The sequence below is a fragment of the Tursiops truncatus genome, chromosome 5 (assembly GCF_011762595.2).
Source record: "Tursiops truncatus isolate mTurTru1 chromosome 5, mTurTru1.mat.Y, whole genome shotgun sequence".
Classification (NCBI taxonomy): domain Eukaryota; kingdom Metazoa; phylum Chordata; class Mammalia; order Artiodactyla; family Delphinidae; genus Tursiops; species Tursiops truncatus.
Genome location: NC_047038.1, coordinates 39,017,057 through 39,089,145, shown reverse-complemented (window position 1 = coordinate 39,089,145; position 72,089 = coordinate 39,017,057). Strand labels below are relative to the sequence as shown.

The 72,089-nt window shown below is 39.0% G+C and overlaps 1 long non-coding RNA gene and 1 other non-coding gene across 2 annotated transcripts; both read right to left on the bottom strand.

Moving 5' to 3' along the window:
- Window positions 1-27,716: 27,716 nt before the first annotated feature.
- Window positions 27,717-27,810, bottom strand: LOC117312491 (small nucleolar RNA U83B). Its single transcript, XR_004526819.1, has one exon. It is a non-coding gene; the product is annotated as a small nucleolar RNA U83B (small nucleolar RNA).
- Window positions 27,811-35,543: 7,733 nt separating this feature from the next.
- On the bottom strand, window positions 35,544-42,920 carry LOC109548859 (uncharacterized). Its single transcript, XR_002175059.3, has 4 exons — window positions 42,592-42,920; window positions 40,771-40,857; window positions 38,295-38,454; window positions 35,544-36,906 (listed from the first exon to the last, which is right to left on the bottom strand). It is a non-coding gene; the product is annotated as an uncharacterized lncRNA (long non-coding RNA).
- Window positions 42,921-72,089: the final 29,169 nt, after the last annotated feature.

Here is a 72,089-nt window from a genome sequence, read left to right as displayed (position 1 = left end):
CTCTGGCAGTGAAGTGTTGAGAATAACCTGTAGGGGGACAGGCTAAGGCTATGAAATGAAATGAAATTAATGAAGGCAGGGAGACCAGTTAGGAGGTGATTGTAGTATTTCTGGCAATAGGACATTGTGGCTCAAAATGGGTGGAGAGGAGAACTGGAGTCTAGATGTATATTTTGAAGGCAGCATCAAAAGGATTCCCCAATGGTTTAAATGTGGGATATGAGAGAAAGAATCTAAACAATTCCAGGAAAACTGGCCTGAGCGCCAGAAGGGTAGAATTGCCATCCACTGAGAAAGGGAAGCTGTAAGTCATAGAGAAGAGATCAGGGCCAGGTGTGGCAATGATAAATATGTACTGACAATTAGACATCCAAGCAGAAATTTCAGGTAGACAGTTGGATGTACAAGTCTAGAGCTGAGGCTGGGCTTAAATCATTCATCACCGTAAGTATCCAGGTGACATTTAAAGCCATCAGACTGGATGAGAGCAAGAGAGTAAGTGTGGAAGAGAAGAACCAAGTTCAAGACTGGAGCCCTGAGCAGGGTCACGAGGGTGGGGAAGAGAGCACACTGGAGACAGAAGTCAAACCAGGAAAGGGCTGTAGGAGACCAAGTGAGGCAAGGTTTTCAAGGAAGAGAGACTGACTATATCAAATGGTGCTGAGAGGTCGAATAGATGTATACTGAGAACTGATCACTGCGTGAATGATAAATATTTCCTGCCATATCAGTAAACAAAGGATGCTGCAGCCATCAAATCATCACATTACAGCTGCCTGATGGTGAGCCCCGAGGTAACTCAGGATGGAGGCAGGATACCCTCATCTAGCAGTGAGCGCCTGCAGCCACCCACCTCCAAAAGTGCACCCTGAGGAGACTCCAGATGAGAAACAAAGGATACTGGCCCCAGATAGCTGAGTTGCAGAGCAACGGAATGATTTCAGTGAGCCCAGCCTCTTGAATCTTCTTGTACATAGAAAAACACTAAATTCCTTAACCTGAGATGTCTGGCTTTCTTTAATGTACAGCAATATTGTGATGTTCCGACTACCTGGTCTCTGTTGCAAAAACCCCTACATATCCTGGCTCTCCCGCTGCCTCTTCGGAGCACTCTCTCAGAGCTATCTGAGATGCTGTGTCCTGGGCTTAAGTCCTCAGTTTTGTTTGCCAAATAAAACATAACTCCCAACTTTTAAGTCGTGCATTCTTTTTTAGTCAACAACTCAGTCAGTTTTAGCACTGAGCACATCAGGAGGATGGAGAGATGAGGCAAAGGCTGCAAAAGAGAGAAAGAGGTGAGGAATCAGGCTCAGGAAGTAAAAACAATTTTTTCAAGTAATTTTACTGCAAAGGGAAAAGGTCTGGTATCTATTAGAGAGAATACGATCAAGAGAATGTTTTGTTTGGGTTTGGTTTTTTGCTGTACGCGGGCCTCTCACTGTTGTGGCCTCTCCCGTTGCGGAGCACAGGCTCCGGACGCGCAGGCTCAGCGGCCATGGCTCACGGGCCTAGCCGCTCCGCGGCATGTGGGATCTTCCCAGACCGGGGTACGAACCCGTGTACCCTGCATCGGCAGGCGGATTCTCAACCACTGCGCCACCAGGGAAGCCCCCTGCTTTGTTTTTAAGATGAGATACATAGCAGAAGGTTTCTATGCTGATGGGAATGATGCGGATAGAGACCATTTATGTATGCCGAAGGGAGAAGGGAGACTGGCTGCAGCAATGCTCTTGACTTGATGATGGGACATTGTGCACATGTGGAAGGACTGGTCATTGATAACATCGATGGTAATACCCAGGAAGTCAGGATATCTGGATATCCTGAGGATTGACCTTGAATTCCTCTCTCTTCTCTTATGCCTGCTTTGCTTGTGCCTTAACCATGTGTTTTAATTGATAGAAATATCCAGCCAGACTTTAAGGCTTTTTTAATTAATTCAAAAGGTAATTGGACACTCCAGGCTCCAAGAAAGTAGCTTGTGGCTTGTACCTTGCAGAATCAGTGGAAGAGCAGTAGCAGAGAGTGTGAAGCAGAGAGAAGTATGACTAGGTAATATGATAAAGAATATCAGCCAGTGTTCCCACATCCACATACCTGGCAACATCAAGGTCAATAAACTTTTCTAGATTCATGAACACTGGATATCTTTCCATTTGTTTGTGTTTTTTTTTTTCCTTGATTGGCCTTGGGGCATTATGCTAAGTCACATAAGTCAGAGAAAGACAAATACTGGAAGGTATCACTTACATGTACAATCTAAAAAAGCCCAATTCATAGAAGCAGATAATACATAGATGGTAGTCACCAGGGCCTGGGAGATGGGGAAGTGGGGGAGATGTCCTTAAAGGTTACAGATTTGCAACCTAGAAGATGAATAAGGTCTGAAGGTCTAACTATATAATTACAACATAGTGATTACAGTTAATGATACTGTATTATAAACTTCAGAGTATCTAAGAGAATAGACCTTAATTGATCTGACCACAGAAAAGAAATGATAATAATGTGACTTGATAGAGGTGTTAGCTGACACCATGGTGGTAATTCTATTAATATACATATATTAATATGTGTCAAATTGATATACATATTATATATCAAATTAATATATATAATATATCAAATGATACAAAAATATATATCAATTGATATATAAATATACCTACAGTATTATGTCAATTATATCTTAGTAAAAGTAAACAAACAAATAAATACATAAGTATAACTAAATAAATTTCTCTAGAATCGTGCACCTAGGACATTTATTTTAAAAGAGTATTTTTTATTTCAGAAATTCAAAATAATAGAATTTTATTTAGACTTGCATATAAGAAGTACTATATATTTTTTAGTGCAGAGAAACTCTGAAAGCCTTCATTTTCCCCTGCCCCAAGGCTGCATGTTCCATTGCCAGGGCAGCAGCCTAAAAACAGCACAGAAAAAGCCACATTTTTGTAGCTAGGGGCAGAAGTAACCAGTGGTGCAAATTTGAGTCTTATTAGAGGAGACAAGCTGTAAATGATATCAGAGGAAGCAGAGCTCATGTCAATCACCAGTGCACGACTGTGGTGGTGGAGCCTGGGGCATCAGGAGCAGGTGAGAAACAGTCAGAAAAATTATGACCTTCTCAGTCTCCTTCAGTAACCATCTGCTAATTTAGGGTAAAATTCTAAACCCTCCTCTGACATACAAGATTCATCCCCCTCTTTCTTCTCAGGCTCCTCCCATCACAGTATCCTTGAAATCTACAATCAACCTGTGGATTGTATTTTTTAACCTCAAGCTCTAGCACTCTCTCTACCTGGCCTGTCCATCACAATCTGCTTTACTGGGCTAACTTCCTTACCTACAGGTCTCAGCCTGATAATGACTTCTGGCCAGAAGTCTTCCTTGACACCACAGCAATCTTGAAACAGTAAACATTTATATAGGGCTTATTCTATGCGAGTTATTCTCCTAAGAACTCTACAGAAATTAACACATTGAATCCTCAAAAACAGCCACATTGTTATTATTGTTATCAACATCATTATTATCCCCATTTCATAGGCGAGAAAAATTAGACACAGAGAAGCCAAGTAATTTTCCCAAAGTCGCATAGCCTATGGATGTCAGAGCCAGCATTATCAGAGTCATACCCAGCCAGCCTAGCTCCAGAGACTCGCTCTTAAACACTACTCCAGACTGTCTCTCATGAAAGGATGTTTAAGTTACAGTTTTCAAATTTTTTTACATTTTAGTGTTTTCACCTTAATACAGCATTGCCATTGGTCTTGAGTTTAGTTATAAACAATTAAATGTTACCCCCTAAAAGTGGGCATGTGTGGTCCATTTGCTAGAGTCAATCTCAAATGGCCTGCCGTGCTACCTTAGGTCAGGTAAAAACGTAAAATGTGTTTGGTTGAAAAATTAATAGTAATGATAGAAATGTGTGGTGATTGCTTTATCTTCCTATTATCCAAAACTACTAACAAATCCACAAATACTGGTTGTTACCATTTGCAATGGCTAAATGGAAGTATATATGTCTTCATATATACGTTGGTTACATTTATTCTCCTTTAAGATATATAATTCTACTCATTAATTAATTCGTTCATGAGGAGTCCAGATCCCAGGTAAGAACTTGTGATTTTAAGGACCCTGTGGACTGGGCTAGCTGGGAGGAAACCCTGTCATTTTCAACAACGTGGATGAACCTAGAGGATATTATGCTAAGTGAAATAAGCCATACACCAAAAAATAAATAATGCACAATCTCACTTATATGTGGAATCTAAAAATGTTGAACTCATAGAAGCAGAGAGTAGAATGGTGGTTACAAGAGGAAATGTTAGTCAAAGGGTACAAAGTTCCAGATATTCAGGGTGAACTGGTTTGGAGATCTAATACACAGTACAGTGATTATAGCTAATAATGCTGTATTATATACTTGAAATTTACCAAGAAAGTGAATTTTAATTGACCTCACCCCAAAAAAATAAAAACTCTATGAGGGATTAATTAGCTTGATTGTGGTATCATTTCACAATATATATGTATATCAAAACATCACATTGTACACCTTAAATATATTCAATTTTTTTTCTCAATTATACCTCAATAAAGCTGGAAAAAAATTAAGGCACTACAATTATAAGAAATTAATGCAATTATAAAGGCTTTACCTGGCAGGCCAAGCTGGCCTCCCCACACCAGACGTGGGGCACAACCAGTGCAAGGTGAAAGTTGCAGCCAAAGATTCAAGTCCCTCTGGCTAGTCTTACTCTTTGCATATTCGCATTCCTAGCCCAGATGGCTTCATTCATAAGTCTCTTTAGCTGAAGCCTTAAGCCAAGTTTCCTTTCAAGCACTTCTGTCAAGGCCTCCTTCAGGGAGAAGGAGGGGGGAAGCTTGAAGACACTTTTCCCCACTCTGCCTCAGTACTCAGTGCTTTTCCACTCTTAGCCCTCCCCTTTTTACCTCCCTCCGACCCCCTGGTCCATAAGCTGTAGGAGCCTTTTGTTTGGGGCTTCGTCTGCAGTGAGACACCCCCCCCATCTATGCTGATCCACCTGACCTGTACTGGTGTGCTGTCTTATGGGGGGCGGAAAGAGAATAGGGGGAGTCAACATCGACTCTGATTTGGATGCTTGCTCTCATCGCAGCCAGTAATTCAAAGCTTGCTTGTTACTTCCATTGTGGCTTGTTGCTTTAATCAGCCACTCTGACAACGGATAGCTAAGTTCCTAAAAATTTATTTAATAAACATCACTGAAGTCATACTAAGAAGTATTATGAATGCAGAGAAATCTACACAATCAGCACACTCTCGGTTCACACAAAGTCCACAGTCTAGGACAGTATCTCTCAAACTCAACATCAGTAACATGTGGACCAAATGATTCTTTGTTGAAGGAGTAGGGAGGAGGCTTTTGCAGGAGTTTTACGTTAACAGCATCTCTGTTCACTGGGGAACAACGGGTCTAGAAGATCATGCCAAGCTTGAGTCTAAGTTATATATATATATATATATATATATATATATACACACACACACATATGTTAGCGCAAGTTTGTGAGCCCAATGCACAGTGAGGCCAAACACACCAAAACGTCAGAGTTTGGAGCAGAGAAAGGTTTATTTCAGGGCCATTCAAGGAGGCGGTGGCTTATACCCTAAAAAGACCCAAGCTCCCCGAAGGGTTCTGGCAAAGCATTTTTAAAAGCCAGGTGAGGGAGGAGGGCCGCAGGGTATGTGACCAGCTCGTGCACAATTGGCTGATGGTGAGATAACAGGATGGTGTCACAGGGCTTAACATTATCAGTCCTTAGGCTCCAGGAGGGCTGGGGCTATGTGCTCATGGTCATCAAGTGGTTAACATCTTCCATTTTTTGGGGGGTGGGGAGGGGGCGGTCCACAGCTGTAAAACTACTCAGGAAATGTGCATCCAATACTGTTATCTAGATCCTTCAGAGAGGAGCTACAGCAGAGCATGTGGGAGAAGCCCTGTCCCAGAAAGGCCCCATAGGGTCCTGCTCGGTTACGTATAGATAGATAGATAGATAGATAGATAGATAGATAGATAGATAGATAGATACTAACTTTATATCATCCCTATGCAGCAAGTACCATTTATTATCCACTTTTCATATGAGAAAAATGGAGCATGGATTTGTTAAATAAATCACCCAAAGTCACAGCTAGGATTTTAATCCACGCAATTTGTCTCAGTTTCAAAGCCCTCACTCTAAACTATTGTGCTGCAAGTTAGAAGAGAAGGTTCTGGGAACACAGATAAAACAAGACTACCTCTGTCAGGAGATCAGGGAAGGTTTCACAGAAGAAGCACCATGTGATCTGAGATTACACCTTTACAAGCCAAGAAGGTTCTGCACACACTCAACATCTGGAACCAACAAAAACACCCACCACGGCTCAACTGCACACCCATTCTTGACCTGAATGCATCTTGCTCACTTATCTTTGCCTTCACTGATTAAGTTCCACTTTTCCTACTGAGATCTTTCTGAGATTTCTTTTTTTTTTTAATTTTTATTGGAGTATAGTTGCTTTACAATGTTGTGTTAGTTTCTACTGTACAGCAAAGTAAATCAGCTATACGTATACACATATCCCCTCTTTTTTGGATTTCCTTCCCATTTAGGTCACCACAGAGCACTGAGTTGAGTTTCCTGAGCTATACAGTAGGTTCTCATTAGTTATCTATTTTATACATAGTATCAATAGTGTATATATGTCACTCCCCATCTCCCAATTCATCCCACCCCCTTCCCCCTTGGTATCCATACATTTGTTCTCTACATCTCTGTCTCCATTTCTGCTTTGCAAATAAGATCACCTATACTGTTTTTTTTTTAAGATTCCACATATATGCGTTAATATGTGATATTTGTTTTTCTCTTTCTGACTTACTTCACTCTGTATGACAGTCTCTATGTCCATCCACATCTCTACAAATGACTCAATTTCATTCCTTTATGTGGCTGAGTAATATTCCATTGTATATATGTACCACATCTTCTGTATCCATTCCTCTGTTGATGGACATTTAGGTTGCTTCCATGTCCTGGCTATTGTAAATAGTGCTGCAATGAGCACTGGGGTGCATGTGTCTTTTTGAATTATGAGATTTCTTAATAGAAAACTCATGACACATCTTGCTTGAATCATTCCTTTGATGAAGACCCAGTTCAACCTTCTGGCATCTTCACCATTGTTTTGTACCTCTTGTATAACTTTGTCATCTGTCATCAAAATCCTTTGGGTCAGGCACCATGTGTGGTTTGACAGAAAAAACATTTGCAGTGAAAATGAATGTCATGTGTCTGAATCTCAGTTCAGCCACTTGTTATCTGTGGGCCTTAATACCCAGGCTTCTTGATCTCCAGTTCCCTACCTATAAACAATTCAACTTACTAAATAAGACTAAATACTTAAGGTGAATTATCCATTGTACGGCACACAGTAAGTCTTTAATAAATGTCATTTCCTTTCTCCTCAACACTTTCCTTCCATATAGCACCTTGCACATTACTCAGAAAAGTGCTGCAAATGTCTCAGGAAGTGATGAAGGATTTGCTCAGACATTATCAGAATGATGCAGATGAGCTCACTGTTACAGAAAATAAACTTCTTGGCAAAATAAACTTCTTGATAAGTGAAAACAGAGGGAGAAACAAAATATGTGCAATCAGCTTTTCAGGTCCTCACTGGAAACCATCACCCAGACACCCGCACTTCCAACTGCAGAGTTCTCCCACCTCTGCTAAGATGCTCAAGGCATGCCCTGAGGTGTGTAACAAGAGGGAAGAGAAAAACTGGAGGCTCAAAAATATAAGAAACTTAGTTAATTTGAAGGGGGAAACAGACATTTCCTGCACTCCTAAAAATCAGTGTGACCCATCAGCAAAAGGAGCCTTAATGGGACTTCCCTGGTGGCACAGTGGTTGAGAGTTCGTCTGCCGATGCAGGGTTCGTGCCCCGGTCCGGGAAGATCCCACATGCTGCGGAGCGGCTAGGCCCATGAGCCATGGCCGCTAAGCCTGCACGTCCGGAGCCTGTGCTCCGCAACGGGAGAGGCCACAACAGTGAGAGGCCCGCGTACCACAACAACAACAACAAAAAAAAAAAAAAAAAAAAAAAAGGAGCCTTAATGGCCAATCTAACTCTCTGTGGGCATGGATGTTACTGTTGGCACTGACTTCTTTTCTTATTATTAGTTACATGTTCTAAACGTTTAAGAGTGTTTTGAAGACAGATCTATGTTGAGTCTTACTAGCTCTTTTACCTTATGCAGATTAATTAACTCCCAGACTCATCTGTTTCCTCATCTGTAAAACTTAAGAAAGTGTAGCAATGCCATCAATTCTCCCCTCAACACTTCTGTTCAGCCTTTGCCTTTAAAGAAAACCTATAGAGACCATCATTGCAACTGCTTTCTGGATCTTTTTTCTGAGCTAGCAGCTCGTGAGCTCAAGGGCAGAGCAAGCCCTGAGAGCAGCAGAGAGAATGCCCCCAGGAGCCTCCTTACCCAACAACGACTGGAGAGTTGGTGGGTAACCATCATTCATACTCACCCTTTGGTTGAGATAACTGTATCAATGTACCCTGCATTCCAGAATTCACAAACTGCATTCTCTAGCTGCCCACAGGATTAACTTGCTTGAAAGCATACCATTTATTTACTGCCTTCTTTTCCTTGTCTTACTCCCTCTCTCCCCTACTTGTATTTCCTGGGATCACCTTTTAAATAAACTGCTTGTCTTTTCAGGGTCAGCTTCTAGGGGAACTCCAAACACCACAGAGAATAATGGTGTGTAACACCTGAGTGATTGTATATTCAATTCTTGGCACACTCCCTAGCCCATTATATCAGTCAGAGTTCAAACAATCAGAAGCAATAGGAGAAATATATACTAGGAGATGATTTATGGCAAGGAATTGGCTTATGGGAGTGTGAGTGTTGGCTAAGCAAGTCCAAAATCTGTAGGACAGGTGACCAGGCAGGCTGGAACTCTCAGGCAGGAGCTGGAGACACCCTACACGTAGAATTTCTTCTTCAGGGAAGCCTCAGCTCTGCTCTTAAGACCTATCAACTGATTTAGTGAGACCCATCCAGATTACTTAGGGGAAATCTCTCTTATTTAAAGTCAACTGATTATGTACTTCAATAACGTCTACAAACTACATTCACAGCAACATCTAGATTAGCATTCAATTGAATAAGTGGTGGCTGATGGCTAGACAAGTTGACACATTTAAAAGACAATCTCACACCCATGGTAAGTGCTAATGAAAGAATATTAGTTATTAATTTACATCTGATAATAAAGATAACAATGGTTCATTGTAAAACATTTGAAAACAGAAAAAGATATGAAGAACAAAATAATACTCATTCATAAGTCCTCTCTGAAAAGATCACCACTAGCCATACATTTCACACGCACAAATAATGCCTCTGCTTTTACTCCATTAAATTACATGTATCCTTCACTTCACAGTAACAATGAGCATGTGTTAGCTCATGTAATATTTAAAGACTTTATTTTAATAGCTGCAAAGTATTTTATCATCTATAAGTATCATATTTTATTAACTGCATGCCTTTTTGTTGGACATGTGGGTTCCTTCCACTTTTTAATTTTTTCATGAATCTCCTTGTATGTAAATTTTTGCCTGTGTATTAGGCCTGCATAGTAATTATTTTAGGATAAGTTCCTAACTATTTAGTAATGAATCTGGCAGTTTCTTATAATTGGTTCTGAAAAGAAACAGGCCCTGACACTCTAAGTTATCCATCATATGTAGTGAACGAAACTCTCTCCAACACACCAAGAATGGTACTAGGAGTATCCTTGGGAGAAATTGGGAAAGTGAATGTCCAGTTGAGAAAAGTTGGCAGAAGATTTGCAAAATTAACCCAATTCTTTTAAAATCTTGTTGATGTAAGTTTCCAGCTTATACCCTTCCTTTCCAGAATTTTTTTAACATACTTTTTACACACAATTTGTATTATTTTAAAATCTAGATAATAAGAGAAAGGTACAGATTAGTGGTTGCTGCATATTAGGGACAGGTGACGGTGTGACTATAAAAGTGTAACAAAGGAGTTGTCCAGGTGATAGGACTGTTTTGAATTCTGATTTTCTGGTGATTAAAAAAATCTATGTATGTGTTAAAATCCAGGGAGGTGTACACCAAAATAAGTCCATTTTATTGTATGACAATTTTAAAAAGGAGGAAACATGGAAAAAGTGGAATGAGAGATAAGAAGAGAATGGGGTCATGGAGGGGATTTTGCAGAAAGATCAAGGCACATGTTCTTCAGTTGGTTTAATGTCATAATTTGGAGCACTGTGCATTTCAGATCTTCAATCTGAATCCTTAGCTTTAAGGGCAATGGTGGTTTCTATCATCATTTATACCCAAATAAAAATTATGATTGCACTTTATAAAAGATTTCTGGTAAATGAACAAAGTGTACCAATAAAGAGATTGATCTTTTCTACTTTGATTATTTTCAAGTGAAGATTTATTTATATTTCCCATGCTCATTTGCTGAACTTTTTCTGCATTTATACTTAGATGAAATCTTTTAGCTAAATGTTAAATCATACAAAGATACAGTCATCAATAATTGCATAAGGAATTTCAGCATTATGTTAAAAATCTGGAAACTCAGTAGGAATTTTAATGTTACTTAATGCAAAGTGTGATCTCTACATTTTACAGTATTTCCTTTTATAAGTATTGTCGGCAGAGGTGGAAAGTCAAAGGGGTCTTGGTTTGGAACCAGGAGATATAATTCCTACATTGGTCCCAACCATCCTTTTGGGGAGACCCCAGGTGAGGCTGCTACACAATGACTGAGCCAATACTGATGGTCTCCAGTAACCTTCAGAATGCTGCATTCACATGTTATAAAGTGGTCCTCATCTGTTATCAGATGGTAGCTGCTAGCCAGTGGGTCTGTGTTCCTGTTCACGTGGACACTTACCTCTCCATCCAAAGAATCCTTAACATTTTTTCCAACCTTTGAGGCTTTTGAAATCTGTAAGATTATAAAACTAATGCTTATAGCTTTTAAGATTTACAATAAGTAGATAATGGGGCTCTCTTCAAGCCACTCCATTTTAAATGCATGTCCCTGGTCTTTGTTCCCCTCTCCTCCTGCCACTAATTTCAAAAATTTTTACTTTACACCCTTCTCTGTCTATGTGGTGATTTGTTTTGGTGGGAAGAGAAGAAAGATGAGCACAAGAGCAAGATTCCAAGTTAGCTTCAAGGTAATCTTTTAAGAGGTAAAAAGGCCCTTATATCACTTATCTCTGTCCCTGTCTATCTCTGCCTAGGTCCAACCTCCCACCATTTTGCAGCAATCACTTTACAGGTTTCTCTCACCCCCTCCTGCCACATGGATATGATTTCTCCAGGAGGGGTGTTCATCCCTGGTGTGAGTCCTGTAGGCAAAGGCAAGTGCAAGACAGAAAATTGGCTCTTGAAGACCAGTCTCTATTAGGTCTGACCTAGATTTGGGGACCCCATGGAATATTAAGTGTGTTCCAGCTGGCAGTCTTAAGGACATCTCTGCCACAAAAGAGGCCAGCAAGACAGTAGCCTAAGACCCCAATCAGAAGCTAAGTAGGTGTTTGTTATAAACTCAATTTTCTGACTTAATGATACTTTGTTCACTCCTCTTTGATGCTCTCTGATGCCATAATCAAGGTCCACTAGAGACTTACAAGCCCACCAATAACAACCCCTCTCTCCCTCCTGAATTTGGAAACAAGTGAAGAAAGACACAAGAATCAGACAGATGAAGGTCCAAATAATCAGATGCATTGCTTTTCTAAAATAAAATTAATATATATATATAGTATACTTTTTAACTGAAGTATAGTTGATTTAAAATGTTGTGCTGATTCCTGCTGCACAGCTTCGTAAGCCAGGGTTGGAGGACATAGACTCACCTGCAGCCAGGTGAGCTTGCTAATGCTTCTCCCTGAATTAGATAGACACACACAGCCACCAGCACAGATGGGCCAATCCAGGCCTCACTTGTAGGGCATGACAGGGAGCAAACCAGAATGCATGTGGAAAGTGTGTTGGGCAAGGATGCTCAGCTCCTTCTACCAAACTCACCAGTCAGAGAGGCAGCCCCTCCTCCCATGGAGAGGAAGGAATGAAGGAAGGAAGAGTAGCCAGGCATGCTATTTGAGCTGAAGTTCCCCATGGCTACCACTATGTGAAGGAAATTAATGTGTATCTTCCTCTTGCTGAACCAACCAGCTGAGTCTAGGTTTTTTATGCAAGACACGAACACAAGATGACACTTGAACTAAAAGGAGATTACCTCCGTATGGGCAGCTTGGTGGTGCCAAGGGAGATGGCATGGAGAATGTAAGAATATTGAGAATTAAATTGTCATTCTTGGAGATTCAGGGTTTTACATCGTGGCATCATGGTGATTGTGTTAGTGTCTTCGCAGAAGAAAACTAGAAATCAACACTCTATCCACCACATCTCCAAGGAAGAGGCTTTTGGTCACTGCTGTTTATTTTAATTTAATTTTTTATTTTATATTGGAGTATAGTTGATTTACAATGTTGTGTTTCAGGTGTATAGCAAAATGATTCAGTTATGCGTATACATATATCCATTATTTTTCAGATTCTTTTAGCATATAGGTTATTACAGAATATTGAGAAGAGTTCCCTGTGCAATACAGTCAGTCCTTGTTGACTGGTCACTGATGTTTGATAAGCCCCTTGGAGTGTGGGGTAGCATGGCAAGAACCCAGGACCCCCATACGATGCCTGCCACCAGCGGGTTCTATGTTAATAAGGATGGTGGTGTCTCCCTTAGAGCAGTTCCGGGCACACTTTTCAACTGAAGCATAGATAGGAACCAGCTGGTGGGTGAGAAATGAAGGTGTCAGAAGCTTGAGAATTTAGCCTTAAAAAGTCTGCAACGAGGATGGCATTCCTTTGAAGCCCCTTATTTGTTCTGTCTTAAAAATTCATGAGATTTTAAGTCTCCCCTACAATACTTCCATTTTTACCTTGATATAAAAATGAGGTTTAAATTTCCCACAATTAAGTAAAATTTATGCTTTCTGGGAAGATGTGGTATGCTTTGCCCTTGAACCTGCATTTCCCAGGCAGGTTTCTGAGTAACCACCACCCCCTAATTCCATTGTACCCAAGCCCAGTTTTAACAAGCACTGTTCATATGCAATATTCTTTCATCTACCCATCCAAAAAATATTAACTAAGCATCATAATTATTTGAAAGACCTTCTAAGTCATTAAACATTGTCCAAGTCTCAAGGAGTTATGACTTCTAGTAGAGGAGTTTACTAAATTTTCATTTATAATTTCATTTATAACAGGACATTGAATGTCAAGTGCCTTTTCCAGTGAAAAGTAGTTAGTAGGCATTTAAAAAATATTTGATATCATTACAATTGTTTTTATTATTATCCTAAGAGTATATTGGAAAGAAAGGCAAAAAATATTGGCTTTTTGCTAGGAAAGGAAGAGGAAATTTAAAAGCTTTGCTCAAAAATCAAACGAAAACCAAACCAAAACAAAAAATACGTTTTCTAGTTCTCTGTTGTTCTGACCTTCATTAGGTTGAAGACATCGTTTTAGTTAAAAACAAAAAAAGACAAAAAAGTCATTGTCCTGTCTAAAAATATAAAATAAAATATACCAAGCTACAGGTAGCTTGGTATATGGTGATTCACGGACTTACTCAGTTACTTTTTCATATATTAAATATCTTTTGTAGATTTTTTGATGATGGTCATTCTGACCAGTGTGAGGTGATACCTCACTGTAGTTTTGATTTACATTTCTCTAATAATTAGTGATGTTGAGCATCTTTTCATTTGTTTGTTGGCCATCCGTATGTCTTCTTTGGAGAAATGTCTATTTAGATCTTCTCCCCTTTTTTTTTTCATTGGGTTGTTTGTTTTTTTGATATTGAGCTGCATGAGTTGTTTGTATATTTTGGAGATTAATCCCTTATCAGTTGCTTCTTTTGCAAATATTTTCTCCCATTCTGAGGGCTGTCTTTTCATCTTGTTTATGACTTCCTTTGCTATGCAAAAGCTTTTAAGTTTCATTAGGTCCCATTTGTTTATTTTTGTTTTTATTTTCATTACTCTAGGGTCCAAAAAGATCTTGCTGCAATCTACAAACAATCAATGCTGGAGAGGGTGTGGAGAAAAGGAACCCTCTTTCACTCTTGGTGGGAATGTAAATTGATACAGCCACTATGGAAAACAGTATGGAGGTTCCTTATAAAATTAAAAATAGAACTACCATATGGCCCAGCAATCCCACTCCAGGGCATATACCTGGAGAAAACCATAATTCAAAAAGATACATGCACCCCAATGTTCATTGCAGCACTAATTACTATAGCCAGGACATGGAAGCAACCTAAATTTCCATCAACAGAGGAATGGATAAAGCAGATGTGGTACATATATACAGTGGAATACTACTCAGCTATAAAAAGGAATGAAATTGTGCCATTTGCAGAGACGTGGATAGACCTAGAGACTGTCATACAGAGTGAAGTAAGTCAGAAAGAGAAAAACAAACATATAATATCACTTATACATGGAATATAGAAAAATGATACAGATGAACTTATTTGTAAAGCAGAAATAGGAACACAGATGTGGAGAACAAATGTAGGGATACCAAGCGGGGGAGGGGAGAGTTGGATGAATTGGGAAATTGGGATAGACATATATATACTACAATGTATAAAATAGATAACTAACGAGAACCTACTGTATAGCACAGGGAACTCTACTCAGTGCTCTGTGGTGACCTAAATGGGAAGGAAATCCAAAGAAGAGCGTATATATGTATATGTATAGCTGATTCACTTTGCTGTACAGTAGAAACTAACACAACATTGTAAAGCAACTATTCTCAATAAAAATTAATTAGGAACTTCCTTGGTGGTCCAGTGGGTAAGACTCTGTGCTCCCAATGCAGGGGGCCTGTGTTCAGTCCCTGGTCTGGGAACTAGATTCTGCTTGCATGCCGCAGCTAAGAGTCCGCATGCCACAACTAAAAGATCCCGCATGCCACAACGAAGATCCCACAAGCCACAACTAAGACCTGGCACAGCCTAAATAAATAAATAAACAAACAAATAAAAATAAATCTTAATAAATAAATAAATATTAAAAAATAAATACATATCCTTACCCCAGCAAGAGTATAAGTCCCTTAAAGCAGCAATTGTTCTAGACCAGCACCATCCAATAGAAATATAATGCAAATTATATTTAAATTTAATTAAATTTAACTAGTAGACACATGGAAAAAAAAGTGAAAGGGAACAAGTGAATTTTAAAAATCTAATAGACTCAAAATATCACCATTTCAATGTATAATCAATTTAAAGTTATAAATAAAATATTTTATATTTGTACCATTTTCAAAATCCAATGGTTTTGTATACAGCACATCTCAGTCTGAACTAGCTACACTTCAAGTGCTCAGTAGCCACTGTGGCTAGCGCCTACCACCTTAGGACAGCGCAGGTATAGACTCTAGAGCTTTAGTTGAAACTCCAAGAATACCTTCCATGAGGAACTCATCAACATACGTGTCTGAGTGAGTTTATTTTCATCATGGGCATTGATAATAACAAACTTACTCAATGGAATTCTTTCTAAATGTATTGATCACTTCTTAAAACAGCATAAATTAAGCATAATATAAATCTTGGAGGAAAGCAGTGGTTATGAACGTTAAAAGGAGTAGGTCTCTTCAGACCTACCTAAATAGGTCTAAAGACCTAAATAGGCCTATTGAGACCTAAGTAGATCGTTTGTATTTACCCTGAACGGCTCTGTATTCCTAGGATTTTTGGTTCATATCTTTGGTGCTTCGACTCCTTATTTTCAGTCTTCTCCATCAATATCAGGCTCTTGTGTGTCCTTAACCTACTGTCATAATGCCACACTGCTCACTCTTAACACAGATCTTCCCATCTCCCACACTCATAAACTTACACCCTAGAGTAAATGTTACTGTATATGTGAAATGTGCACATCAAAGTAATATATTCTTGGGGTGAGAGACTGGAATATTCTCCCATGAATAAAAATGCTTTTATTAACCTCTTGTCCTCTCAACTAACCTCAAGATACTGGCAGCTAGAAGACACATAAGGTTTTTTCAAGTGAAGAATTACTGTATTAATGTATTCTATTGTTTGATTATTTGGGTGCAACATATTTAAAAATACAAAGATTGTGGTCTGAAAATCCATGCAAAATACCTATGCTACAAAAAAGTCATTTGACTGATAGAGATTTAATGATTTCTCAAAGTATTACTCAAGTGATACTCAAGATACTCAAAGTATCTCAAAGTTACTTTTGAATAAAAAAGAAGACCTGGGGATATTTAGAAAGTATGTTTTACAAATAAAATACCCATGGAGATATTTAGTCCTCCTCTAATGATATGTTGATAGTTTCAACATATCATTTGTGCAATCACATTACTAACACTGTCATGGCCAAGAAAATTCCAAGGAATACAGTACTTATGAATTGTACATCACTCTTGTGACCTAACCTTGAGTGACTTTCTTTATTCTCATTTACCAATTAAAAATTCCATTTCTCAGACTGAGATGCTGTGGCCTGGATGTATGTTTGTGTCCCCTTGGTTACTTGATCTGTAAAATGGAATAACAATGTCTTCTTTACACAGAAGCTGGGAAGCTTACATAACCTAATGGCCTGAGAGCATTAGAAACTGCAAACATTATATCACAGGTCAGCAAACTACAGCCCACAAGGCAAATCTGAGCAGCTACCTGTTTCCATAAAGAAAAGGTATTGGAACACAGCCAAACCCATTCATTTACATTTTACCTATGGCTGCTTTAGTACCATCAGGACAGAATTAAGTAGCTGTAGCAGAGACGTGGTGTCTAAAATATTTTCCATCTGGCCCTATGTAGAAAAAGATTGCCAGTCCCTCCTTTATATAAAGGTGAGGTATTACTGTAATTATGAATATCGTTCTCTTGACCACTTGTGGAGAGACACCATGATATAGTGGCCCAAGTATAGGTTTTGAAGCCAATAGTCTTAGGTCACAGTGCCCTCTCTACCACTTTGGGAGATAGACGACTTCAGATATGCCCTTTGACCTTTCTGAACCTGTTTCTAAATGAGGATAAGAGCGCTCATCAACTGATTTAACATGTGGATGAAGTAAGGCTACATTTTTAAGGTGTCTGATACCTAATAGCAACTTCTAAGCAATTGTTAATATCTGTCCCCTTTGGGTTCAAGGGCCACTGTTAGCATTTCTTTTTTTATTTCCCATCTTGCTTCACTCCTACAAGTGCTTCATACTGATCACAATATAGATCGTTAGCTTGTGTCTGTTGATTTGGCAATTGATTCTCCTAATAGTAAGTGACCAAGCCACATATGTTCGGCTAGCACTGGATTAATGGTAAACTGGCATCTTTGCAGCGGAACTTGTCAGAGCCTTTAGCACCCTAAGGCACACTGTGAATATCTAATAATGGGACAGAGAATACTCTGTCTCTAACCTAGTTAACTTTGGAATAGTTTTCAATGAAGACCTGGCAGCATCTCAAGGATCTAGTATTCCTGTTCCACAGAACAAGTGCTGGAAATGCTAGTCTAGTGCAGATGCTTTCATTTACTGAATTCTTGAGAGGGCAAGTGTTATCCACATGCTCATGAGTAAAAGACATAAAGCTAGAACCTAGATCTCTCCACTTCCAGTTTGGCTTTATAATTAATCTACTGTTGATGCATTCAGGCAGTAATGTAGTTAAAACCCAGCTCTAGAGTTGGAATTACTGAGTTTAAATCCCAGGTCCACAATTTACTACTTGCATAAATTTGAGCAAAACAAGTGATGTCTCTGTGTTTCTACACCTGTAAAGTCAGAATGCTGCACCGCCTACCCTGGGCTTGGTGTTAGAAGCAAATATATCGGTGTGTGCATGTAATCCAGGGCCTAGCATATAGTATGTGTTTGATTGACATTACCTGCATTTATCGTCTGACTTAAATTATTAAAAAACATTTATTTATTATCTAGTATTTATAGGTATGAATCATACAAAACTAATACTTTATAGGTTTCACATTCCTCAAAGTGTGTTTAAAGGCATCTTGTCTACCTGAGTGGCTGTATATCCTCTATTCCATTCCTTACTTAGGTTTTGGTCTTAGTGAATTCTTTACACAGATTCAACTGCTGATGGTCTGAAACACTGTCTGCTGTCTCTCAGCCTTGAGGTTATTCATATGCTTTTCTTTCCATGATGTGTCCTTCCCCTGTCACCTGCCTGACAAGCACCTATTCACCCTTCGATGGTCACTTCAAGTACCACCTCCTCCATGAAGCCCTCCCTGGCTGCCCCTGATTCACAGGCTCTTTTGCCCATTGTCCTGAGCTTCCCTTGAAGCTCACAAAAGTAATAGCTTTTTCTTTCTTTTTCCTCCCACATCCCATGTACTGCAGGACACAAATGTAGAGGAGATATTATCTTTGCTTTTCATGCTGCTTTGAGATACCATTCCTCTTCCCTGTCAAAACTCCATCAGAGCTCCACTAAAATACATGTCATCAGATTACATCACCCCTACCTCTCCTTATGAAAATGATCAACCACAATCCTGTCATTTTTCTTCACTCATTAAAGAATTTGACACTTGGTCACCAACTTTCTCTCCATAATTCCTCCTGATTATCATTTTTGTTGATTTCAGTAGAGCTGAAGATGGATCCAATGACCTGAGCCTTGGAATTACGTGTCTAGCCTCACTTTTACCTCTTCCTCACCTTCTACTCTGTTTTATTTATTTTGCGGTATGCGGGCCTCTCACTGCTGTGAGAGGCTCCCATTGCGGAGCACAGGCTCCGGACGCACAGGCTCAGCGGCCATGGCTCACGGCCCTAGCCGCTCCGCGGCACGTGGGATCTTCCCGGACCGGGGCACGAACCCGCGTCCCCTGCATCGGCAGGCGGACTCTCAACCACTGCGCCACCAGGGAAGCCCTCTACTCTGTTTTGAATCCACTTCAGTGAGGATTTTGTTCCCACCACTACAATGATACTGTAGTTTTCAGAGGGACCAGCAACCCCCAAGCTAGCAGAGCCATTGGTTCATTCAAATTCAATCCTCCTCTTAGAATCTCAAGACACGGTTGACCACTCATCTTTCTTGAAACACATTCTTACTTGGCACTTGGGAAACCACAGTCTTGATTTTGTCCTGTCTTCTGAGAAAGCAGTCTGTTCTCTTCAGACCCCTTTGCTGTCTGCTCCTCCTCTACCACCTGTAAATACTGATGTTTTCTGATCTCAGCCCTTGCCCCTCGGCCCTTGTCTAACCACACACACTCTTCCTAAGTAAGCAGTCCCATAATTTTAAATACCATATACGTGCCCATAACTCCCATATTTATATCTTCAGTTTTGACTGCTCCCCAAATTCCAGACTGGTATAACCAACTACCTACCTAATAACTCATTGATCAGGTCAAAAACCTTGATTACCTTTTCTTAACTCCCATTTTCAATCAATTAGCAGGTCTCTCCAGTTACTTCCAACCTACGTCGTGAACTTGACCACTTCTCAACAACTCCACCACTACCTCATCAGCTAAAGCTCTCATTGGACACTGCAATGTCCTCCATTCTTGCTCCCCTCCTCTTTATATTTTCTTTTTCTTATTATTTTTATTTATTTATTACTTTTTAAAATTAAAGTATGGTGATTTACAATGTTGTATAAAAGAAGTTAAATGTCCATCAACAGATGAATGGTCAAACAAGGTGTGGCACGTATACACAATGGAATATTACTTGGCCATAAAAAAGAATGAAATAATGCCATTTGAAGCAAAATGGATGGACCTAGAGGTTATCATACTAAGTGAAGTAATAAGCCAGACGGAGAAAGACAAATTATCATATGACATCACTTATATGTGGAATCTAAAACTATGATACAAATGAACTTATTTACAAAACAGAAACAGACCCACAGACATAGAAAGCAAACTTATGGTTACCAAAGGGGAAAGGGTCAGGGAGGATAAATTAGGAGTTTGAGATTAGCAGATATACACTACTATATATAAAAAAGATTAACAACGACCACCTACTGACTCACACAGGGAACTATATTCAATATCTTGTAATAACCTATAATGGAAAAGAATCTGAAAAAGAATATATATCTGAATCACTTTGTGTACATCTGAAACTAACACAACATTGTAAATCAACTATATATTTTCATTTTAATACACAAATTAGATCATGCCACTCCCTTACTCAAAGCTCAGATAAACAACACTCAATCACACTATAAACAAAATTTAAGCTCTGTTAATATGCACAAGGTCTTATAGGGTTAGGACCCTGCCAGTATCTCCAACTTCATTTCACACCACATACCCCACTCGGCCTATTATGCTTACTGGACTTATTGCTGTTCCCGTAATTCACAAATATATTCCTGCCTCAGGACCTTATCACTGCCTGTTCTCTCTGTCTCCCCTTACTAGTTACAAGTCCCTGATTCTCAAAAATTTCCTCCTCGAAGAAGCCATCCTTCCATAAGACAAGTAAACTGGTTCCCACTTCCCATTAGCCTCTATCCCTTTTCTCTCCTTTATTTTCCTTCATGGCATTTATCTCCAAGTTCAATTACATTACTTATCCATTTGATTATTTATTTCCTATTCACTGTACTAACATAATTAAGTTCTATGAAATACGGAGACTGTATCATTTGAACTATGTTAACGTTAACAAGTAGATTAGCTCATAGTGGGCGCTCAATAAATACTTGTTGAATAAAAAATAATAATAACTAACTGTGTGCCAATAATATGTACAATGCAGATTGATAGCACTTATAGCATCTTATTGGACATGACCATTCGAATGTTTTTGGTTTCTCATTTTGCTGTGAGGATGGGGGTTATGAGTTATTTATCCACCGTGCCTTCAACAGTTTATGGCATGAATTAGATAATCAGTAAATATTTAATAGATCAAATTACATTTACTGATTGTTATGTTTTGTATCATTTGAGTCTCAGCAATGAGAGGTTCAGGGAAGTTTTTATTTCCACTTTGCAACAGAACACAAATACCAAGAAAAGAGAAATGTTTAACCCGTAACCATATATAAAAGAGAGGGAAAGGGAGAGAATAGGAAATGCCAGAAGAAGCTGGAGGTATAGGTTGCAGCCAGATGAGGAAGCACTTGGAAAAACATGCTTGGAAATTTGGACTTTATCCTGTAATATATTGCAGAACAGTTGCACAAATCAGCAGTATAACAATCACATTTGGTTTCTTATACTATGTAACAGTTCTGAGTCTAAACCCTCCATTTATGACATCTAAACAATCCACTCAACTGAAGAATTGGCAAATTTCTCATCAGTTCTGGGCTGTGTGGCTGGCCAAGTACTTCCCTAATTTAATTCACAGGCAACTCCTAAGTGTTTCCATCTGCACAAGGTCTAAGAAATTAAATCATCCCAGAATATCCTCTTTGTATAAACATCTAACTTGTTATTTACTTATTTTTCCATTTATCCAACCCCACATCCATTTATCTGATTATTCATATTTATTGAGCACCTATCATATACCAGGAATTGTGCTAGAAGTCGTGTGAAGTTTAAAAAATAAGTTTATATATAGAAATATATTTTAATAAATAGGTGAATATTTCAGAGAGTTAGAAATCTTTATTCATTAGTCATAGCTGTTGCTCACATGGCATTTTACAAGTTATAAAGATTTTTAAATATAATTGACTCATTCATTATATGAAATTTATGGAATGCTTACTACGAGCTAAGCACTAGGTATATAAAGATACATAAACACCTCGTGCCTTCTAGGAGCAGGCTCATCTGTGTCAGTGTGTATGTGGGATGGTGTGGGGGCATAGGACAAGGAAAGGGCAGATGTTAGGATGCAGCATTCACAACAGCCTCAGGTGGGAGTAATCTTCACCATCACCCACGCTTTACAGAGGAGGAAACTGCGAGTCTGGTTTAGCAGGAAGCCAAAGATGACTCTTTACAGATGGCAACACCAGAATATGAATATGATTGATCAACTCCCAAATCTTAGTCCTCTTCTTCCCCCTTTCCCTTTCCTTTCCAAATAATTCAATCCTAAAGCTATGAGGTGGAGCAGATGAGCACTGGCCTCTAGACCCAGTTGGGGAGAGCCAGGATGGTCCAGAACAGAGCTTTGGAGCCCTGACTTATCTCTGTTCCATGTTGTCTGAAGCCTCAGCAAAGAACAATGGAGGCTGGAGATGATTCAGTAGCTGAAGGCCAGACTCAGCTGAAGAGTTACTCACCTATAAAGGACATTGTTGAGACATTGGAAGTGAATGCTTGTTGTCAGCTGGCGTGTCACCTGTGAATTTCAGACAGAATACCGACACACGGCCACTTGATATGGTCTCTCTGATTCCCCAGGGCATGGAGACGGAGTTCCAAGAGTGAGTAGCTCTAAACGGGCCGGCAAACGGGCCGGCAAACGGGCTGGCAGGAAGCTACACTGCTTTTTGTGACCTGACTTTGGAAGATACATTGTATCAGTCCCTTCATAGTCATAGGCCCACTCATATCAAGAAAAGAGAACACATATCCCACCTGGCAGGAGGAGAGCAGTCAACAGCACACTGTAAGAACAACCAGGCAGAGAAAGACAAATGTGATACCACGTAAATGTAGAATCTAAAAAAAAAATGATACAAGTGAACTTATTTACAAAAAAAATAGACCCACAGAGATAGAAAACAAACTTATAGCTACCAAAAGGGAAATGTGTGGAGGAGGGATAGATTAGGAGTTTGGGAGTAACAGATACAAAACTACTATATATAAAATAGATAAACAAGGACCTACCATATAGCACAGGGGAAAAAAATTTAAAAAGGACAGCATGTAAGGTGGAAGATCTCTGTGGAGCCATCTTGTAGAACGCAGGCTGTCACAGATGCAGTGAGAAGGACACAACATCAACTCTGAGATACTCCTGTTAAAAATGTGCGATGTGAAACTAAATATGAGGCATATTAGACAAAGCCAAATTGAGGCAGTTTGTAAAAATAACTGGCCTGCAGTCTTCAAAAACGTCAAGAGCATGAACTTTCAGGAAAAAATGAATTATTCCGGGGGTAACATGTGATTCTGAATTATACCCTTTCACCATAAAGGAACATTATTGGGACATTTGGAAAACTTCAATGGAATTTGAAGGTTAGATGGTAATAATGTGTCAAGGTTACTTTCCCAAATTTGATGATGTTATTATGGTTATGTAGAAGAATATTCTTGTTGAGAGAAAATAAATACTACAGTATTGAAGGGGAATAGTGCTTCAGGTCAATAGTATTTCCTCAAAGTTCTTTCTTCCACATTTATAATTCTTCTGCAAGTTCAAGACTTTTTTTTATTAAAAAATTAATTCTCCTTTTTTTGATTAACTGAAACAACAGCTGGATGCCCAAGGCCATTTCCAGCAAAACCATCAAGGAATAGATTCTATTTTTCCTCAAACCAACTGGAAATACATACCAAACCTCCACTTCCCTTTGAATATGCAAAGACCAAGGAGGAGGGAAAAATTAAATTAAAACCTTAATGTGCATGTTTTCTATCATATTTTTTGTTTTTTTCTGTAGAGGTTTTTTGCTGGTGTCTCTTTTTACTTGGAAGAGAACTAGTGGCTGTCTTGTGCTCCTATGAGAAAGAACAAAACCTGATTCCTAAATAATTCATGCTTTGTATTGACTAAGATCACAGCAGGTAGTTTAGAATAATCAATCCATAATGTGCCATAATAAGGTTTTGCTGAAGGATACATGTAGAGTCAGGAATTTTCAGCAATCTCTCTATCTGTTTAGAAGTTCTGCTATTCAAGTCAAGATTATGTTTAGATTTTTCCAACTCAAGAACATTACCTTATTACTATGGGTAAATCTGGTCCTTAATTGTTCATTAAATTATTCTTATAATTCCACAAAATCTACTAATCTTTAAAAAAGAAAAAGTATCATAAAGAACCAAAGACAGTTTGAAAAAAATAAACAATGATTTTTAAATTTTCCATTCTAACACAATTCCATTCAATTCCAGCCTGCATTAAACATTTTAGAAGTTGTAGAGTATCACAGCATTTCTTACTTTTATTTTTTCACCTAATGTTGTATCACAAACTATTATCCATATTGTATATAGTTGCCATAACTGTCATTTTTAGTAATAACTCTTCTCCCCACTGCAGACTGATTTGCCCAGACTTCTCTCTCAACACAAACCTTACACTTAATTCAAACCTTTTCTTCCCAAATCACCTCCAACTTCCCTAAAGCTGTCTCTCCCTCCTCTAAACATTTGCAACATTTAATGTATCTCTTCCAGTCGACACTTGTCAGATATTACTGGTGTTGGGAGATCTTTTTCTCTCCATCTAGAGCTCTGCTGTCCAATCTAGTTCCTCCTAACTTCATAGGGCTATATACATTTCAAATTAAATTTAAATTAAAGCAAAAAGCCTGTTCCTCATGTGTAGTCACCAGATTTCCACTGCTCAATAGCATGCGTGACTAGTGTCTACTATTTTAGACAGTGTAGATTAAGAACAGCTCCATCATCACAGAAATTTCTAACAGACAGAGCTGCTCTAGATTGTGAGCACCTCAAAGGCACATCTTTTAAAATGTCAGTCCTGCAATTCCAGATGCAGGTAAAGGTGTATGGAAAGGACATTCTCATTCAAAGGGGAAATGGGTACAAACACTTTTGAGAATAATCTTGTAATATTTAGTAAATTTAAAAATATACAAACTTCACAATTTCCACTTTTCCACTTTTTCTTATACTCTAGAAAAAACTCATACTCATAGGCATAAAATGACATGCACCAAAAGTTCACTGCCGCTTTGCTTATAAAAGCAATAAGTTAAGAATAAAATCTAAATATCCATCAATGAGGATATGAATGAATAAAATAAAGAATATTCATGTGAGAGAAAACTATACGAAACTTAAATAAAAGAATCATTCTTTGTATCAGCCTAGAAGATATAAAAACATATATATATATAATAATGGGAAAAAAATGTATGCAATGATATGCCACATTGTAAACATTAAAACTTAGGCAAACAACACTATATATTATGTACATGCACACACAATGTTGTGACAATATAAAGACAAGGACAAGAACATGCAATAACCTCATAATCTGCTGCTGCTGGTCAAGGCGACGGTGAGAGGAATGAAACTGGGAAAAAGAATTAAGGGATGTAAATGGTATTTGTTAAAGTAATTATCAGTATTATTTATATTAAACATTTTTAAATATAAAGTGACTATGGAGTCATGGGTATGAAATGTACAATGTGGTGAATATAATCAATAATTATATAATATTTTTGTATGGTGACAGATGGTAACTAGACTTATTGCAGTGATTATTTTGAAGTGTATAGAAATATTGAGTCACTATGTCATGTAACAGGAACTAATATAGTGTTGTATGTCAATTCTACTTCAAAAACAAACAAACAAAAAACTCATAGAAAAGGAGATCAGATTTGTGATTACCAGAGGCAGGGGGAGGGGGAAGGAGAGGGGGATTTGGATGAAGGCGGTCAAAATTCCAGTTATAAGATAAATAAGTACTAGGTGTTTATTTATGTAATGTATGACATGATAAATATAATTAACACTGCTGTATGTTATATATGAAAGAGACTAAATCCTAAGAGTACTCATCCCATGGAAAAAAATATCTCATTTTCCTATTTCTTTAATTTTGTCTCTGTATGAGATGACGGATGTTCACTAAACTTATTTTGGTCATCGTTTCGTGATGTATGCAAGTCAAATCATTATGCGGTACACTTTAAATTTATACACGTGCTGTACATCAACTATAACTCAATAAAGCTGGAAGAAAAAAATAAAGCAACTATGAAAAAATGTTATTATTTGTTAATTATGGATGGTGAGCAGTTAGATATTCTTTCATAATAAAAATATTCAACAAACTAGAAATAGAAGGATATTTACTCAACTTGCTAAATGCTATCTAAGAAAAACCCACAGCTAATACCGTATTTAATGGTGAGAGACTGCATATTTTCCCCTTAATATCAGAAACAAGACAAAAATGTGTCTGCTTTCATCACTTCTACCCCACATCATAATAGAGGTTATAGCCAGGGTAATTAGTAAAAAATATGAAAAATATGACACCCAAATTGGAAAGGAAAAAGTAAAACTATCTCTGTTTACAGATGACATAATCTTGCATATGGGGAATCCTACAAAATTTCTTTTTTTTCTTTTAATAGATCTTTACTGGAGTATAATTGCTTCACAACACTGTGTTAGTTTCTGTTGTACAACAAAGTGAATCAGCCATATGCATACATATATCCTCGTATCCCCTCCCTCTCGAGCCTCCCACCCACCCTCCCTATCCCACTTCTCTAGGTCATCACAAAACACAGAGCTGATCTCCCTGTGCTATGCTGCTGCTTCCCACTAGCTATCTATTTTACATTCCGTAGTGTATATATGTCGATGCTACTCTCACTTTGCCCCAGCTTCCCCCTCCCCTGCCGTATCCTCAAATCCATCCTCTATGTCTACATCTTTATTCCTGCCCTGCCACTAGGTTCATCAGTACTATTTTTTTTTTATTTTTAGATTCCATATATATGTGTTAGCAAAATTAGTAAATGAGATTACAAAAGCTGCAGGATACAAGGTCAGTATACATACATTAATTATATTTCTACACATCAACAACAATTTTTGCAAAAATAAAATTAAGAAAACAATTCACAATAGCATAAAAAAATAAAACACTTAGGTACAGATTTAACATTAGGTGCAAGACTTGGGTACAGACAACTACAAAAAAATGATTGAAAGAAATTAAAGAATATTTAAATCAATGGAAGAACATCCATTGTCATGGAATGGAAGACTTAATATTGTTAATAAGGCAACACTCCCAAATTTGTCTACATATTCAATGCAATTCCTATCAAAATCTCAGCTGCCTTTTTTTTTTTCTGCAGAAATTGACACGTCCATCCTGAAATTCATATGAAATTGCAAGATGATAAGAATCGAGAAAGCAAACTTCCCCACATACCCCTACTGGAAAACAACCTTACTGAGATTCTACCAGCTGTACAAATCTGTTCTGACATTAGGCCCCTTCTTCCTTTGCCATTCGGTCCTTCTTAAGTGATCCCATGAATGTTTTCTTCTCCTCCACAGTCTGGAAGCAGCCATGGCCAAATTTGGCGGTGGTGTCTATAAGCTTGAGGTCAGTCTTCTCCAGAGCCCGCCATTTGGTCTGCACCAGCAAGTACTAGGGCAGGGTGAGCACTCACTTGTTGGTTCCCACCATGCAGCTTTTGAGCATGATAAACTAATTGGTCACTTCACTGTAGTGGACAAAGCCATCCTGGGAAGGTGCAAGGCCATTGGGTCAGCACAGATCCAGCATGGGGCTGGAGACAGGTCTGACAACACATGAGCCACTCCCCCCCACCCCGCCCAGATTCTGGTGGTCCCAGCCACCTGACCAGAGCTGTTCTCAGAAGGAAGACAGCAAGGAATACTTCCACAGTCTGACTCTGACACTGTGCCCCACAATCATGCAGGAGCCTCATTACTGAAAGGGAAAGCAAACTTAAAAATAAAGTTGGAGAATTAACCATTTCTAATGAAGTGTAGGCTTAGAATAAATATATAGTTCAATGGAATGAAATTGAGAATGCAGAATTAAATCTTTACATTTATACTCAATTGATTCTCAACAAAGGTGCAGAAAAATTTAATGGGGAAAGAACAGTCTTTTCAACAGTTGGTTCTAGGACACACACAAAGAAATAAAGTTAGACTCCTACCTCACAACATACACAAAAATTAATGCAAAATTTAGAATAACCCCAAATGAAAGAGCAACAACCATAGAATTATTAAAATAAAACAAAAGTGTAACTCCTCATGATTTTGTTAAGTTAATTTTTTAGATTAGCTTAATCTAATCTAAAAAATTTTAGCTATACCAAAAGCAAGAGCATTAAATGAAGAAAATAAATCATGTATCATCAAAATTAAAAACTTTTGTGATGCAAACAATACCATCAAGAAGTGAAAAGGCAGCCCACAGAATGGGAGAAAGTATTTACAAACCATGTCTGATAAGGGAATCTTAAGTAGAATATATATATATATATATAATTCCTATAGCTCAATAAGAAAAAGACAAGAAAAGAATTTAGAAATAGGAATGAATATGAATAGTTATTTTTCCAAAGAATATATCAGATATCCAATAACTACATGAAACTATTATGTAAATTATGTTATCTAAAAATGAATAAACAGAAACCTCAGTTAAAAGAGTGAAGAGGCCAGAAGGGGGAGCTCTCATGTACTACTGACAATGATAGCACAGCTCAACAGGAAGAAGAAAGATTTCCTTCTCTTGCCTGGCAAGAGCTCAGCCAATGAGAGACTGTCACAACTCAGCCAATGAAAAGCCATTATACTTCAAATTCTCAATTCTTCCAATATACTCTGTTTGCTATAGGCCTCCCAACTTTATTTTTCCCTCCTTTTTTTTTTTTTTTTTTTTTACTTTTTATTTTTTTGGCCATGCCATGAGGCATGCGGGATCTTACTTCTCCAACCAGGGATCAAACCCGTGCCCCCTGCAGTGGAAGCGTGGAGTATTAACCACTGGACCGCCAGTGAAGTCCCCCTTTTCCCTCTTTTAATGAGTTTTCCTCTCCTTGTTGCAGAGGACTTGCATGTGGCTCATGATTGTTGTAGATCCCATGTGACAATTCTTTGCCAATCCTGAATAAACCCATTTTTGTTTGAGGAATAACTGGCTGTGTTTTTGTTCTACATCAACAGTTACCGAAGATGTAAATCAAAACAATAGATACCACTTCACACCAACTGGCTAACTATGGACAAGAGGACATAATATCGAGTGTTGGTAAGGATGTGGAAGAACTGGAACCCTCACGCATTGCTGCTGGGAATGTAAAATGGTGCCGCCACTTTGAAAAATATTTGGCAGTTCTTCAAAATGTTATACATAGTTACCATATGACCCCAAAATTCCCTCCTGGGTATAGACCCAAGAGAAGAAAACAAATGTCTACATAAAACCTTGCACCCACTGTTTATAGTAACATTATTTATAATAGTCAAAAAGTAGAAACAGGGCTTCCCTGGTGGCACAGTGGTTGAGAGTCCGCCTGCCGATGCAGGGGACACGGGTTCGTGCTCTGGTCCGGGAAGATCCCACATGCCGCGGAGCGGCTGGGCTCGTGAGACATGGCCGCTGAGCCTGCGCGTCCGGAGCCTGTGCTCCGTAACGCGAGAGGCCACAACAGTGAGAGGCCCGCGTACCGCAAAAAAACAAACAAACAAAAAAAAACAAACGTAGAAAACAAGCCAAATGTCCATCAACTGATGAATAGGTACATAAAATGTGGTATATTCATTTAGTGAAATATTATTTGGCAATAACAAGAAATAACACACTAATACATGCTATCACATAGATGAACCTTGAAAAAATTATGTTAGTGAATCTTGAAAAAATTATGCTAAGTGAAAGCAGTCACAAAATACCACATATTGGAATATTCCACTTCTACAAAATGCCCAAATCTATAAAGACAGAAAGTAGATGAATGGTTGCCTAGGGCTGAGGAGGAGGGAATGGGAAATGACTGTAAATGAGTGTGGAATGTGTTTTAGAAGGGACAAAAACGTTCCAAAATTAGATTGTGCTAATGGTTGCAGAGCGCTATGTATATACTAACACAAGCAGTACAATCTCATTAACAATACAGTACAGTTTAGTCATTAAGAATAAATTAACCAAATGCAACAGTTTGGCAAACTTCTAACACCTTGACGTTCTTTCATCCCTCAAGTTTGGTTTAACTCAAGTCCCACTTCCCCCATGAAGTCTCCAGTTGCTTGTCCCTGCAGAGATAATTTTTCTTCCCATGTTGCCTAAGACTCATCTTTTACACACTCAAAGCATCGTACCCCATATTGATCTGTCTACCTCCCCACTAGGTTGAACTTAATCTTTCCACATGCAGTTCTGGTTCACTTGTATCCACCAAAAACATAGTAGTTTCTTAGTAAATGGTTGTGCAAAAATTGGCCAAGAGTGGTAGAAAATTTGTGTTCAATCAGCTACAACTAGACAGAAGATAAGCTTTGTCTTCATGTACACAACGTTTAGTAAAATAAACTATATTGAAATCATTTCTACATAAAATCCAGATTCCTAGACTTTTGAAAATTTGCAGAAAATCAGGCCTCTATTTCTGCATGTTAACACTCAACTGAATGTTCAGTTATCGCCACAATGTTATGACCCCCACCACTCCTGTCTACACACCTGGCCATTTAAATGTATTTATAGTTCCTGCCTGGCCTATGCACGCATTTAATTATGTGATTTCTGTGTTAACCAGTCAAGTATTATTCAGCTTTTAGTGGACAAGTAATTCTGTTTTATTTTACTGAAATGACCTTAGAACTAAGACTGGCATTAGAATGACCCCAGAGTTCCCCAATGACCTATGACTGGGATAAGCGGATGACTCATCAGAACATGCATACCTTCTTTTACGCATGCCAATATCACGGCAGTAAGGGGTGCCTTCCACCTGTGGTTACCAAATAATGTAGTAAATAATTTAGCTTATTTTTTTCACCTTAGTAAAATTCCCGTAAAGTGTTTTGGTATTTGGTTTGTGTGTGTTTGTTTTATGCTCTGTGGGTTCTGCTGGGAAGTCCAGAAAATTTTCCCTAGGAGGTGGGCTCCCTGTAAAACCATTCTCCATTCACCAGTTCCTGTTCTTCAAGCTGACTCATTCCCTTTCTTCCACTGCACCTGTGATTCAACCACCTTGAATGAAAAAAGATAAGAAAATTGATCTCCTTAGTTCAGTCTCCCAAGGCAATAGAAACAAAAACAAAAATAAACAAATTGGGGCTTCCCTGGTGGCGCAGTGGTTGAGAGTCTGCCTGCCGATGCAGGGGACACGGGTTTGTGCCCCAGTCCGGGAAGATCCCACATGCCGCGGAGTGGCTGGGCTCGTGAGACATGGCTGCTGAGCCTGCCCGTCCGTAGCCTGTGCTCCGCAACTAAATAAATAAATAAATAAACAAATGGGACCTAATCAAACATGCAAGCTTTTGCATAGTAAAAGAAACCATAAACAAAATGAAAAGACAACTTACAGAATGGGAGAAAATATGTGCAAACGATGTGACTGACAAGGACCTACCTTCCAAAATATACAAACAGCTCATACAACTCAACACCAAAAAATCAAACAACCCAATCGAAAAATGGGCAGAAGACCTAAATAGACATTTTTTCAAAGAAAAATTACAGATAGCCAATAGGCACATGAAAAGATCTCAACATCACTAATTATTAGAGAAATGCAAATCAAAACTACAATGGGGTATCACTTCTCACCAGTCAGAATGGCCATCATTAAAAAGTCTACAAATAAGAAATGCTAGAGAGGGTATAGAGAAAAGGGAACCATTCTACACTGTTGGTGGGAATGTAAGTTGGTGCAACTACTGTGGAGAACAGTATGGAGGTTCCACAGAAAACTAAAAATAGAGTTACCATATGATCCAGGAATCCCACTCCTGGGCATATATCCAGACAAAATTATAATTCAAAAAGATACACATACCCCTATGTTCATAGCAGCACTATTCATAATAGCCAAAAGATGGAAACAACCTAAATGTCCATTGACAGATGAATGGATAAAGAAGATATGGTACATATATGCAATGGAATACTACACAGCTCTAAAAAAGAATGAAATAATGCCATCTGCAGCAAAATGGATGCAACTAGAGATTATCATACTAAATGAAGTAAGTCAGAAAGAGAAAGACAAATACCATATGATATCACTTATATGTGGAATCTAAAATATGACACAAATGAACATATCTATGAAACAGAAACAGAATCATGGACATAGAGAACAGACTGGTGGTTGCCAAGGGGGAGGGGGCTGGGAGAGGGATGGAGTGGGAGGTTGAGGTTAGCAGATATAAACTTTTATATACAGAATGGATAAACAATTAGGTCCTACTGTATAGCACAGGGAACCATATTCAATATCCTATGATAAACCATGATGGAAAATAACATATAGAAAAGAATGTGTGTGTATATATATATATACACACATACAAATACATGTATATATGTATATATAAGTAAATCATTTTGCTATACATCAGTAATTAACACAACATATAAGTTAAACTCCATTTAAAAAAATAAAAAGAAACAAAAAGAAAAGTCATCCCATTCAGTCTTACGGCTTCAAGTATAATGTGAAATATTTGATGACTTCTATCACTGATGACTACTAAGTATGCATCTTCCACCTGGACCTCCTCCCCAAACTGATCTACTGGACATCTTGAACTTGAGCTTTTGATATCCCTCCAAGCCAACTCCTCCAGTAACCTTCCCCATCTCACTGATAGCAACTCCATTCTTCCACCGCTCAGGCAAAACCTCTGGAGTCACTCTTGATCCTCTCTTGTTCTCACTCCCCAGATTTTGTTCATCAGCAAATCCTGTTGGCTTTACCTTTAAATATATCCAAATCTGATCATGTCTCCCACTTCCACTCTCACCTCCTGGCCCAAGTCAGCCTTATCTCTTAACTGAAACATTGGAAAAGCCTCCACACTGGTCTTTCTGCTTCTGTCCCTGCCACTGCTCCCCACATCTCTTTCAGTGTATCCAATTGACTTGCCTAAGGCACACTGAGCTTGAAATTCACCTGTAGGGCAGAGTACAGAAATTAAGAGGCCAAAATTATAAAGCATTCCCATACAAAGTGATGAAAGGAGAAGGGAAAATTTTCATATTCTCTGAACACATTTATTAGATTCCAGTAATTCCAAATTCCAAGAGAGCAGGGGACAACTTCCCTGTTGTCACCCAAAGAGCCTAGTGCAATGTCTGGCACAGAGTAGGAACATAATACATATTTGTTATATGATTGAAATGAACACTGGTCTCTGTCTTTGGTTCTAGAAATGCAGTCATATTTATCTATGATTAAGCTTCACAGATAAATATTATCTATTCTGCAGATAAGAAAATGGGGATTCACAGAGAGAGAGTAATTGGTCCAAAGTTCCACAGATAGTAAGGGATAAGCTGGGAATGGGACCAGGTCTTTCTTACTCTGTCCATGACATCCCACTGCCTGGTATGTTAGTGTGAGCTCATGGTTAATGCCCAGGAGAATGGCTCTGTGCTAATGCAATCACTCAGTGTGGGTAATGCCCTAGGATGCCTTCATACAGGGTAAGGAAAGAAGGGCTTGCAAATCCTCTTCCTGGTTTCTTAGAAAAAGAGAGGAAGGCACCCATGTGATTTCTTCCCACACCACCATGTAAGCCTCACAGCCACAGCCCTGTATCTGCTCATCGACAGAGAGATTAATGATGATTGTCGTAATCGATGTAGTCAGCTTTGCTCTAGCATGTACTGCACACCAACCATTATGATTTTCAGTCCTTTGTCTCAGTTTGTCTCTCACCTTAATCCTCTGTGAAGGGTGCTACCGTCATTTCTAGTTTTTAGTTGCAGTTAAGTAACTTCCTCTAGGTCACACATCAAGGTGTCCAGGCAGGAACTTCAATCCAGATCTGTCTGACTGTAGAGGGTGAGATGGTAACCTTGATGGTGGACACCATCTCACAGGGACATACCCACGAGCAAAGAAGCAAACACACACACACTCGTGCAAGGATACCAACCCCCAACCCTTGGGGGTTGTATGGGCAGAGTTCTGAGGGTCCTGAAGATTAGGGAAGAAGACCCACTGGTTCTTATTCCCTGTCTCACTCCCAGGAGAGTGGCTGGCTTAGGGACATCCAGAGGTACGACAGAGAAAGAAGAGCATCGTCAAGCAAAGAAGGAAGTCCTACATTGCGAGTTGGCTCCCAGCCACTCCTCCACTGATCCATAATGTGCAGAGCAACCTATAAAAGCATTTCCTATTCATACCCCCATTTTCTCCCTCTTCCATTTGTTCCACTGCTTTTCCAGTGAAGAGGAACTGAGATTTATTGGACATCTATCTTGTGCCTGAATCTTCACATACATGAACTCTTTGAAGAACCTTTAGGACTATGCATGATTATCCACATTTTAGAGATGGAGGAACTAACATTCCAAGGACTGACTGGACAGGAATCACACAGCTACCTAATGGCACAGGACGGTGTGACTCTAGAGCCAGTGATCTTCCTGTCACACTTTGTAAAAGTTGTTCGCTTTCTTACAAACTAAGAATGACTAAAATAGATTGAGAACTGCTGTTTTGCAGCACTATTCTAAGCTCTCGATCTGAAGAATTGCATCCCATCTTCACAAAACCCTCTGAGGTAGTTCCTAGTATCTTATAAAGTATTTATAAAGTTCCTCATAGTATTGGTGAGGAGAACGTTGCTGAAGTAGCTTAGGAAACATGCAGCTGGAACGTTGCACAGCCAGACTTCAAACCCAGGAGGCACCCAGGCTCTCATGTGTTACCTCGCGCTCCCTCCAGAATTCCATGCGTGCAGTATAACTAGCACAATAGTCTGCTGAACAAAGAAACTAGTTCAAAGGAACATTTGCCTCTTTTCTCCCTGGACATCAAAGGAGACATTTCTCTGGAGAAAAAACAATTATGTCATTAAAAAAATGTATGTGTGTCCATTACTGTTTTTGCATGCAGGACTGCCAAATGAAATACAACTCTGAACAAAAGCTATGCTAAAACAATGGGCTCTTTGGAGGGTAAATAGAAGGCAGAATTGTTGTACAATTGAAAGATTTTATTGGTTCTCACTGTTTTCCTTTGCCTTGATTATTTTGCTCTGTATAAATGAGTTTTTGGTTATAGCAAACCAGGAATTATTCTAGGATAGTCTTTGTCATCTAGATAACCTGTTGACTGTACGTTTCGCTCTTTGTTCAGCTCTGTGAATGATGTCCATTTTTAAAAATTCTTATTGATAGTAAACTGAATTGTGAAGGTTCTGTTTTTACACGTTATGACAACCCCCTCTTATTATCTAGATTACCTAGGACCATCCTAGAAAATAAGCAAAAGAGAAATGCCTCCAAGAACAGAATCCAAAGAGGGGTCAGCTCTGAGCTTGCCAAATAGAGGGGATGTCACCAGTAGGTCTATTCAAGTAAATCTTGTCCAGAAGAGCCAAGCCAAAATCAGGACAGAGAGAGACAAAGGCAAACATCATGGAAGAAATAAGAACAAAATTTAATTTTAAAAAAAGTAAAAAAAACTTTAAATGTAAAAGCAATCATATTTTTTTTATTTAAACATTTTAAGAAGAACAAAATTTGAATACCAAATATTATAAGGCCAAGGACATGTACCAAAGAGATAATCAGAGAACAGACAGTAGGGCAGGCAGAAGAAGGATGGTTCAAAACAGGCTGTTGAATACCGAGGTTCCTTTGAGAACCACAGACAGGGCTGAATTCAACCTATGAAGCTGAATCATTCAAAAAGTACCAAAGGCACATGATGGGTGGCACAGTTTGTCTTGGGTGAGGGGCTGCCTGACGCTGGGAGAAATTCAGCTTATGCCACTTGGAACAAAAGCCATCTTAGCAACTTCTCTTGGGAGTGACACAACTTAGAGTGATCCTGGAGGAAAGAGATGGGGTTAAGGGGTGGGGTGGGGAAAGGAGCAGGGAGAAGAAAGTAGAGGAAGATGCATTTGATCAGACCCTGTCTTCCTGGTATATATAAACCTGACTCCTAACCATTGGAAGGAGCTGAGCCCTCTACGGCCTTGACCTCCTAAAGAACCTAACAGCCTCAGTAGGCTGAGACAAGTTTTCTCCCATAGCAGAAAAAAATCACCTTTCCTACCCCTGCCATCTGAGAGTCTTCACCACACACAGCCAAATATCCTTCCCCTCTTGGCCTGACAAAGGAGAGGAACTTCCACACAAGGAGGACTTGTAATCACTGGCAGATAAAAACTGGTAAATTTTTGTTAATCATGTCTCTGGCCTGAACAAGCCTCTTTACAAATTACAATTCCTAAATTAATAATTGCTGAAAAAATACAATTCCCTTCCCAACTCAATGATTCAGTCAATGGTCATGCTGATAAGAAATATCACTGGTTAAAAAAAAATTGTTTACATTACTGATATAAGAGAGTTTAGTAGTTACCAACACTGGCTCTGGAAGAAAATGACCAGGTGATAAACTCCCATTCAGCCATGCAGATGCTATGTGACTCTGGAAAATCACTTTTCCTTTTTCAGCCCAAGATTCTACCTCTGTGTAACTAGGGAATAGTATCTATATCAGAGACCTGTGTTGAAGAGTAAAATGAGTAAGATATATAGGCAAAGTATTTAGCAAGTTGTCTGACATATTAAGCCTTGAATAAATGATAAGAGGTCTTCATATTATAAGGCCAGTTTTGAAAATATTACTAAAGACACTTTGTTATTTTTTCCTAGTTGATGGTGATGATGATGTTCGGGTTTTTTTGGTTGTTGTTGTTATTACCTTCAGTCCATTACTGGAATAAAACTATATCCTAGGATAGGAAAAAATGGTAAAATCATATATAGTGCTTACTGTGAGTCAGGAAGGGGTTACAGTGATGTCACAGCCCAAAGACCCAAACCCTGAAAAAAAAAAAAAAGCATCAGTATCTTTCTCAAAAGTTGGAAGTCATTTAAATTAGACTACATCTGAATATGAATATTTGTCTCATGGAGCTATAGAAAGTTCATTTACATATCACTCTATGTAAAGCATGATAACTCAAAAAGGTATACAATATTAGCTACTTTTTTGTTGCCTTTCATTTTTAAAAGTGTCCAGTTTGTACAGTAATTGCATGGTCACATAAATTATGGTCTTTTTTTACACATAAGTTGTTTCATGTTGGAATATGTTGTGAAATAGCTAAATGAAGCTGAAGTAAACCTTCAACACCAAGGAAAGGCCACGATTCTATCTCAGCAACAAATTTGGTTCTGAGTTTCCTAGTGGCCAAGGCAAAAATAGTACATGATCAGTTATGTGATCCTCATTTCTAGAAAGGAAAGAGATATTGAGTGTTTGAGAAAAGCAATTTTGTACACGGAAACTCCTGTAGGAGACAGAGAATAATTAAGTGGATAACGAAAAATGTGGCAGGTCTGAAGCATTATTGGTGAATTTGGGTATTCTGCTCAACTCTGCTGCTGATTTTTGGCATATATGAAAATGTTTGGTAAATTGAAGGGACGGACTATGGAAATCTGCATCTATAACATTCCCTGGGGTTCAGACATATACAAAAATATCAAGGAAGTTGTTCCATGGCCTTATAAAATTCAATATGCAACACTGTGAGTAAAATAAAGATTCATCCTAAGAAAAAATTGAATGGTAAATTTAACCCAGAAAGGAAAAATAAGTAAGTAAATAGCCTGCATTTAGAGATAACCATGGATTTCTTAGGGCCACATGTTGGCTATCTATTCCTAAATCTGAATCTACACAGGTTTCTGTAATGTGATGCCTTGATACTTGTAAGAGAGATGTTGTAGGTAAAATCTAAAAACCCAACTTATACATCTATCCATGGAATACAATTCAGCAATTTAAACAAATGAACTAGATTTAAGTGGACCAACACAGACCTTTAAAAAAAACACATCATGTTGAATGAAATCTAAGCTAATTACAGAAAGCTGAATATTGTATGATAATATTTGTAAAAAAAATTTTAAACTTCAGCATATGGTTTATGTATTCAAGGTACAAATATTTGGTTGGTAAGTTATACGTCAACTTCATCCTAATAGTTATCTCTTGGGAAGGAGTGGGTGGTCTGGAATGGGACGAAGCAGTGAGCTTCAACTTGACAGTGAAATTATTGTATTAATGACAATTTGTGAAACAAATATTATAAAGTATTAATACTTGTTAATTGCAAACAGCAGGTATGCAGATGGTTGTTAAATTGTTCTCTTTTTGCTTCTGTATCTTTCAATTTTCACTTTTTCAAAGAATAAAAGCATACCTGTTTGACAAGTAAGTTCCTACTGAGAGCCAAGCACAGCTGCTCTGGTACCCTTGTTACACCATAAACCCCAGATCATGGAGGACTTCCTCCACCTGCCGTGGACTACACAGACTTGGCATCCTCAGGTCTGAAGCAGTCCCAGAGGGGACCTCGGTGCCTGGAAGAGTGAGGGGAACACCATGGAAATGAGGGTTTTCTGAGCCTTTGTCTGACTCTCCACTGAAGAGCCCAGAAATAATTCAGGACAATTTGAAGCAGTCTGGGTTCCTGTGGCCACTGCTCAAGATCAAGAACTTTTCTGGAAGTTTCCTTTTGTAGAATCTATAGAATAACAGGTAAGAATTGGTCCAACCCACGGGTTGGACACTTGGCAAGTCCTTTAGTAAACTCTTTGAAGTAGTAATTGTTAATGCACCCAGATTGCCCTCATTCTGAACGTAAAGTACTTGTTAGGGAAGATATATGTATTGAGAAACTAAAATCGCCAGTGTGTCATTCACTTTTTTGAGGAAAATGGCGTTGTGGGATGGGGATACCCATTTTGAACATGTAGGTGTGCATCTGCCAGTAATACGGGTGCGTATAATACAGGAACATGGCATCTTCTCCCTGGAAAGTACCACTGTCCCCATGCTCATGCTTCCTAACCTGTGTAACTCATAGTCTTTCTTCAAAGCTTATGGGATCACCTCCAGGAAGTCTCACCCTCTCCTACCCAGTCCCCAGGTTTGGTTGGAGGATTCATCAAAACACCTTGAGAATATCTCCTTCTTAAGATTTCTCAGATGACCCTTTTTATTATATTGGCAGTGAATATGTGAAGATGAAGAAGTTTTAACTTTCTGAAAACTAATGGATTTTTCCCCAAAGTTATTTTACTGTCATATATACACAGCTTGATTTTATTGCATTATTTTCTAACTTTATATAGAATTTAAGGAAACTGCATCCCATAATCTTTTGAGTAGATGTGGCTACAGAAATCCTGTCCTGATGACACTCTTGTCTAAGGGAACAACCTATGACCTCTGTTGTCCAGTGGCTGTGACTAATACACCAAGGGTGGGAACTTGGCAAAAAGTCAGCCTATTCTCAGGTTGACCTATGGTCTATGACCAGAACTGACACTAAAGAATAGCATTTCTTTATGGTTCAATATATACCATGTACTATACTAAGCATTTACCATACATTATTAGATTTAGTCCTCACAACAATTCAATGGATGTAAGAACCATAATTTTCTCCATATGACTATGGGAAAATTGAGATTCTGAAAGTTTAACAACTTGCTTAAGGTCACAGAGTTAATAAAAGTTGGAGCTAGATTTTTATCTCAGGTCTGCGGGACTCCAAAGTTAAATTTGTATGGCCTGGTGTGAAAAAGATGTCTTGACATCAAATTCTTCTCTTACAAATGTGGAACTGAGCAACATGGTGAGACCATAGCTATTATGATGGAGTCAGAAGCTGAGAGGATGCCTTGAGGTAAATCCATGTCCAACAAGGCCATGGAAAATCAGAAGCAAGTAGCAAATCTGAGCAAGCAAAGAAAAGTTAATACTAAAGAGGTAAGAACTGAGAAGATGTGCAGGAAGGGGATCCAAGCTGGTAACAAATGAACGTTAAGGAGGTGCATGAGTTTCACCCTTTAAGGACGCTGGGGCCATTTTGGATGAGAACGTCTCCTGCCTGACTTCATCTAAAATTTCTGTGGTTCTTACTATCCACATATATGTATCATTCTGAAGAAAAGCACCTTCAAATAGAACCAGAAGAGCATAGAGGAAACTTATATCATTGCCTCTAATGCCTTCGTGTCCATGAGGCAGTGTTCACTACCACCAAGTTACAATCAATGAAATGAGGCTCAAAAAGATGGTCACTTGTCCAAGGTCATAATTCAAATCTAAGCATGACTGACTTTCAAACCTGTTTTTGTGGCTCCCAAAATGCCTTCTAAGGATGATCTAAAGAATCGGATGTTGGGGAATCCCTGGTTGAGATAAATGCTGTGAGAAGAAAGACCAGGACATTTTTGCCCTGTCCTCATAAAGCAGGCTGGAAACTAACTATGATAGACTATGGGCTACTATGGTCAATGGGAATTGGGTCCATTCAAGAGTGAGTAGGGCATGTGTATGCAGGTGGTTCACGCATGTGTAAGCACACTATCGTGTGTGTCTCTACAGAAACACAAATACATGGATGGGCCTGGATGTTTCTGTGGGTGAATTGTGTAGGAATATATGTGTGCACAGATATGAGAAAGGTGAGGTATTTTTTTCTTCATTTTATCTATAGAAGAAACTTTGTGATTAACACAATCAAAATCTATTGAAAATGTCGAAATTTTCTGTCAGTTAGAGATCTGGTCTAAACCCATCTCCCTAAGGTGTTGTTGAATACATCAACTGTGCATTTGCTGAGATCTCAGCCTAGATTAGATGCAGGAATTGTTTATTTCACTGACCTTGAGCATTCTAGGGCTTTTTATCTTCTTGCTGAGATGTTCAACTGCAAAGAATTAGAACAATTTCCAGGGACCCTTTATGAACATCTAACAAAATGAAACAGAGTAGCATCACCATCAGGATTTTGTGTCTGACAAAGTACTTTCAACTTCTACAATATTATTTGACCCACATAACAAATCTATGAAGGATACATTTTAAAGTTGAAGAAACTGAGACTTAGGAACATTAAGCTTTGCAGCCAGTGGGACATCTTGAAAGATATGGGGTAGAAACAGAACTTTAAATCAGACCTTCTTTCTCACAGGCCTACGTTCTTAAAAATGGGCTCCCAAAACGTTCTCATAGTTTACTTATTCTCTTTCCAGTAAAGAAAACTCTCTTCATTATTTTAAATTAGTTTCTGCACAAGACTTTTCTGTGTCTTTTGGTGATGTACAACTTTCTGTCCTTTACGTGAGAAAGTTTCTCTTGTCTCTTTATTTTGTCATTGTGGCCTAAAGACATGCCTTCAGCCTGCGTATAAACTGAAGGCTCCCTGAGAGCTTTGCCTGGTTTCTGTATGCAGAGCAGTCCCTCTCATACTTGAGCAATGTATACATTCCATCTGCAAATAAAACATTTTCATGGACCCCCCAGTACTGTCTGCATAATTTTATTACAATATAACTTATATAGGTGTACATATAAACTCATTATAATCACCTTATGCTTATAGCTCTTACCCTGGTATAAAACATGAAAATATTCACCAAGTTATCACAAACAAAACTGTAGAACCATTATATTCCAAGGAATCAACATCAGATTTACATGTCAGTTGATATAATTTTGCTGAAACCAAAAGTGCTATTTGAAATGTGAGTATTGTAATAGCTGCTTGGGCAAAGTCTGTGTGCATGTGTGTGTTCTATTTTTATCAATTTTGTGTAATTTAATAATTCAGTTCTTCCAACTTATGCCTCTATTCAATTTATTATGACTTGTGATGTCATTTAGTTTCTATTTGAAATACATGCATCATTTTCATGTTAAATTCTACTTTGCTTCTTTTTCCACAATGAAGGTAATGCTAACTGATGACAATACAATAAAAAATAAATAAACATGAGGAAAAAACTTTTGCCTAGAGTATGTAATTATGAGGTGGTCCTCCAAACAATCTAAAATAGACTAAAATTAATTTTGAAAAGTATCTTCAAACTGATCACAAAAATATTTTTTAACACTGATAAGGATCTTTAGAGAGAACTCAAGAGCAACAGTTGGAGAAAAACAGTTCAAGCAAAATGAAAATTGAAGAGTGTGGATTCCTACAGCCTAAGATAAGTTAGCCAAATGAGATAGAGACTGCAGAAGGTACCTTCCAATAAATTATCATTTGTGATGTCCAAACGGTCTTGTGACATTGCTGTTTTATCACCATTTGTCTATCAGTTCCTGCGAAGTATGATAATGTGTCTAACAGAAGAAGCCAACAGATATCAGATCCAAGACTAGAGTCTATTTTTCTGGCTCTCAGAGCATAATGCAGAGTAAAAGAGCATCAGAGGTCAGGAGTAGCAGCTTAACAGACATGGAGAGGGAACTAGTAGAGAAGGATTTCCTGTAACTCTTAGACCCCAAGTAAGTCTAGAGATCATAGACTTATAAGAACTCCCTCAAAAAGAGCTAGTCCTTCACCCTCCCAAGGCCCCATCATCCTCAAAGGCCAGTGAGGTCAGGGAAGGAGCTTCATAGTAGGCAGTTAAACCATTTATGCTATAGACTCAGGAAGGAAAGAATGGTAAAGCAGGAAGATCCAGAGGAATAAATACAACCTGGATGGGACTCCTGGAAGTAGGTGGTGGAAAGTAGGCAACTCAGATTCATCTTGAGAAGAATATAAGCTTGAAAGTGCTTGACTTGAGTCCCATTCTCAATCTGCCCAGCTCTCCAGAGTAGAAATCCAGAAGAAGGGGTGTCTACTTCCAGAATGGTAGGGGAAGGGCCTCTGAAAATCCACTCCTCTACAAAGTAATGAGAACACTGGAAAAAATTGTCAAAAGCTACTTTTTCAGAACTTGGGCTTTTAACCATCAAAGGAGTGTTTATTCAGGAAAAATGGTTGAATCAAATAAGAACAGAGAGCCTCTGGCATTTTAAATCACCCTAACACCATCACCTTCTTCCAGCTCTTGAAAGCCAACAGCCTTGCAACTATGCTAGCTAGCTATGCCAGCAACTTGTAAGTCACAGGAGCGGGAAAAACAGGTTTGGACCATCCTAAAAGCCCTTCCCTGGATAATTGCATTATTTGATCTTTCTGAAAGCTCACTGAAGATCTCCATTCTCAGAACTCATTGTTTATTGACCTGACTCAAAGCCACAATTATGTGACATCATAGCCGTCCCAGTGGCACTACCAGTTGGTGTTAATATGAGTTGATGTTCAAAATATGTAAAACTCAGTCATCTAAGACAGCGCACATTTATTATCGTAAGGTTCGAGATGTTGACACTCTGACAACAGTCTCCCTAGGTTAAAATCAAGGTGTTGGTGGGGATGTATTCCTTCTGGAGGCTCTGAAGGAGAAACCATTTCCTTTTCTCATGCTTCTAGAGGTGGCCTCCATTGTTTGGATTGTGGCCTCTTTCCTCCATCTTCAAATGCAGCAAACCTGCATCACTTTGACCATCCTTCCATAGTCACATCTCCCTCAGAAATTCTGCCTTTGCCTCCCCCTTCCACTTTTAAGGATCCTTGCAATGACATTGGTCCCTCTCTATTAATCAGGATAATCTCCTTATGTTAAACTCAGCAGATTAGCAAACTTAATTCCATCCGCAAACTTAAATTCCCTTTGCCATGGAACATAACTTATTCACAAGTTCCAAGAATTAGAATATGTACATTTTGTAGGACAATTTTTCTTACTATCACACCTTATGACCCAGCAGTTCCACTCCTATGTATATTCAGGATAATTGAAAGTATATGTCTGTAAAAAGCATGTGTACAGAAATGTTCGTAGCAAGATTATGTATAATAGCCAAACAGTAGAAATTCCTCAAATGTCCATTAACTGATGTATGATATATCCATACTGTAGAATATTATTTGAGCATAAAATACATGGTACAACCTGGATGAGCCTTGAAAACATTATTCTAATTTTAAAAAGCCAGATGCAAAAGACCACTTATTGTATAACTCCATTTATATAAAATGTCCAGGAGAAGCAAATTGATAGAGATGGAAAATAGCTTGGTTGTTGCCAGGGAATGAGGGAGGGAGGAATAGAGAGTGACTGCTAGGGGGTATGGAGTTTCTTTGGGGAGATAATGAAAATATGATGGAATTAGTGGTGATCAATGCACAGCTTTGTGAATATATTAAAAATCATTCATTGTACACTATAAAAAAGTAAACTTTGGTATATGGTTTCTATCTCAACAAAGATGTAACAAAAAATAAGATTTAGGAAGTACAGATACAGACTTGGAACCAAAGCCTAAGGCATCCATATAGAAAGCGACTTTCTGTGTGGGTTTCAGAAGGGAGTTTTGCCAAAGCATTTCTCCCTCAGGAGACAGAGAAACTCAGCGTGGGAATGGTCATATAGACTCTCCCTCAACTCATCTTTCTACCTCTTTCTCCATTAAACCTTATTTTTCAGGAAGAGAGGTCAGGCAGTCTGCCCATAGCCACACAACTCACCAGCAGTGTCTGGAATTTGAATCCAGACTTGTCTGGCTCCAAAGCCTATGCTGTTTCCACTAAAGGAAGCAGCTTTCAAGCTGTGCAATCATCACCTCGTACCAGGAACCCAAACTGAAATAGCAACAACAGCAATAAGATAACAGTTTTGCCACTAAAGGAGCTCTTCTCCCAGCCACATGTCATTGGGGATATGACCATAATACACATTAATGATAATGAAAGTTAATCATATGCAACGTCATTCAGAGTGTAGCTTAAAGTCTTTTATTTGGTTCATGTTTCCATGATTATTATTCCAACTGAAGAGCGTTTCTGAGGGCTCTCGAAGACCAAGTCAGCACTATACAGTGCTCTTAATAACTTTTTCAGTATTTCCCTTTATTGTCAATTAACATTTATAAGTGTCTAGAAGGTTCACATTCTAGTATTCGAGAAATGCTTTATTGAGTAACTTGTGTAGAAAGCATTAAATATGTGTGCATGCATGCAGCTCTTACATCTGAGGTTAATTTCTGAATTTATTTGATTCACTATTCATTAACCCATTGGCAGAATGTTATATAGATGTGTGACCTGGGTCCTCCAACCCAAGATTGAGATATTAGTATTCATTTATTATGTGGGTAGGTCACCTAGGTGGAATGACTCTGTGTCATTAGGCTTCAGGAATGACAGGCAATAGTGAATAAAACACAGTCTTTTGGGAGAATCCAAAATGGTTAGTCTTTCCCACCAGAAGTAGAAGTGATGTGCCTATTTTGGGAAAACAGATGTTATTAATACTTCTGGCATTCCTTCAAAGCTTTTGGAACATGGACATGCTAAAATGACTTCTACTTCAAAAGTTATCTTCCCCAGTGTGATAAATCGTTAACAGTGCCCTGAGCTGAGTATTCTCAACAACGTGGGCCAAGTGAATCAGTCACCTTAATCCAATAGATTTTAGACTTCAAATGGATGTCTGAGATGATCTGTTCATAAAACATTAGGGATCATGGTGGTCATCCAAAGTCCAACATCCTGATTAAATAGTTGAGGTCCAGAAAGTTTTACACACATGTCTGAGACCCCATATCTATTTAAGGGAAGATCCAGTTTAGAATCTGCCTATAAACTTATTTCCCAAACATCACTGAGCATCAGCTGTATGCTAGAAACTGAGGATATTGGCTGGCTTCCACGACCTTACAGTGAATTGGGGAGACAGCAGGTGAATCGATATTCATGGTGCAACACTACACAGGCTCTGAATTGGACAGCCTGGATTCAAATCTCAGAAAGTCCACTTGCTAGACATGGTACCTGAGTAACTTCTTCTGAAAAATGGGGACAAGCATTGCACCTACATTTTAAAATTGTTGTATGAATCGATTGATACAATATCTGTGAAATTCTTACAGTAGTGCCCAGTATACTATAAGCAATTGATATATCTTATCTATCAACATCAAAATTGCCACCATCATCATTATACGTACCATGATAAAGTTAAATACAAGGTTTTAAATCAATATTCAGATAAGGGGTTCATAATCCAGCCTGTAAAGCAGAGCTATAGTTGGAAGAAAAGAACAAGGATGATGTGTCATGCTGAATAATGTCCCACCTATCAGGTCCTAATCACTGGAACATGTAAATGTTACTTTATTTGGATAAAGGGGCTTTGCAGATGTAATTAAGTTAGGATTTTTAGATGGAGAGATTATTCTCTATTATCCAGGTATGCCCTAAATATAATCACAAGTATCCTTATAAGAGAGAGGTAGAGGGGGAGATTTGACACAAAGATACACAGAAGAAAAGGCAATGTGAAGATGGGACAGAGAAGGACAGTTGAAGATGCTGGCCTTAAAGATTGAAGCCATGTTGATCACAAGCCAAGGGATGCTGACAGCCACCAGAAGCTGAAAAAGACAAGGAACAGATTCTTCTCTAGAGCTCCCAGGGGAGAATGAGGCTTTGCTAACCCCTGGACTTGGGCTCAGTGATATTGATTTAAGATGTCAGGCCTCCAGAACCATAAATGTGTTGCTTTAAGCCATCAACTTTGTGGTGTTTGCTACAGCAGTCACAGGAAACTAATATAGAAGACTTCCTGGAATAGGAGATTTTTGAGATGTATACCACAGGATGAGTAAAAATTAGCTGAGCAGATAAGTGAGGAGAGGTTTAGTACATAAAAGGAAAATTTCTAAAGAGGCTCTGAGTTCATAATTCTGTAAAGCTGGAATGAAGATGATCGCTAGAAGAGTTGCTGAAGATGAGGCTAGAGAAGAGGTAGAAGAAAGATGATCAAACTCCTTGAGGGCTTATTTTGAGGTTTTTATTTGTTCAATATTTTACATTTAATTTTCATTTTATATTGGGATATAGTTGATTTACAATGTTGTATTAGTTTCAGGTGTAGAGCAAAGTAATTCAGTTATACATATATATATATATATATATATATATATGTATATAGGTTATTACAGAATACTAAGTTTGAATTTTATTCTAAACATATGGTGTTCGAGCATGCTCATTTAACACAGGATGAGGAATTCACAAGCCCAAACCTTTCTGAAGAATTAAGAAGAGCCCAGTGTTTCTCCCTGAAAAGGGAACAAATAACCCCTGACATTATAATGGAACTTGGGGAAAGAGGGGAAACCTACTGCATATAAATATCTGCCTCATCCGAATGGGTATCACTGGGATGTTTCTTAAGAAATGGGACTGTTTGACTCTCAGCAATAACAACAGCTATGGAAATAATGCAGTGTCCTAGAAAGAGCTGGTTTCAGAGCCAAGTTTGAGAACAACATCTTTCTTGATGCCAAGTTAAAAAGAAACAGCTTTTGGTGCCCAGGTAAAAAAGAAGTAAACCCATCAGGCAAGCACAACCAAACTCTGATTAATTAGAAGTAGAGTTGATACTTCCTCAAAAGGTCTATTTTAAACTTAAATAGAAATAAAATATGTGCTCTTTCTGGGTTCTTTTTATTTTAATTTTTTAAATTTCAGTTTGATTAAGAAAATAGTATTTATAGCATTAGAAAAAACCCATGAGATATATTTTATGCTGTTTATGTTTTTACTCTGCTATACTGTAATATTGGAACCTTCCATGCATGCATTTTTTTTTTTAAATCCACTCGGAAACAGCATTGATTTTTTAGAAGTTGTATTTCTTTTTATTTGATAGGAACCAAGTTTGTTCTCACAATGACCTTTATTGGACTTGAGGATGTATTGTCAAAAGCAGGGGTAGATACATACATTTTCAATAAAAATCGTGTGATGCAGAATCAATGGGCATTCATTTGTCATGTTGCTTTTTCCAATAGCTAGTTTGACTCAGAAGGATCTATGTGCTGGCCATGACTCTGCTGGAAGTGAAGCAAGGAAAGATCACCTGATGTATGCCAAGCCCTGCATGAGTGTTTCATACACATTACTTCAAATTCTCCCAGCATTCCTATACTATGCTCATTTTATTATTTTATATTATAGGAATCCTAAGCTTAAAGAAAATTGCCAGTGTTTACACAGGTATTAATAGAACTAGAATTCAAATTCAGGTATTATATTTAGACTCTTACTAGTTGAAAGGGAGTTATGGTCCTCAGTTTCTTATGTTGGGAGTTAATGAAAAGGTCATATAGAAATCCAAAAAAGTGCCAGGAAATAGTCCCTTGAGGTCCTATCACTTCTAAGAGTACAATACACTCCTGAGGTCATGGCAAAAGAGATCAATGGTTCATCATCTTTTAGAATGTAGGAGCAGCACCAAGGTTTAACATTACTCGTTATTTTAAGATTTGTTAGAAAATATTTAAATACACAAAAGTAGAGTGAATTGGCTGATAAATCTACATATCTATTCCCCAGATTCAATAGTTGTCAATTATTTTCCATAACTGATTAACCTGTTCTTTTAAAAGATGTGTTGCTCTAGTAGGGGAAAGCAAATCAGGACTCCATTTCATTCCTACATTTTTTAGTATATATTGCTAGCAAACATGAACAAAATTTTACAAACTATAATACCATTATAGGACCTAATGAAATTATTACTAGTTCCTTATTATGATCAAATACCCAGGGCATAATCAAATTTCTCTTTGTCTCCATAATGTCTTTTTACACTTTTTTTTGTAAAGCATATCCAAAAAGCACATCCACAAAACCAAAAATTAATATCGATTTGTTACATTTATCTGTTAAGTCCCTCCTTTCTTTCCCTTTCTTATAGATTTGTGAAAAACAGGTCAATTGTCTTTTAGAATATTTATATTCTGAATAATAAAACTACACTTTACATGGGATTGTTCTAATGTATACTTTTTTTCCACCCTAGGTAACACCTCTTTTAACTCAAGACAATCCTTGTTTGGGCAATATGATTATCACATATTCTTTACTCATCTGTTTGCTTATTGTGATATTCAACTGGTATTTTTAGCTTCCTTTTTTCTTATAAGTTAGTTGTGCCAAGTTCAGTGTTGTTAAACTGGACCAGTGGGTTCAAGTGTTAATTCCCAATTCCTTCATTGTGAAGTTCCCTCAACAACCTTTCATCCAATGGTTTCATTCTGAATCAATTATTTTAGCAGAGTTTTCAAATAGTGATTTTCTAATTTTATTATTTCCTCTACTTATTATTTTAAAAAGTTTTTTTTTATTGGGGTAGAGTTGTTTTACACTGTTGTGTTAGTTTCTACTGTACAGCGAAGTGGGGTTCCCCATGCTATACAGCAGGTTCTCATTAGTTATCTATTTTATACATATTAGTGTATATATGTCAATACCAATCTCCCAATTCATCCCAACCCTCCTTTCCCCCCTTGGTGTCCATATGTTTGTTCTCTACATCTGTGTCTCTATTTCTGCCTTGCAAACTGGTTCATCTGTACCATTTTTCTAGATTCCACATATATGCATTAATATATGATATTTGTCATTCTGACTTACTTCACTCTGTATGACAGTCTCTGGGTCCATCCACATCTCTACAAATGACCTAATTTCAGTCCTTTTTATGGCTGAGTAATATTCCACTGTATATATGTACCACATCTTCTTTATCCATTCGTCTGTTCATGGACATTTAGGTTGCTTCCATGACCAGGCTATTGTAAATAGTGCTGAAATGAACATTGGGGTGCATGTGTCTTTTTGAATTATGGTTTTCTCTGGGTATATACCCAGTAGTGGGATTTTAGCTTGAGTTCATCTCTGAAGAACTTTTCATTGCCATGTAGGGCTATTTGATTACACTTAAACAAATAATCTTGTATATACATGAATTCATATATTTTTCTGATGTATCTCTGGTGGGTTGTGATGTCACCTTTATCATAACCAAATTTCCATATTATTTTGTTTAGCAATAAAAAGAGTGCTTGTGAGAAGATACTCTTTATATTCTCTGAGAAGTCTATTTTATTCATTTATTCACTCATTCCCTTTAATCTGAAAATCTCTAATGTGTATGTGTGCTTATTAAGCTTGGCATCATTTTAGCTGCTGTAGAGATATCAACAAACAAAAATGACAAAAAACCCTCATTTCAAGAAATTTATATTCTGGACTGGAAAGGTAGACATAAATAAAATCATAAATGGTCCGTATATTGTACTAGCAGGTGATAATAGCTATGGACAAAAATTGTTCAAAGAAGGAAAGAAATGTGCTGGGAATGTGATTTTACATACAGTGTTCATGGAGGTCCTCAACCTCAGAAGGTGACATTTAAGAAAGTATTTAAAGGAAGTAAGGAATCAGTCAATCCTCTGGTCAGAGAAAACAAAAATTACTAAGGCCCAGAGACCAAAACATGCTTGTCATGTTCAAGGAGAAGAGGAAAGCCAGTGTGGCTGAAGTGGAGTAACTAAGGTAAGGGTAAGTGTGGTAAGGTTAGAGCCTTAACATTGGCCCGATTGTGAAGGGCCTAATAGGTCACTTTAAGGAATTTTTTTAAAGCAGAAATGTGACATGATCAGACTTATTTTGTAACAAGATCACTCTGGCTCTTGAGTTGGAAATAAATGGTAGGAGGGTGAAGATGGAAGCAGTAATATCATTAAGAGGCTATTACAATAGCCAAAGCAAGAGCTAATGGTGGCCCAGGCCTGGTTAATATGGTAAAAGTGGTGAGAAGGAGTCAAATTCTGGATATACTATCTTAAAGGCACGACTTAGGATTTCCTGATGAACTGAGTAGAATATGTGATGTGAGAGAAACAGAGGAGACAAGTAGGAAACTGAGTGTTTTGTTTGTTTCTTTGTTTGTTTGTTTTGGGGCCTGAGTACCTGGAAAGATTGAGTTTCCATCATCTGAGCAGAATATCTAGAGTACCAGTGGGGTTGGAGGAGATCAGGAGCTCAGTTTTAGATATGTTAGGTTTGAAATACCCATTTTATCCATGTGAAGATGGCCAGTAGGCGGTTGGACATACAAACTTAAAGTTCAAGGAAGAGGTCTGGACTAGAGATGTAAGGTTGAGAGTCTTCAACACACAGGTGGGATTTGCTACCTGTGTTCAGACTGGCTGAAATCAACAACTGAGTGTAGATAGGAAAGAGATGAGAATCAGTGACTGGGCCCTGGGTTGTTCCAATGTCAGGAATAGAGAAAGAACCAGCAAGGAAAACTGAGGATGAGAGAACTGTGAGGTAGGGAGGAACATCAAAGAAGTGTAATATCTTGGAGTCTAACTAAAGAAAATATTTCAAGGAGGAGAGAGTGATTAACTCTACCAAATGCTGCTGTTAAGTCAAATGAGGATGGACAGCAGGATTGACTGAGCATCACAGTAGTCGTTGGTGATCTTATAAAGGAGTTTTGGTGGAGTGTAAGAATGAACATCTGATTAGAGCTCATTAAAAAATTAACGGGAGGGGAGGGATTGGAAACAGTAAGTACATATATCATTTTTGAGAAATTTCCCTATGAAGAAGAAGCGAGGATGGTAATAGCTGAAGGAAGAAACGAAGTCAAGAGGGACATATTTTTTAAGATGCAGAAACAATAGTGTTTTTTTATCTTGATGATAATGTTCCAGAATAGAAGAAGAAATTGATGCAGAAGAAAGAAGGGTAATATCCTTGGACAGGCACAAAGAGACAGGATCTACTGCACAAGAGGAAGCGTTAGTCATAGAGAGAAACATGGGCAATTCATCTCTACAAATTAGTAGGAGTAAAAATAGAGATTATGAGTAGGGATGATGGTAGCTGGATATAAAAGTTGAGGCAGTTTGTTCAGATCTTCTGAGTGCTTCTATTTTCTCAGTAAAGTTAGAAATGTGATTATCAGCTAAATGTGAGGAAGAGGATAGAGATGCTGGAGGTATGAGGAGAGAGAAATTGGTATGAACAAATGCCAATTGTATACTTCACTGCTCTTCACATTATTATGCTCCAATAAACAGTATCTAATATGAAGTATCTCTGTTGGGAAGTCTATTGCACAGTGAGCTCATGTCATTACTATTGATAATATCAAGCATATTCATGGTCACTGGAGGCCTGAAAACTGTTCCACACCATAATCAGTTGTAACCAGAGTGGTGGAATTAAATGGCACAAAGTTTGGCAATAGCAGACAAAAATAATAATCTGTGGCCAAAGCCTCAGAGGATGCTTTAATCAGGACAAAAGCCATGGACCATCCATTTCTAACAGAACCTGTACTCTTTCTCCTCCACTACACTGCCTCTCTCTTGTCAGTGTCTTTCTTATAGCTTCTGTTTCAAGACTTTTCATTGTAATGGAATGCAATTTGTGTAGTTCCAAATAATGTATTCAGCTTCAATGAAAATTAGTCATTGATCCATGGCCTCTTGTCTGAGGTGTCAGAGAGACATGGTATCTGGACAGGTGGTTAAGTCCTGCTGACCTCTGAGTTCATGTCTATTGGCTAATTAGGATAAGTGTTTATTGTACTATGAATCTCAGGTAGAGCCCATGTCCAGTTCAAGTGGTTCTCACTTAGCCTGCAGGTTGGAAGGTGGATTCCCAGGGTTTAGAGTGTGAACTCTCATAGATCCCAGATTATCCACTTTCCTTTTGTTCCATTTATTTTTGCCAAAGGGGAAAAGCAAACCTCACATTCTCAGTAATAAATAGCACCAACCTATGACCCTAGTCATGGAAATGCCATCAATAATAGTTTCAAGAAAGTGCATTTTGCCTGTTAATCTTCCAGGCAAAAACTAAAAAACTTCCAAAGATATTTTCAGAGATAATACAACATACTGGGAATTTCAGAAGGAAACTATATAAAAGATGGAATGGGGACCAGGGAGATGTGGTGGCCTAGTGCAAAGAGGATAAGAGCTGGAAGAAGTGAGATGTGATTTCATGGAATGAGTATGTGACCTTAGGCTGTAGAGCTTTAGTCTTCTCATCCGCAAATAAGGGTAATTAACGTAAACACCTCCATGGGGACTTGTAAGGATCTGTTGAGATAATGCATGCAATGAAATCTTTGAAATTATATAGCTTTCTATAAATGTTTGTTCTGCAGCCCCTATCTAAATTATAATACTTTGTCTGTGAAATCTCTTAGGAAGAAAGGAAGTATGGCAGAGAGAGACAGGGAGAGAGGAAGAAAACTGATAAATGTGTGTTGTTACAAACTACTAGATTTATGAAAATTTGTTACAGCAGCAACAGGAAACTTATGCAACAACCAAAGAAATCAAGACTATCAATCTGTCCCAGGATTTCTGCCATGTCACACCTGGAGAAACAAATACATCCCATGCTTAGACTGACCAAGAAACACGGCCTGATATCCCTTTGAGTAGAAGTCACACTTTGTCACAGAAAAACAAATTGTATTCAGATAAACTGACTGAGTCATGAGCTTGACAGAACGCAAAAAAATCTGGGGAAGAGATGCCAAACCAGGATGATATGGGGGCACTGGGAAGACAGGGCAGGGCTGCCCACTAACCATGTGGTAAAGCCACCTAAAACTGAAAAAGGAGAAAGCAGTTATCCAGAATAAGAGGGAGAGAGAAAAGAAAATATAATATTTCAGGGAGTTTGCACTGATAGAACTTTTTCAGGGAGTTTGCACTGATAGAACTTGGGGGCAGATAACAGTGATAATAATGGCTGATCATTGCCCTCGTGTGCTTGGCGCTGGCTAAAACTTTCATGGGCATTACAGCCTTAAATCTTCACCATCAAATCATCACACGTGCTGTACCATTAATTCCTCACAATTGCCCAGCGAAGTTAAAGGCTGATGAGGCCATGGGCTGACCTAGGAAGAAATAAGTGTGAAGTCAAACGTGCTTTAAGAACACCAACACAAACACAATTAATTGTTCAATGGAGAAGTTAGTTTCCTTGAAGGAGCTGCAGTAGAGGACCCTCGGGTTTCCCATGGTGGGCGGAGAATGTCTAATCTCCTGGTGCCCGTTCACATCTTCATTACCACCTGGATGTCACCTCGTTTTCACGCTGCACACATCTACCTGCTCTGCCTTGAGTTCCACTTCAGGCTTCTCTGCTGACTGATACTGTGTGTAATCTTCAGAAAGCTAATTAACCCCATATCTCAATTTCCTTGATTGGCTTAAATAGCAGTTAATTGATCAGAGATTTCTGGAGATTAAAGAAAACTACCCATTAGTTACAAGGAAAAGGCTCTGTGATTAGTCTGAAGACAGGAGGCTTTCTACATGTAAGGCACGACCCAACTCCCTGACAGCCTTCCTGTCACACGCTGAACCAGCCTGTTGCCTTGGCAGACTGTCCCAGTTCTGATTTGTGCTGACAACCCTAAGTGGGAAGCAGGTTGGATGGGGAGGTGTCCCTTGTGTGTCATTTAAAATACAAGGTCTCTATTTTCATGATTCATTATTTCACCACTGGCTCAAGGGAAATCCATCTCTTCCTTCCTAGCTAATCCCTGTACCTATTTTTTTTTTTTTAGAGTCCCTTGCTTGCATCATTCCAGGACTTACTGTATTTGTAGGGTGCTGAAGGACACATTGACTGCATTGCACCATGGGTTATTCTCCACCCAAAGTCTCCAGATCCCCTAATTCCAGAGGGTTATGGAATTAGTAAGGAAAGCTTCCAGAATGAGACACAGGGTATCTCAAAAAAAAAAAAAAATTAGCAAAAAATTGTCAACCAGGCCTGGGTTAAGAAGCCAGTATCACAGAAAACCTAATAGCTTTAAGATGAATAATCTGTCTTGCTTATATCTCCCTATTTATCTTGATGGAGGAGAATGAACATTGAATAAGAACCTAACTGCCAGATGCCACATCCTGGGCTACAAATTTTATGTGCTATATTTTACATTTAAGTTTACTTAATTCTCCCAACAATTCTCAGTAATCCCATGATGTCAGTATCATTCTCTCTGTTTTGCATTTGTCAGACTGCAGTTGGGAAAAGTTAAGTCACACATAGTCATATGTTAAGTCACGCATTGCTGATAAGAAGCACGTTTTGAGACCATATCTGTCTGATGCAGAAATCTAGTCCTTTCCACAATATCAGATTGTCTCTAGAACACTAAGTCTGATATCAGAGTTGCCTGGGGTTTCAAAAAAGAGGGTACTTTCCCAGACCAGGAACAAACAAAGAAAGCTAAATTATTCTTATATAAGATTCCCAAGTAATTCTCAGAACAGCCCTCAAATGACAATCTCCTACTTTTGCAGAGGAGGAAGCTGAGGCTCAGAGAAGGTAGGTCATTTGCATACACAGGTGGTTAAGAGAGGTTGCTGGGTATTTACTCAACCCTGGTTTTCCCACTTTTTAGTTTTACAAGTTTCTTCATTCATTGTACAGCCAAGACACCTACCTAGGTTTGGCCTCATTCTTTCAGCCTTTAGGATTCAATCATCTAAAACACCAGCTATTCATTCCTTGATTTTGTCAGGATTTCCTTGCATCCAGCTGCATCTCTGAGAAGTAAGGGTGAAGCATGGAGTCCTGAACCTGTGACATTGTCACTAAATCCAGGAAGTTCAATATCCAAACCTTATCCTAAATCTAGAATGGTTCATGAGGTTTTTTTTTTCCCCCTTTTTTCTTACCACTCCACATAAAATCTTCCTGCAAATCCTGATTGCTTTGCTTTCAAAATGCATCCTGACTCCACCACTTGCAACCAGGTCCACTCATGACCACCATGTTCCAAGTCTCCAGACTCTTCTTCTGAAAGTTCCTGCCTTATTTCCCTCTGGTTGTCAAAGTCACTGACCTGTCCAATACCTACCTTTTCTTTCTTCTTCTCTACTAACAGGACCCTAATTTTGTTTGAAGCAGTAACATGTCCATAGGAAAACAAAATCCCAAAGCCCCAATCCACAGCCTTCCTTGATGGTAAAGGTAGACATTTGATACTGTTTTGAGCAATGAGACATAAACTGTGTTCTCTTGCCGATTCCTAAGAAAACCTTTTTCCTCCAGCCATAGAAGCTTCCATTCTCCCTTATTACCTCCTTCTTTCTGATTGGAATATGGAATCAATGTCCAGGGGGCAGAACAGCCATCCTGTAACCCTGATGATGAGAACTATATGCTCTAGATGGTGGATTAGAAGCTAGACCAGTCTGGGTCTTTCATGATTTTATTGAGCAGCTGTATAAGCCCTCGGCTGCTTAGGAAATGCAAGTTTAATTTGCCTCCATGAAAGAAGAAGGGAGAATAAATACAAGATAATTTCATGGCCTCCTAAGCCCAACGTGAACCCGTGGCCTCCATCTCCAGGCTGCTCCTGATGTTTCCTTACTGACTATGCTCCCTGTAAAGTTCAAACTTCAGCATCAGATGTGGAGATAGCCTTGTAGACACTCCTTAACCAGGTGTACAATGGCATATAAATTGCATACAAATCTCTCTCCCTCTCTTTACTTTTTATTTTGAAATAATTTCAAACTTACAGAATGGTTGCAAGAGATGTATAGAAAACATGTATATCCAGATTCACCAATTTTACTACATTTGCATTATCATAATTGCTGTCTCTCTGTACACACACACACACACACACACACACACACACACACACGAGTGGGGTGGAGAGGGGAGAACAGTATCCCCAGTTCGTCCATTACAAGGTTCCTCCCTATCAGCATCTGTGGATTCAACCAACCGGATCGTGTAGTACTGTAGTATTTACTATCGAAAAAATCCAAATGTAAGTGGACCCATGCAGATCAAACCCATGTTGTTAAAGGGTCAACCCTGACTGATAGTCATTATGAAGTTATAATTAATAATAATTATAGCTAAGATTTGTTGAGCCACCTCCTAAGCACTGGGCTCTGCTGTGAATGTTTTACAGCCATCTATATCTCATCATAGCCCAGAGGGGCAGAAACTGTCATTTTCCCCATTTCACACAAGGAAATGGAAGCACAGAGAGGTTAACTAATTCCCCAACTCACACAGCTAAGCAAATGGCACGACTAAATTCAAACCCAGAAAGGCGAACCACACATTAACTGCCACCCGAAATCATCTCATGTCAAGTTAATAGAACCCATCTTCCCACTGAGCACCATGTCTTGTAATCTCTTCTCAAAAGAAAAGTAGGTTTCATAAGTGAAGCAGAATCTGTATGAGACAGATTACAAAATACAGGCAGTGAGCATACACTGAACTCTCTCTGTGTTCTAAAAACTTTGATAATTTATGTGGCAGATACAAGATAATTACAACATATTTCCCTTTCTCAAGTGTTTACAGCCTAGTGGAGAAAGCTGACCTGGTCTCTGCTGAGCTTCTGTGTTTCCATCTCAGGCTAACCCGGCCTGGTACCATCTGGTCAGCCCCAGAATAATGGATCCCTATTCCTATAACACTCTGCACACAAGGTCCCAAACACCGTTGCCTTGAACCCTCTTTCATTCATGTCTCCTACTTTATGCTTGTGTTAACCTGGCTTCTTATAGTTTGCTTCAATCTTTATTTCTGGTTCCACGATTCTGACAGTAGGTTTGGCAAATCTGCTAAGATCCTTGACAGTCTCCCTTGGGCCTAGCTCTGCCCATGATCTCCAGATTTGCTTGCTCCTGGCTGTCCTGCGTAACCAATTTGTGTGTTCAGTCTTTGATGCTTATCAGCCTGGGAATGAGATCTGCCCCTCAGTGTCCACCAACCAGACAGCTTCAAACCCATCCACTCATGAAGAGTGCCAGGGAGCAAAGCAAGGAAGAGGTGGGTCGAGTAGGTAAAGTACTACAGTCGGACTAACTTCAATGAGCCAGCCTCAAGCTTCCATATTTGAATATTCTTTCTTGAGCCAATTACAAAGTGAGATTGTGGGCCAAGAACAAGAAGTTTATAACAGGGGAAACTGTGGGTGAAAATCAAATAAAATCAAAGGGGCCAGGAGAGAGTGAAGAAGAGATAAGTATATCAACATACTAGGTACACAGGTATGGTATATAGTGTATATACCATATATATAGTATAGTTACTATATACTATAGTAGACTATAGTATATATACTATAGTAAACTATATCTATATAGTTTATTATATAATATATGTTACATATAATAAAATCAACAAATTAGATCCCTCCAACAAACAAGTGAAGAAAGGAGAAAGTAATAAAGAAGAATTCAACACAGAGCATAGCAGAGTCTAACTTCTCTAACAGATTGTTTTAGTGTCTCTGGATATCTTTAAAGGGCCAGATGTACACCTCCAACTTAGAGGCAGCATTCTCTTAAACCATCTATCATGTGTCCACCATATTGTTTGTTCAGCCTTTTGTAAAATTTATGGTAGTGGTTAGAAGGATGAGAAGAGTGACTTCTATCCATAGGTCAATGGGCAGGTGAAAGCTGAAATGTCACTTTGTAGTCCAGACACAATGACAGGGCAGAGAGTTGAGCATCCCTCGTGAATTCATGAGAAGAGTATAGTAGAGATTTCCTAGTACCTGTTTTTCAGAAACCCTTTTTTCACGTTTTTGAGGTTAAGTCCATCTCTTTGATCAGCATTCTGTTTCCTTGAGAAAGAATGCACGTCGCACAGAGCAAAGGGTGGAGGAGACAGTGTCGTGCCCCAACAGTTAGGAGCACAGGGTCTACTTTCTTCTTTCACTCCTGATTCCCAGAGTGACCTTAGGCAAATCCCTTAAGTTATCTGTGCTTCCTATACCTTCCTTTGCAAAGTAGAGAAAACTTAGCCTATGTTATGAGCAGCATGAAGGAAAGGGAGATAAGGCCGTAAGGACTTCGGGTTTAGCAGGGAGAAAAATACTGCAAGGAAAAAATTACCATGCACACACACAAAATGTAATTTATGGTTAAGCCTGAGAAATCTGGGTGAAGTTCCCCTTGATCTTATACACAAAGGTACAAACCGGAAGATGCTTGACCCAATTCAGGATTTCTTTCATTTCTTGATTTAAGTTTTAGCCAAAATGTGATTGAAATGTATTTTTACTCAGCCTTATATAATAACCCAATCACAAACTGAAATCTCTCCTTCCTTACTTGGGAGTTAAGAAATGTAGAGGTCAGATTGAATCTTTTTTTTTTTTTTTTTTTTTGCGGTACGCGGGCCTCTCACTGCTGTGGCTTCTCCCGTCGCTGAGCACAGGCTCCGGACACGCAGGCTCGACGGCCACGTCCACGGGCCCAGCCACTCCGCGCACGCGGGATCCTCCCGGACCGGGGCACGAACCCGCGTCCCCTGCATCGGCAGGCGGACCCTCAACCACTGCGCCACCAGGGAAGCCCAGATTGAATCTTTTGATCTGAGTTTCCCTAAGCCGATCAGTCGACTTACCCATTGTCCCATCTTCCTGTGTTGATTCTCTCCATATACATTTGCTCAACACCCATAAAATGGCAAACATGCTATGAGAGGGAGTCTAGCATAGACTCTTCAAGTGACTACTCAAATAGCGGTCCATGGACCAGCAGCATCAGCACCACCTGTGAGGTAGGTAGAAATGCAGACTCTCAGGCACCAGCTTAGACCTGCTCAATCAGAACGTGCATTTTCAACAAGATCCCAAGGCTTGTTTGACTCTAAGTCTATATTTTAAACCAGTGCTTAAGTCACTGGGAGGCTTGGAGTCAAGACATCTAAGTTCGGTTTGCAATTTGGCCACTTTCTTGCTCTATGATCTTGAGAGGGTAATCAACTTTATAAGGCTAAGTTTACTCATCTCAGAAAAGGAGATGATAATTACACCTGCCTCTTAAGTTTGTTCTGAGGATGAAATAGAGCTCTTTATTGCACGGTGTCTAGCATAGAGGTAACCCTCAATTAATATTAGTTATTTTATCAGTTTTGTTGTTATTATTAGCATATGGCTCCTATTCTATGAGAAACTAATAGCCTAGAAGACGGAGAAACATGTGGACAAATCAGCATTCCAATCTATTACAGGCACCGTAAGACACTTTGTTCCAGATCTTTCTCCCAGAGATCCATGGCCTTTCACCTATGAAACATCATCTCTCCTATCCAGGCACCAGAATCGAAGCAGAGCCTAAGATTAAAACCACAGTCCCTACTTATCCCAAAGTATACACGGAAGCTATCTGTTCGATAAAAAAATGAATGAGTACAACCAGAGAATTTTCACTTTTCACAGTCTTTCGTGTTGTTTTGTTTGTAACTTCTTCTATATCGGAAAGCCCGTGATTCTAGCCCTGACAATACACCCTCACAGATTTTAAGCTCATGGATCTTCAAAGTGAGTATTTAGGATATAGATCCCAAGCCAGAACTGGATCCAGAAGTTTATAGGACTATCAATCAAGATGGAAACTCACCAGAAACAGAGGATCTGGACATGCTGAATTGAAGTCCTGAGGGTAGAGCAGGACAAGAATATGCCCCCTACATTGTTTTCCTTCCTTCTTTTTATCTTTTTTATGCTCTCTTGCCCCTCTGCCAGATCCTTAAATTTTGGAGTGCCTAGGGTTCTGTTCCTAAATGGCTTATCTTCTCTAGCTATACTCTTTCTCAGGTAATTGTATACAGTCTCCTGCCTTTAAATATATAGATACAGGAAGGTTTCCAAATTTGCATTTCTAAACCTGATAACTTCTCTGAGTCCTAGGCTCGTGTGCATAACTTCCTACTCAGTATGTGCACTTAACAACCTGCAACTTAGCTTGGCCCAGAACAGAACAGAACACTTGTTTCCCCACATCACCCCTGCCCCTACCAAAAGCCACTCTCCCCTAAGCCTCTGGATCTCAGCAAATGGAACCAGCATCAACTCAGTTTCTAAAGCCCCAAACTAGGAACAACTCTTGATTTTCTTCCTTTACCCTTACCCCAACCTGATCCATCTACAAGTTCTATGAACTTTTCATCCAAAATGCATCCTAAATCCTGTCTTTTTTTTTATCATCTCTACCATAGAAACCTGAATCCAGGTCAGCATTGTCCATCACCCAGTTCCAGAGTCATCATCCTTCCTGTTATCCCCACCTCCATGCCTGTGCCCTGAAGTCTTCTCTCCACACAGAAGCAGAGGAGCTTTATAAACAGTCAGTGTAATCTCCCTGCATAAAGCCATGCCCCAAGTTCTTTACTATGTCCTTCAAGGTCCTTCATGATGTAGTCCCTGCTCCTTTCATGAACTTCATCTCTGGTCACATTCTTCTTCATCTCTAGGCTCCAACCACACTGACCTTCTTGCTTTCCCAAGAACAGCACATCAAGTACATTCATTTCAGGACCTTTGTATCTGCCATTCCTTCTATTTGTAATACTTTCCTTCAGACCTTCCCATGATGATCTTATCATTCTGTCCCACCACAAAAGTCATGTCAGAGCCTCCCACCTCCAGCTATGGCAGCACCATCAGTTCCTCTTTAACACACAGATCAATTTTCTCTTTTTCATAGCGCTTATCGGGACCCAACATTATCCTCATAACATTTTATTTACATATTAATTTTCTGTTTCTTCCTCTAGAATATAATTTCTTTAAGGGCAATGATTATGTCTCTCTTGTTTGCACCAATACCTAGAACATTGTCTTGCACATGTAGGTACTTACTATACACCTGTTGACCAATTTATCTCATTTTGAAGGTGTAGGCTCAGCCTTCTATATTTATACTGTTTTATATCTTAAAGTAGCTGCCCTGTGTGGTCAGTTTAAAAAATAACACTTGATGATAATTAGGGAGCTCTGTGGCTTTTTTAAAAACAGCTAATGTTTTTTATGAACCATTTGAAATACGAATACAAAGCTTCTTGTTTACATGCCTTAGTTGTTCTTTTCTTTAAACCATTATATATAAAATTTGAACAAAAGATGTTGTATCCCAAAATAGATTTTTAAAAACATTGTTATGTATTCATCAAAAGAGAGAAACCATGTGTTTCATCTTGTTGCTTGTTTAAGAATTATCTCTGCTTAGTGACTCTGGTAAGGCCAGAGAATTGGAATGAAAATTCTTCTCAGAATAAAAGTGGTGAAGTGAAAAATAGTAAATAAAAAAAAATCAAATCAAAAAATATTAAATAAAAAGTGGTCTCATTTTCTATTTCCCAGAGCCAGAGTAGAGAAACTAGCCTTTGAAACAATCTGTATCATACTAATCTGAGAATGGAGTGTAAGCTTCATGAAACCAAGGGCATCTGTCTGCATTCACCATTATTTTACCCCTGGCTATACCTCAGGGCTTAGAAAATAGTCAAGGTCTTATAAATCTTGAATGAATGAATAAATAAAGTGGAACCCCATTATGAAGGATACTATTAGTGTTGTTAGCATGGAGTCATTCATTTCACAAGCACTGTGTTAGTAGCTAGTGATAAAGAAAGCAATAACAGAGCATCACATCATGATGGACAGACAACATGAGGGACTTTGTAGACCTTGTCCCTTATGTGAGTTCTGCCTCTGGGTAACTTTGGGCAAGTCCCATGACCCCTTGTAATGTAAGTCCCGACTTCAGCTTTGACTGCTGAGGCTTTTACTTAAGCATCTATTTCAAAGGGTATCCAAAAAACACACTGCCAGTCGCAGAACTAGATAAAGAGATGGTCATCCCTTCCCCACCACCAGGACTCTTTGTTTTAGAGATCTCTACTGATTTAAATAACTGACATTTCGGGCCACATTTTTTTCTTTTTCCTTGCTTTAAATTGCCCCTCTCATACATTAAATTCACCAATAGGAGACTGGGATTAACATATACACACTACTACATATAAAATAGATAACCAACAAGGACCTACTGTATAGCACAGGGAACTATGCTCAACATTTTGTAATAACCTATAAAGGAAAAGAATCTGAAAAAGAATATACATATACATATATATATGTATGTATAAAACTGAATCACTTTGCTGTACACCTGAAATTAACACAACACTGTAAATCAACTATACTTTATTTAAAAAAAAAAAACAGTAAAAAAACAAACAACAAAAAAGAGTGAATCTATGAAACTCTAGCCCCTACCCTCGACCCCAAAGAAAGTAGAATCCCAGACCAGTGTTCTTTAACTGCAACCCCGCTGTGTGGCCCCAGGTGTGCTGTGTAATTTCCAGGACCTGAAAATAATAAACCTTATTTCTTTCAAAGTTTCCTGATGGTTATTTCTGAGGATGTCTTGCAATCCTAACAAGAACCACAGCATTGGTTATCAGTAGGCTGAGATCGACACAAAACACCCTTGGAGTCTCAGCCCCTTCATAGGAACAAGGGAAGCATAGGACTACTTAACAATAGTAGCTACAGCATACTTGGGATGAGCCATGAGTCTGACACTTCAGTGAGTTCTCTACATGTGTGATTTAATTTAATCCTCACCACAGATGTACCAAGTATGGGTTATATCCTCATTATTAATATAACCTTGGAGAGGTTATGATATTTGCCCACTGTCTCAAGTTCAAGCATTGACCTAGAGTCAGAGCCCAGGCTTTGAGCTCTCCACCTCATGCCTCTCTACCCAGGCTGACCACATGCCCAAGTTGGCTAGGGACAGTCCCAGCCCTACTTGGTCACCATGTGCCCAGGGGCTTTTCACTTTGGGACTCATTGGTCTCTCTGTTAGAGACAGTCAACACGTGTGCTCTGTTCACCCTCTGACTTTTGCCATATCCTAGACAGAACAAGGGACCGCATGGCCATGGAGAAACTCAGGTGGAGTATGATCACATGCCTCTGGTTAAAGGAATCTGAGTGGTATGAATTCTTATGGAGAGTCAGGTGTCCTTGAACAAATTCAAATTCATTTGCCTAAACGAGAATACGAGTGTTAAACTGGTGACAGTGATGATAATAATAATAGTAAACACAACAATTGGAAGACTAAACATAATTTTCTAACCTACATTATGTAACCAATTAAGTGTTTATTTATTTGAAAGCCCTTACTGAGGATTTACTCTTTGTCAGAGAAACTAAGGCACTTTATTACCATCCTTTTACTTAAAATTCCTTATCTCTGAGCCTCTTTTCTCTCTCATCTCTCAAATGGGAATAACAGTCCCAACCTGATAGATTGAAGTAGTTATCATTCGAAAAGAAAAATGCATTGAAAGGACCAGCCCCTAGCCCACTAAATGTTTGCCCCATCCCCGTTAGTCCAAGTACCAAGACAGAGTTATTTATAAAGGTCAGTGTGTTCATGTATTCTTTTATTCAACGAATATTGTACATACATGAACCCACGTACTCCTTCAGCAGATGTCTATAGTACACATACTATACATGAGGTGTGACACAATCAATGCAGATGAATCCAGCAGTTACTTCCAAGATTACCTTCTATGCGGGTGCCTCGAGTGAGAGGAAGACGAAATCTACAGAATGCCAGGGGTCAGGCATCCAGCTAATGTTTCACAAACACAATTTCATTTAAATCTCACAGCAGCCCTATGGGGTAGAGGTTCCAATTCCCACTTTACAAGTGAGGAGGCTGACATGGGGGGAATGTAAGTGATTTGCCCAAGGTCAAAGTTAGCTTTGGTTTCCAGGCATGAAAGCCCATCTTCTTCCTACACAGCCCCCTATGTATTCGTGAACATGTATACACTTCCTCTTGGTCCCTTTCATCATTCAGAGATACACTATGCTGAAGAGTGATTTAATGACAATGAAAACCACTTCCCAACTACAGAAGCCTTTGCAGTTTTTCCAGCTCTTTCACATTTATTATTGTGTGCTTGCTATGAACGGGTTCACTCCCGCCTCACTGCCTTTTATTTTCATAGGCATGGCAAGTACAGGATGTGATAAATACCCTGAACAAGGAAACGTTTAGCCTAAGCTATTATTGGCAGCATCTATGACGGATGACTTAATATAACCCCGAAAAGCCCAATGTGATGACTAATATGTAGTTAAAGGTAGTTGGAAATTTCCTTTGTAAAAAATTATATGGAAGTAACTCGATTAACTTTGAAACAGAGAAAAAGCCAAGAAAAATACCCACGTAATGATTTACTCCTCCTTGCAAGGGTAGCAATAAAGATAAGAATTACAACCCCAAGAGCAGCTAGAGAGGGAATGAATATGTTTCACTGTGCATACCGAATGCTCAAAATGTATTTGCCCAGGCAGGGTAAATAGGAAAGCTCTGGCACTCCAGAAACCTCAGCAAATCCTCTCTTCAGCCATCTAGTCCAATCTCTTTAACAGGGAAGGAAACTGAGGCATGTGTGAGAGTGTCTGATTTGGGGTCCACTGAGTCGGGATCTTCTCCTTGGCAGGGAGAGAAATAAGGCCTGGTATCGGAGAAAGACATGAGCTCTGGGTCCCTGGCCTCAGCTTGCTGGCTCCATTCTGGGTGCCTTAGGACAAATCACCTAATCCCTCTGAGTGTCAGATCCTTTGGATGAAGAATATGGATAATAATGCCAACTTCCTAGGATTATAAAAGGTAATTGGCTTCTTACATATAAAATATTCAGTATAATGCCTGGTATGTAGTAGTTAAAACCAAAAATATTCATTGCTTTCTTCCTCTGAGTAGTTACTGTCATTCCATAGGAGGCCACAACCAGTCTTTCCTAATTCTCTCTCCAACTCTACCCCACACCAAAGAAAATCATAAGATTGTCATTGACCCCATAGGATAAGCATGGAGCCATGCAATCAGTGTATCTATGTTTGTAAATATATATATATCTCCCAAAAGTGTTAAATGTTCACCTTCTCACTACTATAGTTTGGCCACCACTGCTGGATTTATCTCCACTTTCATTAAGCGCAGTTTAATTAGAGTCCTGGCATAAGGCATTGTGCTTATGCGGGGACTGGAGAAAGTGACCAGAAACATCCGTTCGTGACATCGCTGGCGGATGGAAATCTTACCAGTCATAAGCACATCTGGGAAGATAAAACTGCTGTTTCTCTGCGATTGCTGTTAGCTCTACCAATGCTGATTCTGTATTGTCAGGACTTTCCCCAAACCTATCTCGGAGCCTTTCTTCCCCTCTTCCTTTCAGGACTATTCCATTTGTTCTTTTTTTTTTTTTTTTTTTAACGTCTTTATACATCTTGGAGTACAATTGCTTTACAATGGTGTGTTAGTTTCTGCTTTATAAAAAAGTGAATCAGTTATACATATACACATGTTCCCATATCTCTTCCCTCCTGTGTCTCCCACCCTCCCACCCTCCCTATCCCACCGCTCTAGGTGGTCACAAAGCACCGAGCTGACCTCCCTGTGCTACGGGGCTGCTTCCCACTAGCTATCCACTTTATGCTTGGTAGTATATATATGTCCATGCCACTCTCTCACCTCGTCACAGCCTACCCCTCCCCCTTCCCATATCCTCAAGTCCATTCTCTAGTAGGTCTGTGTCTTTATTCCCATCTTACCCCTAGGTTCTTCATGACCTTTTTTAATTTTTTTCTTAGATTCCATATATATGTGTTAGCATACAGTATTTGTTTTTCTTTTCCTGACTTACTTCACTCTGTATGACAGACTCTAGGTCCATCCACCTCACCACAAATAACTTAATTTCGTTTCTTTTTATGGATGAGTAATATTCCATTGTGTATATGTGCCACATCTTCTTTATCCATTCATCCGATGATGGACACTTAGGTTGCTTCAATGTCCTGGCTATTGTAAATAGAGCTGCAATGAACATTTTGGTACATGACTCTTTTTTAATTATGGTTTTCTCAGGGTATATGCCCAGTAGTGAGATTGCTGGGTCGTATGGTAGTTCTATTTTTAGTTTTTTAAGGAACCTCCATAGTGTTCTCCATAGTGGCTGTATCAATTTACATTCCCACCAACAGTGCAAGAGTGTTCCCTTTTCTCCACACCCTCTCCAGCATTTATTGTTTCTAGATTTTTTGATGATGGCCATTCTGACCGGTGTGAGATTATACCTCATTGTAGTTTTGATTTGCATTTCTCTAATGATTAATGATGTTGAGCATTCTTTCATGTGTTTGTTGGCAATCTGTATATCTTCTTTGGAGAAATGTCTATTTAGGTCTTCTGTCCATTTTTGGATTGGGTTGTTTGTTTTTTGTTATTGAGCTGCATGAGCTGCTTGTAAATTTTGGAGATTAATCCTTTGTCAGTTGCTTCATTTGCAAATATTTTCTCCCATTCTGAGGGTTGTCTTTTGGTCTTGTTTATGGTTTCCTTCACTGTGCAAAAGCTTTGAAGTTTCATTAGGTCCCATTTGTTTATTTTTGTTTTTATTTCCATTTCTCTAGGAGGTGGGTCAAAAAGGATCTTGCTGTGATTTATGTCATAGAGTGTTCTGCCTATGTTTCCCTCTAAGAGTTTGATAGTGTCTGGCCTTACATTTAGGTCTTTAATCCATTTTGAGTTTATTTATAACCCTTTGTTCTTAAGAATAAAATGCAAACTCCGTACCATGGCCGTTAGGTGCCTGGCACCTGTCTCCAGCCTCCTCCAGGGCTCTGGCTCCACACTCCTTTCTGTCCCTCTCACACTCAGAACATTTGTCCATGCTCTTACCTCCTCCTAGAATGTCTTCCCCAGAACTGCTACTTTCACCTTGCAGGTGTCTGCTCAGATGTCCCCTCCATAGATGTGACACTTCCCTGAGTATCTCATTCTTAGTATGCCTCCCTCCTACTTGGTCCTCTACCGCCTTCCCTAGGTTAGCTTTTAAATCTACATGTCAAAGATCTGTACCTAAGTTGACATTTATTTACTTGTTCATTTTTTTTACCAGTAAAGTGAGCTTAGAGAGTGTGTTGCTATCCTAGGGCTGCTAGAAAAAGTAACACAAACTGAGTGGCTTCAAATAACAGAAATGTATTATCTCCCAGTTCTGGTGGCCAGGAGTCTGAGGTCGAAGTGTCAGTAGTGTTGTTTCCTTCTGGAGGCTCTGAAGGAGATGCTTTACTTGGCTCCCCTCCAGCGTCTGGTGGCTCCAGGAAGTCCTTGGTGATCCTTGGCTTGTAGACGTGCCACACCACTCTCTGCCCCACATGACTTTCTCCTCTGTGTCTGTGTGTCTGTGTCTCAAATTCCCCTCTCCTTTCTCTTGTAGGGACACCAGCCATTGAATTTACAGCCCACCCTAAATTCAAGATCTCATTCTGAGACTTTTAGCTAAATTACATCTGCAAAGATGCTATTTATAAATAACTTCATCTTCACGGTACCAGGAATTAGAACTTGGACATTCTCTTTTGAGGGAAGAGCATAATATACAGAGAGCAAACACTTTCTCTCTCTTGGGGACCACCTGAGTCCCTGAGCCCAGCATAATGCCTTTCCCCCAACAGGCTTTCATTAAATATGTTTTAAGTGAATGAACACTGTCGCTTTAAGACATTCCCTCTCTGATCCCAAAGCCTTGGCAGGTGGCCCCTCCAACTTGGAGAGCTGCAGCTTCTCGACTGTCTGAGCAGCTCACTGCTTCTCCCATCATGGAAGTTCCACGAAGCTAGCCCCCTGGCTGGAGCAGTGCAGTAAGACCACATGGTTGTCCCCAGACAAGGTGTGTTGAACAGTGCTGTGAATGTTGCTCAGTCAGAGCAGGCTTTGTATCTGCTGGGCTCCATGGTGATAAATGTCAGTGCTCTGGCTGCCTTCTCAGATGAACTTCCTTCCCACAGGGACACTGGATGTGGTAGATTCACGGTTACAAATTCCTGCTCCCATTCCGCCCTGACATCACCTATTGGTTTTCCCTCTTCCCTTTATCTCAATGATCATATTTGTCCCTATCCTAAAATCCCTTCCTTAGCAATAATCATCCATACTCTAGCCCAATCTACTTCCTTGCATGATTATATTCTTTCATAACATATTTCTCCTTCAAAAGACTTAATCCATCAGTCAATAGTTATTAGCATAATTGCTTGTACAACATCTGGCTTCCTCAATAATCTCTAAGCTTCATGAGGGCAGCCTCTGTCCATTCTACAAGGAGAGTACAGCCCCCATGCCTGAGAGCTAAAAGATGCTGAATATGTGCAACTGACCACCTGAATGTGTGCACCACACTCTTATCTGAGCCTCCACTTCTCTCATCCACTCTTCAACTTCCCAACTTCCTGCATCCTGGATTCAGCCCACCACTCACTGTAAACTGTTTTCATGATCCGTGTTACCATATGCAACAAACGCCGTTTCCCAACATCCAATTCATTCCCATCAAGTCCGATTTATGGTACCCATTGCATAGCCACTGACTTCCTCCACATCTCCATCATTCCACTCTGGTGGGTGGATTCCTACCTGTATCAGCCCTACCTGCTAGGGCTGCCATAACCCAGTACAACAGACAGGGGAGCATAAACAACAGAAATGTATTTTCTCACAGTTTCGGAGGCTAGAGGTCTGAGATCAAAGTGTTCACAGGGTTGATTTCTTCTACAGCCTCTCTCCTTGGCTTGTAGATGGCCATCTTCTCCCTGTATCTTCATAAGGTCTTCCCTCTGCCTGTGTCTCTCTCCTAATCTCTTCTTCTTAAAAGGACACCGGTTGTATTGGATTAGGACCCACCTCAACGACCTCAAATTAACTCAGTTACTTCTTTAAAGACACTGTCTCCAAATACAGTCACATTCTGGGGTACTGGGGGTTAGGACTTCAACATATGTATTCTGGGAGGATAAATTCAGCCCATAATACTACCCATCCTTCAGATTTCAATTCAAATATCACTTTGATGGAGAAGTTTTTATTGATATGCCAAATGAAGTCCGACTTCCCCACTACAGTCTATTATAGCATCCTACACTGTGTATCCATTCACAGCCCTTGCCATGGCAGTAATATTCTACATGTGTGCTTGTAATTATTCAATTCATGTCTATCTCTCCATTAGACTGTAAACTCCATCAGGTCAATGGACATGTCAAAGCTCTGCTTACCATTAATATCTCCAGTGCTCAGCATTTGACACTCTTGACCATCCACTCTCTTAATTGCTTTCTTTTGATTTCTGTGATACCACCTTTCTATCTTCTCCTACACCTCAAACTCCTTCAGAATTCTTCACTCTCCTCTTGCTTTTGAACCGCCTCTAAAATATGGTTTCCTTGAGTTTCTATCTTGGTCACTTTCTTTTCTTGTTCAATGAGCTATATCTAGGAAATGTTAACCCTCTCTCAGCCTTTAGTAAGTGTCATGTCCTGCCAATGACTTCTAAGTTTCTGTCTCTACTGTGGTACTGCCTCCTTTATTCCATTTCTAAATTTTCTACTTCCTACAACTTATATCAAGCTTTACCACCTCAAAAACATGTTCAATACAGAAATTATCTTTACCTTTAAATCTACTCCACCTCTATTACTTAGCTTAGTAGATGGCACCAACATACATGCCCAGTTGCACAAACAATAAAGTATATCACAGGAGCCCATTATAAATGTAAACTATAAATATATGAAATTATATCTGAGTCCAGCTTTGCCCCTGCATTTCAAACCCAATTCTGTTGATTTCTTCTATGTATCCCTTGATTCACTTTTCTTCTCTCCATTCCTTAAAGCAGACACACATTCTATCTGCACTGCCACAAGAACATCTAACTAATACAAATCCAAGTTACCCTTCTTCTTAAACCTTCCAAAGGTACCCCATCCATGAGCTGAGACCCATCCATCTCTCTAGACTAATTTCCTACTAATCTTCTCTGTTTTTCTGCATATCCTCACCTACATTAAATTTTCCACTTATCTTTGAATGGGCAGACTCCTCCATGCCTTCGTGTGCACCTCTCAGACCCCACTTCAGAAATGTGTATGAAAGAAGAAGCTCTTAGTTGTCATGCTTCACTGGGAATGGTCTCAGTTATAGAAGATGGCTTTACACAAGGTCACACCTGCTTCCACAAGGTAGCCTACATCCATTGTTAATCATCACAAGGTTATAAAGTCACAGCTCCCTTTCCCCAACTCAGGACATCTCTGATGAGCTCTCTCCCTTTAGGGCTGCCTGAAGACTTCGTTGGGGCTGAATCACAGCTCAGTTTCTCCCTCTGTAGAGTCCTGATTCCTCTCTCTCCCTTCCACAGCTGTAGATCCCAGGGCATTCCTGGAAAAAAAAAAATCCTGCACACTAATCTCCATCTCCAAGTCTGCTTCCCAAGGAACCAGTCTGTGATACTGGCTATTTGTAGATACATGTCCTCTGCCTGGGTAGTATTTCTGTTCTATCTTCACTTGCCAAACTCTATGCATTCTTCACATCCCAAGTCAAATGTCATCTAGATGCACATTTCAAATTTTCTCTATATCAACACATATTACACTGCATTATAATTATTACTCAGACATTTTCCTTTCTTGCTAAGCTAACTTTATGTTCTGCAAGGATACTGTAGTAATTAGCTACTTCTGTGTAAAAAAATGCTATAAGCTTGGTGGCTTGAAATAACACCTCTTTGTTATCTGGAAAGTCTGTAGGTCAGAAATCCAGATGAGCTCAATTAGGTTCTCTGCTTAGTGTCTTGTAAGACTGAAATCAACATGTCAGCCAGCCTGGGTGTTCACTGGAGGCTTTGGGGAGAATCCATTTCCAACTATGCAAGTTGGCAGAATTCAGTTCCTTATGGTTATAGGACTGGGTTCCCTGTTTCCTTGCTGGCTGTCACCTCAGGGCCACTCTGCTTCTAGAAGCTGTCCCCTTGACTTCTCACATGGCTCTCACCATCTTCAAAGCCAACAATGGTGCATCAACTCAACTTCTTCTTATGCTTTGAAACTCTGTGGCTTCTACCTCTATCTTCTTCTGCTACCAGCCAGAGAAAGTTCTTTTCTTTTAAGGACTCATGTGATTAGATCAGGCCCACCAAGATATTGTATTATCCCTTTTTTATGGTCAACTTTGCTTTATAACACAATCATGGGTGTGATATCTCACATTCACAGGTGCTAAGGATTAGAGAGAGTATGGATTCTGGTGGCCTTACCTAGACATTCTGCCTACTGCAGATGGAAAGAAAATCTTATTGCATATCCTTCTCAGCACCTAGCAGAGCTTCTGATATAAAAGATAATTGATCCTTGTATTAATTTTTAGGTTGAACTGACATCAGTTTCACTGATTATTATCCTTTTAAATGCTCTGTTGCATGTGTAGTGAAAAAAATACCTCAAATAAAGAATTAAAATAAAAATAAAGAAATGGATTGCAGTCCTCTCATGATGAACATTGATCCATAGAAGAGATTAAAACT